Here is a 72,089-nt window from a genome sequence, read left to right as displayed (position 1 = left end):
AGACCCTTTTGCTTCCGATAGGTGTGAACCCATCCGACAAATCAACCAAATCCCAGACTTGATTTTTAGACATGGAGTCTATTTTAGATTGCATGGCCTCTAACCATTTAATGGAGCTTGGGCTCGTCATAGATTGCTTGTAAGTCAAAGGTTCATCACTATCCAATATGAGAATGTCTAAGTTTTCAGTCAAGAGGACGCCTGTCCATCTGTCCGGCTGAAAAATAGTTCTATTTGACCTACGAGGGGCAACAACGTTTTGAGGAACTACTCCCACTGGCTCTTCTAAAGACCTTGGAGGTTCATCAACTTGAACTGCTTCTAAAGAGTTCTGAGTTTGTTGTTCGTCTCGAATCTCTTCGAGGTCTATTATTCTCCCACTTGTTAATTTGGAAATATGATTTCTTTCCAAAAAGACACCGTCACGAGCAACGAATACTTTGTTGTCTGACTTGTTGTAGAAGTAATACCCCATAGTTTTCTTTGGATACCCAACGAAGAAACATTTGTCAGATTTAGGTTGTAGCTTGTCCGAAATTAATCGCTTGACATATGCTTCGCAAGCCCAAATCTTCAGAAAAGACAACTTTGGAAGTTTCCCAGTCCATAATTCGTATGGAGTCTTTTCAACAGCTTTTGACGGAGCACGATTCAGTGTGAGTGCTGCAGTTTGCAACGCATGTCCCCAGAACTGTAAAGGAAGTTCGGCCTGACCCATCATTGACCTGACCATATCGAGTAAGGTCCTGTTTCTCCGTTCCGACACTCCATTCCATTGAGGTGTCCCCGGAGCAGTCAATTCAGAAAGAATACCGCATTCTTTTAGATGGTCATCAAACTCGTGGCTATGATATTCACCTTCTCGATCCGATCTTAGAGCTTTGATTTTCTTGCCATGTTGATTCTCTACTTCATTTTGAAATTTTCGGAATTTCTCAAACGATTCAGACTTGTGCTTCATTAAGTAAATATAGCCATATCTACTGAAGTCGTCCGTAAACGTTATGAAATAGCTGAACTCACCTCTAGCTTTCGTACTCATAGGCCCACATACGTCCGTATGTATTAGCCCTAGTAGTTCGCTTGCTCTTTCTCCCACCTTTGAAAAAGGTTGCTTTGTCATTTTGCCAAGTAAACAAGATTCGCATTGATCAATCTTCTCTAAGTCGAATGATTCTAGAATTCCTTTCCGTTGAAGTAATTCCATGCGCTTTATGTTTATATGGCCTAATCGACAATGCCACAGAAATGTGAGATTCGAATCACCAGTTTTAGCCTTTTTGGTATTTATATTATAAATGTGTTTGCTCGTATCTAGCACGTAAAGACCGTTTTCTTGTTGTGCTGAACCATAAAACATTCCATTCAAAGCAAAAGAACAACTATTGTCTTTAAATTGAAAACTAAAACCTTTATAATCCAAACTTGAAACGGAAATGATGTTTCTGGTGATACTAGGAACATAGTAACAGTTTTCTAGTTCCAAAACAAACCCACTAGGAAAAGAAATAAAATAAGATCCTACGGCTAATGCAGCAATCCGTGCTCCATTTCCCACGCGTAGATCCATCTCGCCTTTATCAAGCTTTCTACTTCTCCTTAGTCCTTGTGGATTGGAACATAAGTGTGAGCCACAACCAGTATCTAATACCGAAGAAGTAGAATTAGCTAGATTACAATGTATAACATACATACCTGAAGTAGAAGCAACGTTCCCGTTCTTCTCATCTTCCTTCTTCTTCAAGCAATCCCTCTTCCAATGCCCCTTCTTCTTGCAGTAGAAGCATTCAGAGTCGGCAGGAGAACGAGTCGCCCTTTTCTGTTTACCAGAACCGGCGCCATTGGACTTGGATGAGGGCGAAGCCTTGCCCTTACCCTTCTTGCCCTTATTCTTGCCTGATTTCTTGAAGTTCTTGCCCTTACGCACCATAAGCATATCATGCTTATTCTCTTGCTTGAGCGTCTTTTCAGCGGTTTTCAGCATACCGTGAAGCTCAGTAAGAGATTTCTCCATGCTGTTCATGTTGTAATTCAACTTGAACTGATCATAGCCATTATGAAGCGAATGGAGAATGATGTCAATAGCCATTTCATTTGAGACGTCAGAATCTAGAGCTCTCATGTTCTCAAAGAGTCCAATCATTTTAAGAACATGTGGGCTCACTGGTTCTCCTTTCTTGAGCTTAGTCTCAAGGATCAACCTCTGAGTCTCGAATCTTTCGATTTTGGCTTGGTCCTGAAACATGTTCTTCAACTCCGAGATGATTTGGTAAGCATCCGAGTTAATGAACGTTTTCTGAAGTTTAGGACTCATGGATGCAAGCATCACACATTTGACATCCCTGTTGGCCTGAATCCAACGATTAAGGGCAGCTTGAGTTACCTCCAGCCCAGCCTCTTCCGGTAACTCTTCCTCAAGGACATATTCCTTTTCCTCATGCATAAGAACTATTTGTAAGTTCCTTTGCCAGTCGAGGAAATTGTTGCCATTCAACTTCTCTTTGTCGAGAATTAAACGCAGGTTGAAAGTGTTATTGTTTGCGGCCATTTTTGATTACTACAATCGAAAAGAATTTGCAATAAATAACCATTCATACAATTCAATAACTTTGAAATAAAAGCAAAAGCATGCAATCATTAAAGCTATTAAAACATTTCATTCATGCAAAAATAAAAAACATGGTCCGAAATGAATGAAACGATTCCAAGACCCCAAAAGTCCTAAATCCTTAAGCAGCTTTAGCATGCCTTAAGTATTTTAAGATTTTAGGTAAGCAAAACCTATTGCTAGTAATCTCCAAATTACTCTTGGTTAATAAATTAATGCCATAATTTATCCCATTGCCACAACTTAATGACATTGTTGTTTGAGTTATAACCACAATCAACGTGCTCCTTTAGGACGCCTTACCATCTAAGTCAACTAAAATAGCACCTCGCTTTAGCGTAAACCTACTATCTTAGATCCCTAGATTTTTGTAAGTGTTGATTTGGAAGGCAATTTTGAAACTCAATATTACTTGGACCTAGTTGTTTCTATGGTTGTTCGATTATTTAGTGAACTTAAAACTAATCGATTAATAGGAAACAACCTGTTCATGCAAAGCATACATACATTCATACATTCACGCATAATATATATATTAAATTGCATAAATAATTGGTGATCTAGTATGGCCCAAAACTTCTTGTCTTGAAGCATCCAATCTTCATCACCTCCTTGTTAGCTTGGCATCGTCTTGAATCTTCGTTCAAATGGTAACTTAAAGTTCTAAACTTAGAAATATTTGAAAATAATAAATTACATCAAAATTTCCATGGTACGCAGACCATATTTAAAACTTTACATTCAAAGATAGAACGGTGCGCAGACCGTATTTAACTATCCTAAATTTGGCCATACTAGTCACTTGGAGTACCTGCATTGCATAAAATATATATTCTACACATTCACCCATTCGTATGCTAAAACGAATGGCCCATGTTAATATGCAAGTATTTACGTGAATTAATTAAAATTCACGTTCACATAAACGCGTCCTAAAAGATTAATCAATTTCCAAATTATTAATCCTTAGACTTTATTCTAATTAAAATAGAATTTAATTAAAATAATGCGACCTACGAAATAATTAAAATAATTATTTCATTTTAATTTCATTTAGTGGCTCTCACTCAAACCAATAATTATTCCGGATAATTAATTATGAAATATTAAATTAAAACTCACGGCCCGGCCCAAGCAAATAAAATATTAAATTAAAAATCCCGTTAGCCCAAATTAATGCAAATACACGAAGCACAACTAATTAAATGATTTTTTAAAAAAATTTAATCAAACGGCCTAGGCTTAAGCCCAGCCCGTCGTGCGATAGGCCCAAGAGCACACGAGCATTGCCCGCGCGCGCCCAGCCCATCGCACCGAATAGCATCCCATCGCTCGCTCATCGCTCGCGCGCCATGTCCCGCCCACACGCGTCGCGCGCCATGCCTTGCGCATGCGCATCGCGTACCCGCAGCCTAGCTGCCCTGCGTTGCGTGTGTGTTGTCCATCGTGGGCGCTCGACGTCGCAAGCATCGCGCTTTTCTTCGTCGCAGCCCCGCAGGCATCGCCCGCCCCTGCCTTGCCTAGCGCGCACGAGGCACGCAGCTCGTGCTGCTGCCCGTGTCGCATGGCACGGCTCGCATAACGGCCTCGTATGGCTCGACGAGCCATACTTCCATCATGCCCATGTTCGTGTTTTTGGTTCGTAAAATGGACCAACCTAATTAAAATTAAATTTTAAATCACGAACTTGCATTAATTTTTTTATTTCAGAAAAAGTTACGATTTAATTTTTCGAAAAAACAACGATTTTTAACGATTTAATAAACTTTAACGACAATCCAATTTCGTAAAATTAATAAATCAAGGGCTAACAATATTCAAACTTTTAAGAACGATCGAATCAACTTTAAAATTTGAACTTTTAATTAATAAAATCCGAAATTTTACATCGTTCGTAAACAATTAAATTTCAGATTATTAATAAATTGGTTTAAGTGTGATTAAAATTAACGAATCCATTCAAAATTTTAATCCAATAATTTTAAAATTAGCCACTGACCCATGAAATTATATCCCCTTTCCCAATTAACCGAATTATTAATCCATAATTAATTAAAAATCAATTAAGGTTGTAAATTTTGTGAATTGGGGAAAGGCAAAATTAGGGTTTATACTTATAGGAAAAATCTGAAATTTTTATCATAGATCAAGCATGTACTCAGAAACATTGTGTCAAAATTTCAAGAAATTCCGAGTAGTTTAGGTCGACCTTTTAATTGAATTACTGTCCGACATATTTAATTTTTAATGAAAAATTAACAAAAACGACCAAAAACTGATGTTTCGAGGCCTGTTTTCGCAATTCTATTCTCATGAATTGATCTTTAAAAATCGTTTTCCATCATATTAGGGTTTTAAAAATCGAAAAAGCGAATATTTTTGATTTCGGAACTGCCAATTTCGCAATTAATCCCATAATTCGAAAAAATTCCGAAAAATCAACAAAAATTCCAAAAATTTCGACAATGCAAAAACAATAATAATCATGCTAATTCATGCTTTGAATACATAAGGCTCTGATACCACTGTAGGGGAATACAGTTAAACATAATAACATGTGCGGAACAATCCCCAAAGCCAGGAAACATGTATAAAGCACAGATTAAGCATACTTACATTCGAAGCGTGTTTTCCACAATAATCCGTCAACGAACACGAACAAAGAACTCCACAATAATCAGTATGATTGCCTCTAAACTTGGATATTGGATTATCTTCCATCGATTTAATCAAGGTGGCATGTTTTATGCCTAAGCACATGTTAGGAGTTAGTCCTATGTGCTTAAATTTCGGACGTCCGCTTAGAAGGACGGAAAGATGGGGGGCCCCCGTCCGATTTGTGAAGGAGGCATGTTTTATTCCTAAGCATATGTTAGGAGTTATTCCTGTGTGCTTAAATTTTGGACGTCCGCTTAGAAGGACGAAAAGATGGGGGTTTGCCCCCGGATTTGTGAAGAAGGCACGTTTTATGCCTAAGCACATGTTAGGAGTTAGTCCTGTGTGCTTAAATTTTGGACATCCGCTTAGAAGGAGGGAAAGATGGGGGTTTACCCCCGTCGGATTTGTGAAGAAGGCATGTTTTGTTCCTAAGCACATGTTAGGAGTTAGTCCTGTGTGCTTAAATTTTGGACGTCCGCTTAGAAGGACGGAAAGATGGGGGTTTGCCCCCGTCGGATTTGTGAAGAAGGCATGTTTTATGCCTAAGAACATGTTAGGAGTTATTCCTGTGCGCTTAAATTTTGGACGTCCGCTTAGAAGGACGGAAAGATGGGGGTTTGCCCCCGTCACTTATGATAATAGGTTTAGGCATTTTTAATGCCACTTTGTGACTTATAGGTGATCAGCCTATGTTTGTGCTAATCTGGGCCAATCCTTAGGCTTCAAACAATTAGGCTTTATTTCGTTTGCGAAATTAGACGGTTGCTAATCTAGGCCACTTCTTAGGCCGTTAGTTAATTAGTCTTAGTATTTCGTTTGCGAAATGTCAATATTGCATTACTATCTAACTTGAAGATGCATGGGGGTCTTGGGCTAACAAATGTTCGGAAGCGCTTGCGTCCCAAAAGTGAGGTAGAGCCTAGGGCATCATCATCATCATTTTTTTTGACGCTCCATACGTTGGAGGCTTAAAAGTAAAATTTGAGTGCGTCATTTTAATATGACGCTCTAAGCATCACTTGGAACTTAACAAGTGTCTGGATTATTGTAGGCACGTTCCTTAGAGCGGATAACATATGACGGATGAGTTGGGTGTCATGTAGTGAAGCATAAGGCGGATGAGTTTCTGCCATAGCACCGATCTCCCCACAGACGGCGCCAAATGTTGTGGGAGTTTTTCCGAGTCTTGCCGACGAGGAGATATGCGGTCCATAGCTTACCCAGTCTGATGTGCCACCTACAAAACAAGAATATTCCTTTCGGAATATTCCCTCCGATGCTTAAGTAAGTATAAGCTTTTAGAAAGAGAAAGAGTTTAGAAAGGGAAAGAGTTTAGAGAGAGAGAGAGAGAGAGAGAGAGAGAGAGAGAGAGAGTTGTTACGCTTTTCAATATGCCATCTCTTGGGTAGAGAAAAATCTGATCCTTTGTCTTGGAAAGTGAGGGTATTTATAAGGCCTTTGACATAGGGAAAACCCTAATGGAGAAAGTCTATGATTGGCTGATCGTTCTTGGAATGACAAGTGTCACATCAGATGTGAGAAATGACATTAATTGGGCCTTGGGCCAGTTTGACCGTGTTTGGAATGTGTATAAGTGTATTATGGAATGGTACAACATTGGCAAATCCACTGGATTGATTTGTTGATTTTTCATGATAGAGACGACGTGGCAAGTTATCATTGGGCCATGGTGTCTGGCTATTTTATGCCACATCACTCATCATTTAATAAACCACAAATTAAATGGAAAATGAATTCTATTCAGTATATGAATGGTTAACCAATAACGTTTTACAACTTATTAAACTCTAAAACTTTAAAACATTTATTAAGGACATCAAAGCCATTCTCCAACATGCTTGATTCCTATAGCTGCAGTGTGCGAGTTGTGCTTCGCTTGCCGCAGAGGTTTAGTTAATGGATCTAAGATGTTGTCGTCAGTTCCAATCTTTCTTATCTCGACTTCTTTTCTTTCAACGACCTCTCGTGGAAGGTGAAATCTACAAAATACATGCTTGACTCTCTGGTGGTGTCTAGGCTCCTTTGCCTGTGCAATAGCTCCGTTATTGTCACAATATAGAGCTATTGGTCCTTTAATGAAGGGCACTACACCAAGTTCTCCTATGAATTTCCTTAGCCAAATAGATTCCTTTGCTCCTTCATGTGCAGCAATGTACTCCGCTTCAGTTGTAGAATCCGCAATGGTGGTCAATCTGTTTAGCACTTTTCCAGTTTACTGCACCCCGTTGAGGCAGAAGACAAACCCAGACTGTGATCTGAAATCATCCTTGTCGGTTTGGAAACTTACGTCCGTATAGCCTTTAACAATTAATTCATCATCTCCACCATAGACCAGGAAATCATCTTTGTGCCTTTTTAGGTACTTCAGAATATTCTTGGCAGCATTCGAATGTGCCTCTCCTGTGTCTGACTGGTATCTGCTCGTAGCACTGAGTGCATACGCAACATCCGGGCGTGTATATATCATAGCATACATTATTGAATCAATCAATGACGCGTATGGAATCCCACTCATTCGTCTACGCTCATCCAGTGTTTTTGGGCATTGAGTCCTACTTAGAGTCATTCCATGAGACATGGGTAGGTAGCCTCGCTTGGAGTCTGCCAAATTGAACCTTTCAAGCACCTTATTGATATAAGTGCCTTGACTAAGTCCAATCATCTTTTTAGATCTATCTCTGTAAATCTTGATGCCTAGTATGTACTGCGCTTCTCCTAGATCCTTCATCGAAAAACATTTCCCGAGCCAAATCTTGACAGAGTCCAACATAGGAATGTCATTTCCGATAAGTAATATGTCGTCGACATATAATACTGGAAAAGAAAATTTGCTCCCATTGACCTTCTTGTATACACAAGATTCGTCTGCATTCTTGACGAAGCCAAAGTCACTGATTGCTTCATCAAAACGTATATTCCAGCTCCTTGATGCTTGCTTCAATCCATAAATGGAATTCTTAAGCTTGCATACCTTTTTAGCATTCTTTGGATCCTCAAAACCCTCAGGCTATGTCATAAACACAGTTTCTGTTAAAACACTGTTTAAGAAAGCGGTTTTGACATCCATCTGCCATATTTCGTAATCGTAATATGCAGCGGTTGCTAACATTATCCGAATAGACTTTAGCATTGCAACAGGTGAAAAGGTTTCATCGTAATCCACACCGTGGACTTGCCTGTAACCTTTTGCAACCAATCTAGCTTTGAAAACTTCTAGTTTCCCATCCTTGTCTTTTTTCAGTTTGAAAACCCATTTGCTTCCTATGGCTTGGTAGCCATCTGGCAAATCGACCAAATCCCAAACTTGGTTTTCAGACATGGAGTCTATTTCAGATTGTATGGCTTCTTGCCATTGCTTGGAGCTAGGGCTCGTCATAGCTTGTTTGTAAGTCGCAGGTTCATCGCTTTCCAGCAATAGAACTTCATGGCTCTCGTTCGTCAAAATACCTAAGTACCTTTCCGGTTAAGACCTATGTCTCTGCTATCTACGCGGGGTTACATTTCTAAATGGTTCTTGATTCTCACCAGATACTTCTAAAGATCTCTGAGTTTCAACCGGAATGTCATCTTGAGCATTCTCTAGAGTTTGTTGTTCGACTCGAATTTCTTCGAGGTCTACTTTTCTCCCACTTGTCATTTTGGAAATGTGATTTCGTTCCAAAAAGATACTATCTCGAGCAACAAACACCTTGTTCTCGGATGTATTGTAAAAGTAATACCCCTTTGTTTCCTTTGGATAACCCACAACAAGGATACATTTGTCAGATTTTGGTTGAAGTTTGTCTGAAATTAATCGTTTGACGTATACTTCACAACCCCAAATCTTAAGAAAAGACACATTTGGAGGCTTTCCAAACCATAACTCATATGGAGTCTTTTCGACAGCTTTTGACGGAGCTCTGCTTAGTGTGAGTGCAGCTGTGTTTAGTGCATGTCCCTAAAATTCTATTGGAAGTTCGGCCTGACCCATCATTGATGTAACCATGTCTATCAAGGTTCTATTCCTCTGTTCTGACACAACGTTCCATTGAGGTGTTCCGAGAGGAGAGAATTCTGATAGAATTCCATATTCTTTCAGATGGTCATCAAATTCATAGCTCGGATATTCACCGCCTCTATCAGACCGCAGTGCCTTAATCTTCTTGCCTAACTGATTCTCTACTTCACTCTGAAATTCCATGAATTTTTCAAAGGATTCAGACTTATGCTTCATTAGGTAGACATAACCATATCTACTGAAGTCATCAGTGAAAGTGATAAAGTAGCTGAAACCACCTCTAGCATTTGTACTCATTGGTCCAAATACATCTGTATGGATTAAACCCAATAGTTCAGTTGCTCTTTTTCCAACTTTAGAGAAAGGTTTCTTTGTCATTTTTCCAAGAAAACATGATTCGCACTTACCATAATCCTCTATGTCAAATGGTTCTAGAATTCCTTCCTTTTGAAGTCTTTCTATGCGCTTCATGTTAATATGGCATAATCGACAATGCCAAAGATAGGTGAGATATGAATCATTCTTTTTTGCCTTTTTTGTATTTATGTTATAAACTTGTTTGTCGTGATTTAGTAAATAAAGTCCATTGACTAATCTAGCAGATCCATAAAACATCTCTTTAAAATAAAACGAGTAACTATTGTCTTTTATTAAAAAGGAAAAGCCCTTAGCATCTAAGCAAGAAACAGAAATGATGTTTTTAGTAAGACTTGGAACATGGAAACACTCTTCCTGTTCCAAAACTAGCCTAGAGGGCAACGACAAATAATAAGTTCCTACAGCTAATGCAGCAATCCGTGCTCCATTTCCCACTCGTAGGTCGACTTCACCCTTGCTTAATCTTCTACTTCTTCTTAGTCCCTGTGAATTGGAACATAAGTGTGAACCACAACCTGTATCTAATACCCAAGAAGTTGAATTTGCAACTATATAGTCTATAACGAAAATACCTGAAGATAGAACGACCGTTCCGTTCTTCTGATCTTCCTTAAGGTTCAAGCAATCTCTCTTCTAATGCCTCTTATTCTTGCAGTAGAAGCATTCAGATTAAGAAGTGGGTTGTCTCACCTTCTTCTTTTCGGACTTGGTGCCGCCAGCTTGCTTAGTTGGGCTGGCCTTCTTGCCACCTTTCTTAGCATTCCTCTTCTTACCAGATTTCTTGAACTTGCCCCCACGCACCATAAGCACGTCTTGCTTATCACTTTTGAGCGTCTTTTGAGCGGTCTTCAGCATACCGTGAAGCTCACTGAGCGTTTGTCCAGACTATTCATACTGTAGTTCAGTTTGAACTGATCATACCCGCTATGCATGCAATGAATGAGACCTAGACTTGACTCTTAGTGCCACTCCGAAGATTCGGGATTTTGGATTTTGTATTTGTATTCGGGATTTGCAACCCGTTGGAAATATTTGAAAGGATCTTCATGATTTTGTGGAGGCTTCCTCCTTGTGCTAGAACTAGGGATATTGAAAGGGAATTTCGACCCATTGGATTTTGTACATCATGAGGGAGTTTTGACCCTACATAGAGCACGGAACATTTTAGGAGAATTTCAACCCGATAGAATTTGGAGTATTTTAGGGGAATTGGATATTTGAATGTTTCAAGGGAATTTCAACCTGATGGATTTTGTATTATTTTTAGGGATTTTCAACCCAATGGAAATATTTTAGAATTTGGATTTGTATTATTTCCGGGGAGTTTCAACCGATAGGATTTGGAGGAGGTTTGGATTATTTCAAGGGATTTTCAACCCGTCAATAGAACTTGGAATATTTTAGGGGACTTTCAACCCATTGGAATCTGGACTATTTTAGGGGAATTTCAACCCGTTGGAGTTTGGAATATTTCGAGGGAATTTCAACCCATCGAAAATGTTTTGCAAAATTGAATTTGTATTATTTTAGGGGAGTTTCAACCCGTTGATAGGACTTGAAATATTTTAGGGGGATTTCAACCCATTGGATCTCGAAGTATTTTAGGGGAATTTCAACCCATTGGATTTTGTACTATTTCTAGGGATTTTCAACCCGTTGGATTTTGTTTTGGGGGATCGAATTTGTATTATTTTAGGGGAGTTTCAACCCGATAGAAGTGTTTTTGAATTTTGTATCTGGGAGCAACTGAAAGCAAGAGTTTTTGTAGTTTGACAAAGAACTTGGAATTTTGGATTTGATTTGGAATTTGAACTTGGAAGTGGAAAAGATGTATTTTGAATAGGACATGAGGCCTTGAATTTGAAAATGCGGACTTGAAAAATCCGGCATTACGCCGCCATGGATTATAGGCTTTTTGAAATTGGATTTGGAACTTTTGATTTTTTGACAAGGGGATTTGAATAGGAACTTGAAAGTTTAACATTAGAATTCTAGGGACAATCAAACACTAAGTATTTTAGATTTACCCTAAATATCTAATTTTAGTAGAATGAGGAAAACACCCGAGTACTTGACTCGCAAGCAACCGGGCAGCCAAGGGCTTGCACCGTGTGGCCTTGAGCCCACATTGCTTGGCGTCCAGCAAGCAGCCCGCGGCCCATGGATGGGCGATGCTACCTTGCTCGGCCAATGCTCGTTGCGCGTAGCAGCAAGCAGCACGCGTCCCACTCGATGGGCGCTGCTGCCTTTTCTCGGCCCACTCGATGGGCGTGGGCTTGCTTGGCACTGGGCTTGGCGCTTGCGCTGGGCCTTGCGTCTCGCAAGCTCGTTCGTCGAGCGTTCGCACGTCGTGCTTCCGATTCGTTTTCCGTTTCCGGAATTCATATCCGATTCGAACAAATAGTTACGTTTCCGTTAATATATCCGATTCCTGAATTTATTTCCTATTCCGACAATATTTCCGATTCCGTTAATATTTCCGTTTCCGGCAATATTTCCGATTCCGGCAACATTTCTATTTCCGATAATATTTTCCGATACGAACCATGTTTCCGTTTCCGGCAACATCTACGACCTGGATAATATTTTTATTTCCGTCATGATCCATATTTCCGTTTCTGGCAATATCATCATTTCCGGAGCATTCTATATTTTGTCTTTTGACGATTTCAGCTCCCACTGGAACCGAGATCCGTCGTTTCCGAATTTTCATAAATGGAGTATTTAATGAATAATATATATTCACTTAAATACTTGATCCGTTCACGTACTATTTGTGTACCCTACGGGTTCAGTCAAGAGTAAGTTGTGGATTTATTATTAATTCTACTTGAACTGAAGCGGCCTCTAACTAGGCATTCAGCTCACTTGATCTCACTGAATTTATTAACTTGTTTAATTAATACTGAACCGCATTTATTAGACTTAGCATTGAATGCATACTTGGACCAAGGGCATTATTTCCTTCAAATATACTTCCTCCGTCCCAGATTAGTTGTTACACTTTCCTTTTTCCTCCGTCCCAGATTAGTTGTTACACTTCTAAATTAGGAATGACCCCACAATTATTATATTGTCTCTCTCTTCCCACTAATTTTTTTGTTTTCCCCACACCCTCTCTCATTCAATTGAAAAATACCCTACTAACTCCTATCACATCTACTTTTTCAATAAAATAACAATTGATAACCAAACAACCACTTATCACCTAAAACTTTGTGCAAAGGTAAGTGTAACAACTAATTTGGGACGGAGGGAGTAACTTCATTACTCCGAACTCCGAATTTCGAACTCCGACCCATTTTCGAGGTTTATTCATTCCTCGTTAATAAATTTTTATTACTCCGAACTCTGAACTCCGAGCTCCTAACTCTGGACTCCGATCCCTTTTTTAGGTTTATTCATTCCTCGTTAATAAAATGTCATTACTCCGATGTCCCTTCCCATTTCCAGGTTTGTGCATTCCTCCTTAAAAAATGTTACTAGCATCATCGAAAATCAAATTAAGTTCCTGTTTTCGAATAACTCCATTCACCATCGGAACATCTCCAATGACTCTGTGAGAAGTATAAGTTCAGGTTAACAAATTCCCAATGACTCGCGAGGGAAACTGTTGACATTCCTAGTGATGACCCTTAAGTCAAATGTTATAACTCGGGGGCTCGTGAGACCCCCCATAAATTTGGTCCATTCCAGTCTAAATTCCCAGAAGTACTTCGCAACTGTGATCATCGTCTTAACCAGACTCAATCAAAGTGGGGATAACTATAGACCCCTACATTCTACCCGTAGGCCCGAAGCGGTGAGTTTATTGATGAAACCAAATGTCAACACTTTCCTAAGTACGCGACGGATGACATGTAACTGACTGCCAAAACCTATATTTCCATTTTTGGTAACCGCCATTTATAGTAACTGCTATGATTAATAGCTTACATAAATAGCAACCGTACATGATAGACATTCAAAGTGACTATATTACTCTACAATTAATCCATGGAAAACTAAGAGTTGAACTCCAACCGGTATCACTAAGAAATAAAACCGTGAAAGAGATAAGAATCCAAAATAATCTCGAAGGATCTAGAAAACTCAGAATTTTATTAGCGCTAGAATTTTCTAGCGCATGGCATACACGCGCCGCTACATTCTAGCGCACAGACACAAGCGCCACTTTATTCAGGCGCTACAATTAGTTTCTCAACCAATCACGACACGGATAAAATTCCAGAATGAGCTGTCACTAACTCAGCAACTGACATATATGATGCATCCTAATAAGCGCTATTTATTTCCAGCGCTAGTCAGGTCAACGCTAGAAATCATCTTTGTCAAGCACTTTTCCAGCTTACTGCTCCTCCGTTGAGGCAGAAGACAAACCCAGACTGTGATCTGAAATCATCTTTGTCGGTTTGGAAACTTGCGTCCGTATAGCCTTTAACAATTAATTCATCATCTCCACCATAGACCAGGAAGTCATCTTTGTGCCTTTTCAGGTACTTCAAAATGTTCTTGGCAGCAGTCCAATGCGCCTCTCCTGGGTCTGACTGGTATCTGCTCGTAGCACTGAGTGCGTACGCAACATCCGGGCGTGTACATATCATAGCATACATTATTGAACCAATCAATGATGCATATGGAATCCCATTCATTCGTCTACGCTCATCAAGTGTTTTTGGGCACTGAGTCTTGCTTAGAGTCATTCCATGAGACATGGGTAGGTAGCCTCGCTTGGAGTCCGCCATCTTGAACCTATCAAGCACCTTATTGATATAAGTGCTTTGACTAAGTCCAATCATCTTTTTAGATCTATCTCTGTAAATCTTGATGCCCAATATGTACTGTGCTTCTCCTAGATCTTTCATCGAAAAACATTTCCCAAGCCAAATCTTGACAGAGTTCAACATAGGAATGTCATTTCCGATAAGTAATATGTCGTCGACATATAATACTAGGAAAGCAATTTTGCTCCCACTGACCTTGTATACACAAGATTCGTCCGCGTTTTTGATGAAACCAAAGTCACTGACTGCTTCATCAAAACGTATATTCCAGCTCCTGGATGCCTGCTTCAATCCGTAGATTGACTTCTTTAGCTTGCATACCTTTTTAGCATTCTTTGGATCCTCAAAACCTTCAGGCTGTGTCATAAACACAGTTTCTGTTAAAATGCCGTTTAAGAAAGCAGTTTTGACATCCATCTGCCATATTTCGTAATCGTAATATGCAGCGATTGCTAACATTATCCGAATAGACTTTAGCATTGCAACTGGTGAAAAGGTTTCATCGTAATCCACACGGTGGACTTGCTTGTAACCTTTTGCAACCAATCTAGCTTTGAAAACTTCAAGTTTCCCATCCTTGTCCTTTTTCAGTTTGAAAACCCATTTGCTTCCAATGGCTTGGTAGCCATCTGGCAAATCGACCAAATCCCATACTTGGTTTTCAAACATGGAGTCTAATTCAGATTGCATGGCTTCTTGCCATTGCTTGGAGCTAGGGCTCATCATAGCTTGTTTGTAAGTCGCAGGTTCATCACTTTCAAGTAATAGAACGTCATAGCTCTCGTTCGTCAAAATACCTAAGTACCTTTCCGGTTGAGATCTATATCTTTGCGATCTACGCGGGGTAACATTTCTAGATTGACCATGATTCTCACCAGATTCTTCTAAAGATCTCTGAGTTTCATCCTGAATGTCATCTTGAGCATTCTCTAGAGTTTGTTGTTCGACTCGAATTTCTTCGAGGTCTACTTTTCTCCCACTTGTCATTTTGGAAATGTGATCTTTCTCCAAAAAGACACCATCTCGAGCAACAAACACCTTGTTCTCAGATGTATTGTAGAAGTAATACCCCTTTGTTTCCTTTGGATAGCCCACAAGGATACATTTGTCAGATTTTGGATGAAGTTTGTCTGAAATTAATCGTTTGACGTATACTTCACATCCCCAAATCTTAAGAAAAGACACATTTGGAGGCTTTCCAAACCATAATTCGTATGGAGTCTTTTCGACAGCTTTAGACGGAGCTCTATTTATAGTGAGTGCAGCTGTATTTAGTGCATGTCCCCAAAATTCTAATGGAAGTTCGGCCTGACCCATCATTGACCTGACCATGTCTAGCAAGGTTCTGTTCCTCCGTTCCGACACACCGTTCCATTGTGGTGTTCCAGGAGGAGTCAATTCTGATAGAATTCCACATTCTTTCAGATGGTCATCAAATTCATAGCTCAGATATTCACCGCCTCTATCAGACCGCAGTGCCTTAATCTTCTTGCCTAATTGATTCTCTACTTCACTCTGAAATTCCTTGAATTTGTCAAAGGATTCAGACTTATGCTTCATTAGGTAGACATAACCATATCTACTGAAGTCATCAGTGAAAGTGATAAAGTAGCTGAAACCACCTCTAGTATTTGTACTCATTGGTCCACATACATCTGTATGGATTAAACCCAATAGTTCATTTGCTCTTTCTCCAACTTTAGAGAAAGGTTGCTTTGTCATTTTGCCAAGTAAACATGATTCGCATTTACCATAATCCTCTAAGTCAAATGGTTCTTAGAATTCCTTCCTTTTGAAGTCTTTCTAAGCGTTTCAAGTTTATATGGCCTAATCGACAATGCCACAGATAGGTGAGATCTGAATCATCCTTTTTGGCCTTTTTGGTATTTATGTTATATACTTGTTTGTCGTGATCTAATAAATAAAGTCCATTGACTAATCTAGCAGATCCATAAAACATCTCTTTAAAATAAAACGAACAACTATTGTCTTTTATTAAAAAGGAAAATCCCTTAGCATCTAAGCAAGAAACTGAAATGATGTTTTTAGTAAGACTTGGAACATGGAAACATTCTTCCAGTTCCAAAACTAGCCCGGAGGGCAACGACAAAAAGTAAGTTCCTACAGCTGATGCAGCAATCCGTGCTCCATTTCCCACTCGTAGGTCGACTTCACCCTTGCTTAACTTTCTACTTCTTCTTAGTCCCTGTGGATTGGAACATAAGTGTGAGCCACAACCTGTATCTAATACCCAAGAAGTTGAATTAGCAAGTATATAGTCTATAACGAAAATACCTGAAGATGGAACGACTGTTCCGTTCTTCTGATCTTCCTTTAGCTTCAAGCAATCTCTCTTCCAATGCCCCTTCTTCTTGCAGTAGAAGCATTCGGATTCAGAAGTGGGTTGACTGACCTTCCTCTTTACAGATTTGGCGCCAGTTTGCTTACTTGGGCTGGCCTTGTTGCCACCTTTCTTAGCATTCCTCTTCTTTCCAGATTTCTTGAACTTGCCCCCACGCACCATAAGCACATCCTGCTTATCACTTTTGAGCGTCTTTTCAGCGGTCTTCAGCATACCGTGAAGCTCAGTGAGCGTTTTGTCCAGACTATTCATACTGTAGTTCAGTTTGAACTGATCATACCCGCTATGAAGAGAATGGAGGATGGTGTCTATAGCCATTTCCTGAGAAAATTGCTGATCCAGCCGACTCATATTCTCAATGAGTCCAATCATTTTGAGAACATGTGGACTTACGGGCTCGCCTTTCTTAAGCTTGGTCTCAAGAATTTGCCTATGAGTCTCGAATCTTTCGACTCGAGCCAGATCTTGGAACATGTTCTTCAACTCACTGATGATTGTGAAAGCATCTGAGTTGATGAACGTTTTCTGCAGATCCGCACTCATGGTGGCGAGCATTAGACATTTCACATCCTTGTTGGCATCAATCCAACGATTGAGGGCTGCCTGAGTGACCCCGTCGCCTGCGGCTTCGGGCATCGCCTCATCTAGGACATACTCCTTTTCTTCCTGCATAAGAACTATTTGCAAGTTCCTTTGCCAGTCAAGGAAGTTTTTCCCGTTCAACTTCTCCTTTTCGAGAATTGATCGAATGTTGAATGAATTGTTGTTTGCCATATTAAAAACTACAATTGAAAAGAATAAACAAATAAATAACCATTCACAGTTTCTCTTAATAAACTTAAATTCTAGCATACATGCATAATTCAATGTTTATTAAGCATTTTATTCAAGTTATGTGTTCCGGCAGGTGTGAATAAAATGATTCCAAGATCCTAAAATCATTGAAGAACTAAGCACAGTTTGTCGACTTAATCCTAAAACATCTTAGGTAAGCAAAAGCCTTTTGCTAATAGTCTAGAAACTATTCTTGGTTGATAGGTACGTCTAAGAACTTATTAGGTAAACCTATCGATTTTACCACGACATAAAAGGACTCCTTACTTATATCGTTGAGTTTCACCAAAACTAACATGTACTAACAATTATTTGTGTACCTTGCCCCTTTAGGACCAATAAGTAACACCTCGCTGAGCGAAAACTATTACTAGATTGATGTAAAGGATATCCAAGCAAGTGTATATTTTGGCATGGCACCTTTTAACTCAATTTTTAAGTTTGGAACTTAAGGCTCTTACTATGTTGGTTAGATTTTAAGTGAACTAAAATCCTTAATCATGCAACATAATCAAGCCACAATCTCATGCATAATTAAGACATATTTAAAGCAATAAATAACTTAAAGCATGCATAAGATAAATGTGATCTAGTATGGCCCGACTTCATCTTGATGCTTTAACTTCAAAGTCCGTCTTGAAAATCTCCGTGGGAGGCACCATTTTCTTCAAATAGGATAAGCTATAATTAAAACTAATTACAACTATTTGATGGTACGCAGACCATATTTGAATTGAAAAACAACTTTGGTACTTTAGACCAATTACATTCAAATTAATGGTACGCAGACCATATTTTCTATCCTATTTGGGCCATACTAGTCACTTCATAACCTGCAAAACAGTACATATACAATATATACCATTCACCCATTCATTATCATGAATGGCCCACATAGCTGGTTAGTAAAACACATTATGCATCACGTAAACATTTGCAGCAATTAATCAAGGGCACCAATAATCTACCAATTATTCAGTCCTTATTAATTCTAATCAAGTTGTTTTAACCTTAAGGATTCGTAGACCTAATCAAGAGTTTATGACTAAAAAGCGCTCCCACTTAAACCAATAAATTCATATGCTTTACTAATTTTAAACATAAAAATGTATTTCAAGTCTAACCGGAAACATACAAATTTAATTAAAATTTAAAGCCCATATAAATTTATAATTGAATCCAAAAATTTTAATTTGATTTCAGTCGTATTTAAATTAATTCATGATTTTAATTTTAGTAAAATAATTACAATAAATAAAATTTATTATAATTACAATATTCAAAATTAAAATCCAAGAAAATAATTTAAATTATTAATTTTAAAATTAATTAAAATTACGTAAACTGAAAATTTCAAATTAAACATTCAAAACGATCTAATCGTAATGCAAACACCCTACGCATCGCACGCCCATGGGCCACACGCACACAGCCATCGCTGGCCATGTGCGCGCAGCCCATGCGCTCGTCGCATAGCTGCTGCATCTACCCATCGCAAGCCATCGCACAAGTTGGTGCTCGCTGCGCGCGCGCCAGCGCTCGATGCACGCGAGCCATCGCTCGCTGTGCGCGCTCGCCAGCGCTTGCTGCGCGCGCTCCAGCGCTCGATGCACGCGAGCCATCGCTCGCTGTGCGCGAGCAATTGCTCGCTGCGCGCGATCGACGCTGGGCGCAGCGCTCGTGGCACGCGAGCTTGCGCTCGCTGCGCGCGAGGCTGCGCGCGCTTGCGCGAGGCAGTGCGCGTTGTGGCGCAGCTCGCTTGCCGCCCACACGCGACTGCCGTGCCTTGCCTTCGCCCATGCCCATTCGTCCATAGCTCGTGGCCCACGACACAAGGCAGGGCTGCTGCCTTGTGCTCGTGCACCATGCCCTTGCTCATTGCATTCGTGCCGCACGGGCGACGAGCTCCCTTGCTCGTCGTCGCATGCCCGCACTATACAACACCCCTTAAGGGTAACACGAAGCGTCCATTGCTTTGTGCGTGCAAGTTATATGAACGAATCGCATTGAAAATTAAAAATTTATATTTAAAATTAATGACAAATTAATAAATTAATATTAATTTCATAATTTTAGGGCGAAAAATCGAAAATTTATTATTCAATTGATTTCCGATTATCATGGATTCAAGACTAGGTCATAAAAATTTAAAATTTATCATAAATTTACAATTTTTATGGTGGTTTTTAATCATAGGTTTCTAATTAAATTATAATTAATTATGAAAATCAAATTAATTCTAAATTATTCTAATTTTCAACTAATTAATCATAATTACAAATTAGATTGCATAATTAACAAGGCTAGGCATTCAAACTTGTTAAACATATACAGTAGGTCAATCAAAAATTCAAGATTTATCAACAAGAATCGCAAATATTTAATTTAACATCTTAAATTTACGAAATTTTGCATTCGAAAAACTAAAACCTTCGAAAAGTCATAGTTAGGTTTCGAATTTGAGAATTCTGGGTTCGGCAGAAAAACACTATTTTTGTCAAAATTTTAGAATGCCTTTTACATGCGGAATTGACACAAAAATCACTCGATTTGGATGAGTAACGAAGAAACTGCCGAAAAACTGCGTACGTATAATTAAATAAACGCAATTTGCAATTAATTAACAATTACGAAAATTAATCACCCCTTTTAATTCTTGCAAATTTGTAATATTTAACCATGTTCATGCAATTTAGATTATGAAAATAATAAGAGGCTCGTGATACCACTGTTAGGTTATGATACATATGACAATTCATAAATCATGCGGAAACAACCATTAAGCCAGGAATACATATTATTTACACATAATCATATAGCATAGTTTAGATGCATACTCTTTGTTGCGTGCCTTCCCTAGCTGCGCCCGAACCGAACAAGAACAAGTCTTTAGGACTCCAAGTGTCGTCCCTCCGTAGATAGTCCACAGCACGTTCGGATCCGCCTTAAGATTGACCAACTAGAATCGCCCATAAGGTACTATAAATTTTCGGCACTTTTGAGCAAGATGTGTGACTGAATTTTTCTCTCAAAAACTCACTTTGAATACTTGAATAACTCTTTATAAATTGTGAACCCAGGCCACATATTTATAGGGGTATTGAAAGAGAATTGGAATCCTATTAGGATACGAATTAATTAAATTAGAATTATAATAAAACTCTTATTTAATTAATTTATCAAATAGAATTAGGAATTTAATCATTAAACGAATTCTGCACGTTTTAGGTTTCGTATGCGAACACAAACACTTACGCGAGCATGACCCGCAAGCGTGCAGGCCATGCCCGCGCACAGCCCACACGGCCGCACGGCCCACTCGAGCTACAAGCCCACGCGAGCTGCAGCAATGCTCGCAGCCCACTGCTCGCAGCTGCGCGCGCTGCGCGCGCTGTGCGCGCTGCCACGGCCTGCTGGGCCTGGCCTTGCGCTGGGCCTGGCGTGGCCTTGGCTGTTCGTGTGGCGCGCTTGGCTTGCTGGGCGATGGCCTGGCTTCGTGCTGGGCTCTCGTCCAGCAGGCCTCGTCCGATGCTTATTCGTACGATACGCTTCCGATTAAATTCCCGATTCCGGAATTTATTTCCGATACGAACAATATTTAATATTTTCAATTCCGGAAATAATTTCCGTTTCGAACAAATATTTAATATTTCCGTTTCCGGAATTATTTTCCGATTCCGATAATATTTCCGATTCTGACAATATTTCCGTTTCCGGCAATATTTCCGATTCCGGCAATATTTCCATTTCCGATAATATTTCCTGATACGTACCATGTTTCCGTTTCCGGCAACATCTACGACTTAGATAATATTTATATTTCCGATACGATCCATATTTCCGTTTCCGGCAATATCATCGTTTTCGGAGTATTCATTTCTTGCCTGTGACGATCTCAGCTCCCACTGAAACCAAGATCCGTCGATTCCGAATATCCATAGTTGGAGTATTTAATGCCATTAAATACTTGATCCGTTTACGTACTATTTGTGTGACCCTACGGGTTCAGTCAAGAGTAAGCTGTGGATTAATATCATTAATTCCACTTGAACTGAAGCGGCCTCTAGCTAGGCATTCAGCTCACTTGATCTCACTGAATTATTAACTTGTTAATTAATACTGAACCGCATTTATTAGACTTAACATAGAATGCATACTTGGACCAAGGGCATTATTTCCTTCATGCAGATGGTCAAGCAAGGGAACTTGAAGAACTATCAAATAATATAAAGGATCTTATGATTCAGAGAAGGGACTTTGAAGATTTCATGTAAGGGAACATAAGACTGAAGCTGCTAAAAGGAGCTTCAAGATGAGAAGATTGAAGACTAAAAATAGAGTTATTTTTGGGATATGTGTAAGTGTTTAGAAAGAAAGTTTTACAGGAACTTTGTGGCATATGATTGACATGAGCAAAGAAACTTAGGAGTATTTTAATTTATTAGATTTATATTAGTATTTTATGACCTTTTAAGTTTAAACAGTTTTAGTTGAAAAACAATGAATTTTAATTTAAATATAGATTTTGATTTTCATGAAACTTTGATCTTCTTGTTCCTTGATTTTTCTCTTGGTTAGTTGCGTGTTAATTAAGCTGAAAAACTAAGGAACTGCGTCATATTAAAGCAGTAACAAATCATGGTTTTACTTAGCGTTTTTGCCTAGAAAATTATTTAAGAAAATCTAGGGAAACTTGGTTACCACTCCACCACTTTTACCTCACAAACTAGTCAGCTGGTTCGAGCCTTGAGTTTAGGGAATGTGGTTAGGATTGACTTGTTGGTTGCTTAAGAAAAACGCTGAGCTTTTCTATAAATAGTTCACTTTGTTAATTGACATGATTTTATTGAGAAAAATGGTTTAGAGTTTTTTAAGTTTTATTTGCTCCCAAAAGATCAGATCATCTAAGTGTCTAAAAGTTCCTATTAACTTCCTTTCTTGATATACACTGGAGTATTATTAATCTTGTAACTAAATCATTCTTTTGAAAAGGTCGAGTTAATCCTTGAGGTTCAGACTTGAGTTAAGTCCATGAGATGAGGGAACAACTTCTGAGTTGAAGTTGAGTGAGCGTAGTAGCTTGAGGAAATTGTTGGGGGAACTTGAATTAATAGGGGAATTCAAGTTGTTTGTAGTGTCTCAAATTGTAACAGAGTTATTGCCATTTTAGTGAAAGAGTTTTAATTAAATCCCTAGTGGGTCGAATTTTTATTTTCAAGTTGGAACTGAAATGTTTCCTCGCTAAATTCTCTTGCACTTGTTTTAAGTTCTGTAGCTTTTTAATTTTAAATTCCGCGAAAATTAGCTTCAAGTTCCCACACTACAATTCGTCCCCTTTTGTAGTGTTCATCCGAGTAACACACTCTCACTTTACGTTTATTAATATTTTTATTCAAAGGTCAACTCGATACACAATCAAAGAAAACAACATTAATTTATATTAAACAACAAATATTACTTCTTTTAGAATCCTTATGACTTGTGATAAAATAATATTTGACTCAATTAATTACTACCTTGTTCCTTCTCAGCATGATTATATTAACATGTGACCCGCGTCATGACCAAGTTAACACGAGGGTTGTGTCATAAAGACACTAATAGCTCCTAGCTTTTTCCTTCCCTTCTCAACATAATTATTAGCATGTGAGTCCGAACATGACCAAGTTAACATGAGGGTTGTGCAACTAGGCACGAATAAACTTAGGCTTCCCTTGAATGCTAGACCATAAAGTCCGTAGCATAAATAAACTTCTTTAACATGTTTGACCTTTAAGTACTAACATAAATAACCTCCTTGGATGCATATAAAATCATACATGTATAAACCATACTTGGACAACATGCTTGTTATTTAAATTCAACAAACATAAACCACATTAACATGCTTGCTATACAATTAAACATGAATGAACCACAATCCAAGTAATCATGAATCACAACAATACTTATATAACATGTATACATGAACGATTTGGGTTGCCCTAGAGTTGTACGTACCTTGCGTACTTAATTAACGGGGCCACCTTGTGATTCCATCCCATTCAACTAGAAATAGCTCCTCCTATAATTAAATAATAACCGTAATTAGTCACCATGTTCATTAAATTTCCAGCAATATATATTAGTTTTAAATCACTTTAATTAATTAAAAAATAATCATTTTTAACGTAAATAATAATTCTAATTAATTACTCGAATCCCTAGAATGATTATTAATAATTTTTATGCATAAAACCATTAAAAACATTAGTTTAACGTTCATAAACAATATGAAAATTGTAATTGATTATCATAATTAAAATTACCATTTAATTATGTTATTCAATCAATCATATATTTTTAATTAATTTATGAATTATAAATAAAACTATTAAAATCCAATAAAAATCCATGCCTTATTAATCAAATCAAATCTGAAAATTCCAACTCCATTAAATAATTTACATCTCCAATATTAAACCATCAAAATCACTAATTTAATTATTCAGAAATATAATCCCAAAACAAATATAAAAAATAATCATAAAGAGGAGGAAACACACCAACCGGCAACAGTGGTCGGGGGCGCGACAACGGTCAAGGAAAAGAGGAGGCGCATGTGCGGTGATGCACAGCAGGCCGAGAAAGATGGGGAGAGGCAAGGCAGTTCATGCGGTTGCGTGATGAGTCATATTTGTATAGGGTATTTTAGGCGCATTTAGGTTGCATTATTAGGCATTTATATCATTTTAATTAGTTGCATTTAGGATCACATTTGCATAAGTTATCGTTGTCGTACTCTATTACGCCCCGTTTGTGTTTTCTTAATGTTTCAGGTGATTTTACGGTCATTTGGATGCTTTCGGAGTGTTATGAGTTGATTTGGATGATGAACGGATGGAATGTTGACTCGAGGATCATTGCATGTCTCTAGGGATAATTTTAAGTCAACAACGAAGCTAAACGCTATTTTTCCAAGCAACAAAAGGGACGAGCGTTCACTCTTTTGATGATATATCAAGTTCTACATGTCGGAATGAGACAATTTTGATTGGGCTAGAAAGTAGACTTCAAGAGCTTTCCAACGACAGGTCACACGTCCTTATAGGCATTGTAGAACAAGAGTTATGACATAAGCAAGATGGCTCGACTATCCGATTCGCCCACGGCCCAAAACGCAGGCCCAACTCTCCTCCTTGGGCGCGAAAACCAGCGACCAACCAGCGGGCCCGCTGGTTTCTGCGCCCAAGTGAATTCCGCGCGTGTTTTGGTCTTCATGATCGTCCAATTAAATCTTAGCTTATGTAATTGTTATTTATTCCTATTTTGTTTAGAATTTAGGAAGCATATAAATACTTCAAGGGATTGCTTTATTTCCCTTATGCTTTTATTTTTCCGAATGCTTTTTAGTTCCCTTAGAATTCTTTTTTCACCCTCTTTTTCTCTCTTCTCTTTTTCATGAACCCTAGTTTTTTTCTACATACTTCATCAATGTAATTCTTTGAGGTATTATTGATTTTCGTTTTTATTTTATTTATTGCTTTTAATTATGTTTTCATTCTTAGATTTGATTTTCATTGTTCGTTTCATGATTGAGTAGTTCGCTTTCTAGGGTTTGGGAATACATGTTTATATTATGAATCTTTATTATTATTGTTGATGGTTTGATTATTCATTGATATTTCTAGTTGATTAGGTTTATATTGTTAATCTTTGCAATCTGATCAATTGTTTGATTAAATCATGCTAATAGGATTTAAAATCGAAAGATCGAATTTTAGAGGCTTACCTACAACTAGCAATTCTGATTATGTTAGCGATCGTACTGCATATGTTGAATTGAGAGTGTTAAGACCCGACCGTAGGATTAACTTGTGCTCTAGATAATTTGAATATTTGAGTTGTTGATGATGTTTTGATTGATTCTGAACTATGAACATGGTGAACCGTTGCCCTAGATCTTTTAGTTTATTTTTCTATTTATTTTAGTTTAAACATTGAATCCTAAATTTCGTGACATTGTTAGTTTCGCCATACCTTGAAAGCTAGATTTAAATAGCCATCTCTCTGTGGATTCGACCCTGCTTACCCTACTGCATTGTTAGGAGGTTTCGCTAGGATTTTATTTTTGACAGGTGTACGACAGCCTATCTAATTTTGGCGCCGTTGCCGAGGAGACGGTTTTATTTTTCTTTTTAGCTTTTATTTTTGGTGAGGCTACATTGTATATATTTTTTTCGTTTGTGTATATAATTTCCTTTTTTTTCTTTAATATAAAATGGCTTCTATTTGTTTTCCTCAATTTGAGAATGAAGTGTTTTGTAGATATTATTATAGGCTTGGAGATTTTCTAGGTCCAAATCATCTTTTTGAACAATGGGAACTATGTATGGTGATTTATGAGGGATTAAATGAAGATACAAGATTGGTGTTGGATTCCATGAGTAGTTATATATTTGTGGAGAAGACTCCAGAAGAGTGTTGGGATTTGATTGAGCAATTAGCTAGGGATACATATGAGTGGGAAATGAGAATGTTTGTTGAACCTACTCTGCAAAATTTCTCTTTTGCTATTCCTCAAACTCACACCCCTCCCCCATATTATTGTTCTTATTGTCATTGTCATGACCATGATACTTCTCTTTGTCCCTATAACGAGTCATATGTTAATACTGTCAACCCTTTCCTTCGATTTGATATGCAAAATTTCCAACTCGAACCATCTTATTGTGACATGAAAATCCTTTATAATAATGATGATGATGATGATGGTGGATTTGTTGAGAATGTTAGTTCATTAGAGGAAGGTTATCATTTGAGTTTTTGTACTGATGAGGAAAAGTTGGATATAACGGAGACTTTGGAGGATGAAGAACCACTAATGGTTGTAGAATCGATGGTTGAGAAACCATTGGTTGCGAAACTTTTGGTTGACGATTTTAGTGACGAGTTTGTTCGCCAAGTTGGAATTTTAGGTAAAAGCATTAATGTTGAGCCTATATCTCCTCCCGCCTATGTCCCGTTCTCGCGGAGGCTTGATCTTTTTCCTACATCCCCTATGTTAAGTCTTTCGTACTTTATCAATAGGTCTCCGTTCCATGATACATTTGACCTTGCCGACCTTGATGCTCATTCTAAAACGTTTACATTGCCCTAGGAGCAATTAGAGGGAAGTTGTAAATATTCTCCTTTTTCTTTTTCTTTTGATTTTTCCTCTACTTCTGATTCTTTTTCTTTTGATTTTATTTTTTGTGCTTATTTATCTAATACTCTATTTGCGAGGATTAATTTGGGTTTACTCAAGCCATACGTAGTGCTCAATGACATGTTTGCAGGGGCATTTGATAAATTACTCAAGGCGTTGGATTCTTCTGATTAACAATTTGAGTGGAGTCAAGCTAATGACTTAAAACGAGCGCTTATCGGGAGGCAACCCGATTCCTAACTTTCTCTCATTTCAATTTTCTTCATTTATTTCCATTTTTAATTTAGTATTTTATTTCTATTTGCTTAATTTATTGAAAATAAAAAAACAACAAAAGCACAAAATATTTTCCTTTGAGTTCACTTGAATTCATAATTTTATTTTATTTTTAGATTATTTTTCGTTATCGTATTTATTTATTTATTTATTTTGCGTTTAATTTTACTAACGATTTTGTTTTTCTTTGAGTTCACTTGAATTCATAATTTTATTTTATTTTTAGATTAGTTTTCGTTAATCGTATTTATTTATTTTGTGTTTAATTTTACTAACGATTCTAACTTTTGAGTTTAGTGATGTTTGATTTTTTGTTTTAGGATGTATAGGTATAAGTTCAAGTTAATTTGGAAATTCCGATGAATTGCAATGTGGCAATGTGTAGCTCTTCAAATGCATCAACAAGCTTAGCAATTCCTGCAAACTTTGGGCCTCAATGTGCTGCTGGGCACACGGGCCTGCACGCAACGGATCAGCGTGCTCGCTGGCTTCATCCTGCAGCGCGCGAAACCCAGCGCTTGCGCAGCGGGCCTGGTGGTCTTTGAGCATCCAATATTGAACATTCTGCCTTGCCCGTTGGCGAACCAGCGCTCCCGCTGGTTTTTCCGCCCTCCAATTATTCAAACAAAAAAGAAAATTAAAAAATATTTAATCTCCACCTGCCTTCACCCACGACGAGTGACGACCAACACCACCGCAGCACCCCCACCACCCACACACCGCAACCACCAGCCTTCGCCTTCCCTCTCCCTCACGCGCAGCAGCAGTCCTTCGCCTCCTACCACCCTACGCCGGCGCCGAACCGCCGCACCACCTCCCGTCGCCCATCAAACCTGAGCCGCCCAGCTTCCCTCTCCCTCACCCACGACACCGCAATCCCATTTTCGCAGCCTTCCACACCTCCAACCACCATAATCCGTCGAACACCAATATCACCATCGCCTCCCGATAACGTGCCACACTGGCGGTCGGCGCGTCACCCCAGCAACCACCACGCCACAGCAGAAACCCCACCCGTTTCCTTCGCACTTCGCCCAGCTTCCCTCTCCCTCGCTCGAACCCACAGCACCAGCCCGCCACTCTCTCACCACCGCCGACCACCTGCACACGGTCGGTCGGCGCACCACCTCATGTCACCTTCGACTACACCTCTCAAATCTCCCTCCTTCACCATTATTTGGTTCATGAATTAAAACCTTAATTTTTGAAATCAATTTGGGGTCTTTTTTTGGTTTTTTGTGGGCATTGACAAATTGTGTAGTATTAGTGCTCGTTTGCGGAATTCACGTGAGTTCGCAACCAAATTCTGGTCTTTGTGGTGCACAAAATATATTAAAATTTCAATTTTTCTAAAGTCTATTCACTTGACTAATATTTTGAAAAGAAAATTGGAATTTTGATGTCAATGTTGGTTGTTGGATTTAAATGGTTGTCGTTGTTGGCGAATATTATCTGAATTGCTTGTTGAGATTGGTTAACGTTTGTTGATTGTTGAGTTCAAATTGTTAGCATTGGGAGATTATTGATTATTGCTTGAACTATTCGTTGGGATTGATCGTTGAATCTTGAAGTATGCACCGTCTTAGTTGATTGGAGTATTTTAAATCGTGGTTGTTGCATCATGAAAGCAACTAAACCAACTAGCTTTCACCCAAATTCAACCACATCCATGGAGATTGGCTCCTTGCGTCGTCAGTTTGAAGCTTCTGGCCACACCGCTTCTACTGTCGACAGTCCTACCGAGTCATACTCGGCCGACGAGGCTCATCACGAGTGAGCACTTTCCATCTCTCTCCCTTGTTTGAGTTATATTGTTGCTATTTTCACAATGAGGGCACTGTGTTTTGTTTAGCTTGGGGGAGGGATATCTATCTTTATTGCTTTCTAGTATAGTTTTATTGCTTTCTTAGGTGTTGTACGCTTTGTACCATCCATTATGGGTGGGAGTTTACGTGCAACGAAAAAAAATGTACTGCTTTCCTAGTGTTATTGTTCAATTTAGTTGCATTTTTTTTGCATTCATATGTCTTTATACCCTGCATTGTGCAATTGACTTTCAAACTATGTTCGGGCTTTACTTGACTCTCTTGTGCTTCTTTTGAACTTAGTTATGACTCTGAAATTCAATCGGTCATGCTATACATTGATAACTGCTTGGCATTGTGTGAACCAATTGAATAGTATGCGGTAATATGTTGGTCTCGTGTCAAGAATAGCTAGCCAATTATCTTGTAGGTCATCTTACTATGTGTTTGTGTGATTGATGTGACTTGTTATCGTATGATTTTGGCTTGAGATTCATTAGTAGTTTAGTTGCAACTCACGCATGCCGCGTATGACAGAGACCATTCTCTTAGGAAGCCTTCAGACGAATTTAGAAACATTAGTTCCTGCCTTTCATACCCATGTTGTAGCCTTGTCCGTTTATTGTTTTAACTCCACAAAATTGAGCCCTATTAGCCCTGTTGGTTACTTGTCCCGAGTCTAGCTTGGGGGAGCTTCGGTGTTCGTAATGGTTTCATTGATGTTGATTGATTGGCACACTAAGCCAATAGTTCGTGGTTCGAGGCTATGTTTGGATTTGTGGTTCGGAAATGGTGTATATTATTGTTGGCACCCAAACTTGTAACAGTTAGCATTAGATTTATTTATGTACTTTCGATTTCATTCTTTAGTTTCATTTTCATTAAAAAAAATAGAAAAAAAAGAGAAAGAAAAAAAAAAGAAAAAAAATAGAAAAAAAAAAAGCAGAAAAGTCAAAGGAAAATCAAAAAAATATATTTTTCGTTTTTGTATGTAGTTTGAAAGCAAGGAAAGGGGAATGAAGAAAGATCATTGACATTATATTATGTTTTTTTTCCCCTTGGTTATAACTTGGTTGATTGTTCGGGTTCCATGGTTCGATGGAGTTGGATTTTCGGTATTATCACGCCGACGCATTTAATTCACATTTGCTCCCCAAGTTGGACCTTACTCTCACTTTTTCCCAAATTATACCGTACCCTTCCTTTTCACCTAGCCCCATTATAAGCTTATTATAAAGACCTCTTGATCGGCATGTTTGTTTTGTGATTGAATGAAAATCGTTTCTTGCTATTGTCATCTTACCCCATGTTGCATCATATATTTATATTCTACAAGGTATGCGGCGAGGACTAGCTTGATTGAGAATAGTTTGTGGCTAAGCTTGGTTGTTTCAATTGTGGATCATGATGCTTTGTGGTTCTATTTGTATCCGAGCTATATTTCTGTCTCAATAACTCTGTTTGATTGTTTGCTCGAGAGTTGGGTTGGTCTTACCATGGTTCTATGAAAGTCATGTGCGTCTCATTTCCCTATCTTTTGTTTAGTGTTGCTTGGGGACAAGAAACAGTCTAGCTTGGGGGAATTTGATGAGTCATATTTGTATAGGGTATTTTAGGCGCATTTAGGTTGCATTATTAGGCATTTATATCATTTTAGTTGCATTTAGGATCACATTTGCATAAGTTGTCGTTGTCGTACTCTATTACGCCCCGTTTGTGTTTTCTTAATGTTTCAGGTGATTTTACGGTCATTTGGATGCTTTCGGAGTTTTATGAGTTGATTTGGATGATGGACGGATGGAATGTTGACTCGAGGATCATTGCATGTCTCTAGGGATAATTTTGAGTCAACAACGAAGCTAAACGCTATTTTTCTAAGCAACAAAACGGACGAGCGTTCACTCTTTTGATGATATCTCAAGTTCTACATGTCGGAATGAGAAGATTTTGATTGAGCTAGAAAGTAGACTTCAAGAGCTTTCCAACGACAGGTCACATGCACGTCCTTATAGGCATTGTAGAACAAGAGTTAGGACATAAACAAGATGGCTCGACTATCCGATTCGCCCACGGCCCAAAACGCAGGACCAACTCTCCTCCTTGGGCGCGAAAACCAGCGACCAACCAGCGGGCCCGCTGGTTTCTGCGCCCAAGTGAATTCCGCGCGTGTTTTGGTCTTCGTGATCGTCCAATTAAATCTTAGCTTATGTAATTGTTATTTATTCCTATTTTGTTTAGAATTTAGGAAGCATATAAATACTTCAAGGGATTGCTTTATTTCCCTTATGCTTTTATTTTTCCGAATGCTTTTTAGTTCCCTTAGAATTCTTTTTTCACCCTCTTTTTCTCTCTTCTCTTTTTCATGAACCCTAGTTTTTTTCTACATACTTCATCAATGTAATTCTTTGAGGTATTATTGATTTTCGTTTTTATTTTATTTATTGCTTTTAATTATGTTTTCATTCTTAGATTTGATTTTCATTGTTCGTTTCATGATTGAGTAGTTCGCTTTCTAGGGTTTGGGAATACATGTTTATATTATGAATCTTTATTATTATTGTTGATGGTTTGATTATTCATTGATATTTCTAGTTGATTAGGTTTATATTGTTAATCTTTGCAATCTGATCAATTGTTTGATTAAATCATGCTAATAGGATTTAGAATCGAAAGATCGAATTTTAGAGGCTTACCTACAACTAGCAATTCTGATTATGTTAGCGATCGTACTGCATATGTTGAATTGAGAGTGTTAAGACCCGACCGTAGGATTAACTTGTGCTCTAGATAATTTGAATATTTGAGTTGTTGATGATGTTTTGATTGATTCTGAACTATGAACATGGTGAACCGTTGCCCTAGATCTTTTAGTTTATTTTTCTATTTATTTTAGTTTAAACATTGAATCCTAAATTTCGTGACATTGTTAGTTTCGCCATACCTTGAAAGCTAGATTTAAATAGCCATCTCTCTGTGGATTCGACCCTGCTTACCCTACTGCATTGTTAGGAGGTTTCGCTAGGATTTTATTTTTGACAGGTGTACGACAGCCTATCATTGCGTTGTTGTTGTTGTCATTGCGCTTATACAGGCGACGCACGCAGTTGCTGGGCGAGGGAGGTCGGCGGTGCGCAGGACCAAACAACAAGCGACGCAGCGAGTGGTGGTGATGTTGTTGCTCTTGCTTCGGTGGTGCAACAATCAGACAAGAAGAGGAGAGGAAGAACGAGATCGAGAGAGGGAACCGGGTGAGAGGAGAGAGAAAGTGAGGGAAAATTAAAGTTAGGTTTTTAAGGTGGGGATTTGTGAGGAGTGGGTTTGTATTTATAGGTTTCAGAAAACCCACATGGGCTAGGCTTAGGTTATCTCTTCTGGGCTCCCATTAAAGTAAATTGGGCTTGGTTAAATTATTCGGACTTGAACATGGAATTAGATCGGGCTAGATTAATTTAAAATTTATTTTCTTTTCTTAAAACCCAATTTAAATTCCCCAACTAAATTGAAAATTATTTTCTCTACAATTAAAAATAATTTTTATTTTTAATTAATAAAAGTACATTTAAGTAAATATTTAAATGCAACTTTAATTTAAAAAATTCTATAAAATGCTTTATAATATAATTAAATATATTTATAATTAATTAAAATACGGGGTATTACATGTGTTATACTACATTTCTAATCTAATATGATTTTAATGCACATATAAATTAACTAAATAATATGTCGAATAAGTGCTTTGAATTGATTTGCAGAACCTAGCAGAACTGTCTAACCAGAGATTATCTTATTAGGCGTTATGATTTTGTCAGATTATGTGAACATATTTATAGTGGTAAGGAAAGCAGTAAACAATATATGCATGTTACAATACAAGGGAGATTATATTGCAGTTCTCATAATCTTACCACTTGCATGTATTTGTTGGATCTCCTTTTGGGCTTAGAGGACCCTGGTCCCAGACTGATTCATCCTGATTCTTGGTTCACATTCTCTAGAGTAACCTTAATATTATACTAGAGTCCCACTTATTTCCCCAAAGTCACAATAAGAGATTCCGTTATGGGCTATGCTGAGAATAAGATAAGAAGATATAGATAAAGACCAGGTGTGCACTAACAGAATTAGACAAAATCTATCTTGATTGGTATTTATAATTGCATCTACTAAGCTTAGCAGTTACTATTTTGGAAATTAGTATAAAATGGCAGTTTTGCTCCGGATGATCTGTTCAGTGAGTTGAAGGGTCGCTCGTTGCTTAATCAAGACTATGATGTTGACAAGTGGGTTATAATTTCATCATTGAACTTTGCGAAACAGGACGAGTGTAAAATGTAGGCGTCTACAGTAAATCTCATGTTCAACTAAAATTTCAAAAAAAATCACCTGAATTATTAGAGCGCCATGTAGGAAATCTAATGGTTTCGGCCAATAAAAAATAAGATTTCTAATTTATTTTGAATTAAAAAAATCGAGTGCCACATAGATAATTAGTTAGGTGCCACGTAGATATTTTAATTAATTAATTACTAATATATACAACTCCATACAAAATCAAACACTCTAATAATTAAAAAATAAATCTAGAATAAAATTCATCCAAAATCAAACACATATCTAAAATAAAATTCAATCCAAAATCAAACATTAATCCAATATTAGAGCGCCACGTAGGACACTTACTGGTTTCGGCCAATGAAAAATAAGATTTCGAAATTATTTTTGAATTAAAAAAGTCGAGTGCCACATAGATAAATAATTAGGTGATACGTATATATTTTTATTAATTATTAATATTACGCATATATAATTTCGTGGGGCTATGACCTGAGCTATTCGTGGCAAAGCATGTGGGGTGCCAAATCCCTATTGCGAGATGGGCTTCGGTGGAGAATGGGAAATGGGAAGAATATCATGGTATGGCATGACCATTTGCTACCTAGCTGCAACACCCCTATTTTACCTTGCCTTGGTAAAGTCATTGACCCGGAGCTTCGGGTTAGCAATTTGATCGATCCTATATGTGGGGAATGGGACAGATCCGTAGTGCAACAGCTATTTTGTGACTAGGTATGTGCTATAATTTATCAGCTCCCCCTTTCTTGCTCGTTACCTTGTGATAAACTATTTTGGTGGCCTTCGAAAGACGGTGAATACTCGGTAAAATCGGGGTATTTGGGTCGGCTAAGTGCGGAGTTAGATGGAATGAACGAGGAAACCAAGGAGACTTGGAGTACGATTTGGAAGGTGGGTGGTCCTCCTAAGCTTAGCCATTTCCTATTGAAAGCTTGTAAAGGGAACATGGCTGTTAAGGTGGTTTTGTTTAGGAGGCACATAGCTGCAGATGATGTGTGTGGATGCTGTGGGCAGGAGCCCAAGTCGATTATTCATGTTCTCTTCCAGTGCACCGTAGCTAAGGAGACCTGGTTGGGTAGCTCTTTTGCCAGCCTAATAGATGAGTCACCTAGCTCCTCCTTTGCTGCGAGACTCCTGTGGTTGAACAACAAGGTGTCTAGAGCCGAGCTTCGATGTATTATGGCCATAGCCTGGCCATATGGTACTGCAGGAATAAGCGAGTACATGATGATGAAATGCTCAATTGTACTATTGTGGCAGGTGGTTTTGTTTGAATGGTGGAAGAGCATAGTACGTACATTATAAAGGTTCAAAGCTTCGTGTGTTCGTCCATGCCTCACTCGGCTACTGCTTGGTCGTGCCCACCCAATGGCATGGTTAAAGTCGATGTTGATGCACACATTGCAGCCTCATTCGTGGGTGTTGGTGTTGTGATGCGTGAAGATACGGGCAAGGTGATCCTCACGACGACGAAGAGGGTGCATGGGGGCACGATGGCTGATGTAGCAGAAGCCTTGGCAGCAAGGTATGGGGCAATGCTAGCAAGGCGATTTGGGTACAAGAGAGTATGGTTGGAAAGGGATGCAGTCTGTGTGACGAGGACAGTAAGCACAAAAATAAAGGGTCTTTCTCCCTTATTTCTTATTTTTGATGATATAGGCAATATTGCTTTGCTTTTTGATGCTTTTATTATTTCTCACATTAGAAGAGCAGGGAATACAGTAGCTCATCTAGTGGCAAGATGGGATACCAGGGATAGTATTGAATTAATTTGTATGAACTCTTTTCCGCAAAGTATCATCACTTTGGCGGACTTGGATTTTCAATAATAATCTCTGCCTACTTTTTCCCTCAAGAAATATATATATATAGAAAAATATATATATATATATATAGAAAAATATATATATATATATACATACATACATATATGGGTGAGGTTCCTGTGAGAACCGTCTTAGGATGAGAACTACTCTTATGGTGAGAACCTCTGTGCATATTATTCGAACTATATGTGCGTAGTTTTCAAAGTATATGTGCATATTTTTTAAGATAAATTTGCAAAAAAAAAAAACAATGTGAATATGAATTTTAATTTTCTGAAACGCTTAAAAAAACACGCATATTATATTGAGACAAATAATATGCACATGTAGTTCCAAAAATATGCATATTCAGTTATAAAACTATGCATATATAGTTCAAAACATATGCATATTCAATTTAAACTCTAAATTAAGTTCTATCTCCTCTCTCTCCCCTTTTTCTCTCTTCTCTCTCATCTTTTAGGGTTTTAATTTTCTTTGTCGTTTAGGCCGGAAATAGTCTAATTTCTTCGGAAATCAGACTACTTCCGACCCTTATTTCTTGTTTTTTCATTGTTTTCTCTTTATGTATTGTCTTGTTTTGTTTTTTCCGTTGTTTTGTTCCCAATTTATTCTTGGGTTGTTCCCAATTTATTTGGGTTTTTCCTAGAGTTTTCTAGGTTCTTGATTCTCATCCATGGATGAGAATTTTTTTAGGGTTTTTAGGGTTTCAATAATTGGGAAGGAGATTTGGATTCATACAGGTTTAGGGTTTATCATCAACTCGTCAATCAGAACAGTTCGTGCGCATATTGCGAAGGGCTCTACTTGGAAAGATGCGAAAACATCGAAAATCACTGCTCGCGTTAAGCTAGAAGCGGTGGAGTACGGGATGTGCTTTAGAATGCAGAATAGTAATTGTTTTGATTGTAACAGTTATGTATTTTCTTTGAATCTGTGGTATGCAGATCTATTTTATTATTGTAGATGCCGTATGGCTGATTATTAATGAAATTGTTCTTCCCCGTCAAAAAAAAAAAAAAAAAGTTATATCTCAAAGAATATACATACGAAGTGTAATCCGATCAGCACTAGGATCTACAACCGAACCTCAAGCTTCAAACATAAGTTCTATACTGTAAACAATTTGCTCTTACCGATCACTAAACTAGCACATGAACCCGTCAAAAAAAAATCAATATAAACTAGCACATGAAAACCCATCATCTTCTTTCTCTCTCCTCCCTCTCTCATCTCTCATAACGGATTTGTAGTTGCCTCTGTCTCCCTCCTCTATTCTCAAACTTAAATTGATTTAATTATTATATTAGTCACTAATTAATCGAACACCAGCCAAGAACTATGAATCGCATACCCCAGGCAATTATGAGGTTTGATTGCTTGGCGAATTAATTAGCAGGCAATTGGTGTTTTGATTGCAAACATACCCAGGCAATCACATGTGATTTCTGGATTCGGTGAGTTTCATGATTTCCAGGAAATACGATCAAGACTGCAACCTTGATTCAGAGGGTCGGACGAAGAGAAAAAGGAAATGTTTTTAAAATAAAAAAATTAACGATCGAGATATAAATAATGAACAGTCAAGATTATAGTTCTCACCATAAGAGAGGTTCTCACCCTATATATATATATATATATATATATATATATATATATATATATATATATATATATATATATATATATATATATATATATATATATATATATATCCAAAATCAAACACTCAATAATTAAAAAAATCTAAAATGAAATTCAATCCAAAATCTAAAACTAATATAACCTAATCTAATATATAAAACATAGCAGTTGGAATATATAAGAGTTTTATTTTAACTTAACAATTTAATAGAATCCGTGTATCGTATGGGCTAAAATCTAGTATATGATCATCTAGACACTTAAATAAATTATGTTATTTCATTAATACTTCCGCTTAAAATATGATAATAGTATTATTAATTGTCAAAAGTCAGCCATTAACCAAATACTTCGTACTATTTGGACTAATTAATACAAGTCTCTGAATTGGTGATCTCCAGGGAATTGAAGTAGAATTATCAGGTGGGCTTGAAATTTGAAATGAAAGTGGGCTTGAATGAGGGAGATTGTGAATGTATCAGTGGGTTTGTGCCAGTAGGCTTGAAATTTCTATGAAAGTGTGGTAGCAACTAGCAAGTCCTATTGATAGCTTGACACGAACAACTATTTTCGCAACATGAGAATAAATTGCTTTGATCGACGAGTTGATGATAAGCCATAAACTTATACAAAATATATCACCTTCTCAATTATTAAAACTTTTAAAAAAAAATCTCGTGATGGGTAAATATCAAGAATGGAGAAAATTAGGGAAAACCCAAAAACCTAGACTAAAACAACAACAAAAAAAGGAAAAAATGAAAAGATTACAAGAAAAGGGGTCAAAAATATTGAAATCTAGAGAAATAGTCTACATTTTGAAAAATTAAACTATTTTCGGCTTAAATGAGTTTCTAATTTCAACTTTGAAAAAGCGAGCAGATCTCGAGTAGCAAGCCACTGATCTGCTTAAGTACTGGATGCCAGCACTGGCGCCAGGCGCAGCCACCTGCGCCAAACGCCGCTGCCTGCATCCAGGACAGTGGCTCACAGTGGCCTGTTGCCCACTTTTGCTCAAGTTTTCGTGTTGGGAGTTAGTCTATTTTTGAATCTTGAAGGACGCTCCCAAACCTCGAGAACGAATGTCGAAAAACGAGCTTTTCAAATACAATATTCAAGTGCGATTTCAATTTTCAATTTCTAGGCATTTCATGCATTTTTCGAAAACCATATTTGTGCAAAACGAATTTCTACCTTGCCCAAACGGATGTGTTCTACATTCGGGCTAGCCCCGGGGGCAACGAAATGGTGATTCTCCATACGGTTCCCGACCAAAGTGTGTGACCATTTCCGCGCCTACCGAAACTTGGCATTTACTTGACATTCCCGATGTCAAGTATGGAGGTCGTTTGCCGACACACACGTCCCTTAGGCGGATGTGCAAGTTGTCGCCGGATCCGTCTCTTAGTCAAGTACCTTTTGACACCCAAACCGACCACTTGCATCATACAAAACTTAGACCGACCTTGTAATAGCCCAATTTTTAAGGTGCTTTAATTTTAAATTAAAGGCTATTTATTAATAAATTCTTAAATAAATGTTCATATAATTATTACCATAATTACTCATATACTTCCTCCGTCTTTTAATACTCGCAACGTTTGTTAGTTTCACGCATGCCAATGCACAACTTTGATCATTTATATCTTAAATTCTCTTTATGCAAAAATTATAAAAAGTTGATATTTTGAAAATACACATTGAGACGAATCTAACAAGATCCCACATGACTATGTTTTATCTTATACAAAAAACACTACGAATAGTTAATGTAGATTATATGAATAGTGGCAAAAGTCCAAACGTTGCGAGTATTAAAAGACGGAGGAAGTATATGTTTTTTTTAATTGATTTTTTAAAAAAATTTCTTTAGAGATTAGTTTAATATTAACTATCTTTGAGATTTATGATCTCCTTATATATATACAAATTATTCTTTGATGAGTCAACTTAGCTCTCCTTCCTCCAACTCATGTAATACGTGGCATATTGTCAAGGACAAAGTTTTACAAGTGCCTAATTCATCATATTTTAGTTTCCTTTTTATTATTAAGATTTTGGGGAAATTTAAGGGGGCCTTTGTAATTTCTCAAGAATTGCTCCTTTTCTATTTCTTTGCTTGATGGACAAGCAGCAATAACCATCCAAGTTCACTTTCATGAATTTCCTCAAGAATTCCGTTAACGCCCACAATTTATTTCTCTCCTCTATTGCCTGAGTTTATCATCGAGCTTATGCTCGTCCATTATTTCACACTTACAATCAGATTTGACCCATAGTTTCTTCATTAAAGATATAGATATTTTCGAGTTGTCCAATTTAGGCGCAAAAATCATTCAATTCCGACTCCCGAGCTAAGAGATATGCCTTCTGCACTGTTTTCGTGCTGCTATTCAACGAACTACCACTATAACTATTGTTGTTCTCATTTTGTCATTTATTGGAGAATTATTCACGAGGTTCAAGTTAGAGAATGGTGATCGAGGATTATGGATGAAATAAATATGATTGTTATTTTTGAGTTAATAAGGAAATGATCAGCATTTAAGGTAACTTTTATGTTCAGCAAAATTTCTTTGTGCCCGTGTGTGTTTGAAATTTGTTCTTTATTTTACATGATCATATATCCATGGCCATGAATATCATGAATTGCATTTATATTGGATGATTGTTTAATTTGATTGATATTGTAAAATTATTTGTGGAATTGTTCGGAAATAATTTGTGTGTTGAAATAGATTTTGAAATGATATTGTAAACTAAACATATGACTCTTATTTGTTTTGCTGGCATTGGATTATGAACGGATATGGAAAAGAGGGCAAGTTACAAGCGGAGGAAAGATACTGAAATTAAAGCTAAGACCAGAACGGTCGAATCTGTGTGATAATTTATGTTCTATGATAAGTTATGTTGTGTCCAAAGCCTGCTCTTGCCACTGATTTGTGAAGGGAATGATCAATGCCAGTTATACGTTTCCAAATACAACAAAAGTCTATTTCCGAACAATTGCCACGTTGTGTTTTGAAAACTCTTTTGATCAAATGGTTTTGGAAATAAAACGTTTTACGGGCTGAAGTAAGGTTACGACTTTTCCACTCATTTTGGAATTTTGTTTTTTCTATGTCTTCTCTTTGTAAGCAGGTTGTGTCGAAGCTCAGGTGGGATTCAAATGGAGCTTGATTGTATTTCAGGGATTCAAATTATGTGTTATATATTAAGGTTGTATTTATTTGTGAGATTAGTTTACGAAATGTTGTAAGTGTGATTGTGAGTTAAGGTTTATTATTTATTCAAGGATTATTCATTCGAGTTATTTAAGGTTATTTTGTGGGCTCATAACCCACAGGTCCAAGATCGAGCTTATTTAAGATTAAGGTTAATTATTCCGCTGCGTATTAAGAGTTAATTGTGATTATTAAGGGTTAAGTGTTCTTTATTAACAGCTCAAAAGAGCGGGCTGTTACAGACCTTAGGTTGAGAACTTTGCATGTCGCATTCATATTCATGATTAGTGTGACAACGTGCTACTTGTGCATTGTGTGGGCGTCTTTGCACGCGTGAATGGCTAACCTCGAGTTCTAGCTTTGCCAAAACCAATTAGCCTCCAACTAGGAAACCAAACCCCCAGGAGCATCATTCAAACCTCATGCATCTAAAATTGCCGATTTAAGGTCTTTTAGGAGTGCCACTCCATTTGATTCAAAACCCTCAAACACGCCTCACGCACAAATGCCAAATTCAAATATCAATCCAACGGCGTCATAATGCCGGATTTTCCAGTCCAAATTTTAAAATTCCAAGTTCAAATGCAATCCAACGGCGTCATATTGCCAGATTTTCTAGTCAAAACTTCAATTTCCAAGTTCAAAACTCAAATCCAACGGCGTCATAATGCCGGATTTTCCAATTCAAACCTCGAGTTTCAATTTTCAAGTCCAAGTCCAACGACGTGATAATGCCGGATTTTCTAGTCAAAATTTCAAATTCCAAATTCGAAACTCAAGTCCAACGGCGTCATGCCGGACTTCCTAGTTCAAACATTCAAATCTTCAAAACCTCAAACTCAAGTTGCCAATTCCAATCTCAAAGCCTCAAGTTCAAATGTCCAAACTTGTGATCGGCGTAATGCCAACTTTTCAACTCTATCTTTCAAACTTCAAGTCCTATACTCAAAGTTTCCAATTTCAAATCCATGATGGCATAATGCCGAATTTTCCTCTTTCAATTTCGTTTTCAAACACTTCAAAATTCCAAGTCCACGGCGGCATAATGCCGGACTTTCAACTTTCAAGTTCCTATTCAAATCCTTTTTTTTTTCAAAAGTCAAAGCTCCAAGTCAAATGCCTCAATTCCATGGTGGCGTAATGCAGGAATTTTCAAAACACAAGGCCTCATATTCTATACAAAAGTGCGTCTTTTCAAAGTTCAAACTTCGAATCAAATCCAAATTTCAAATTCATCTTCAAGCTACAAAAAATTCTTGCTTTCCATTGCTCCCAAGAACAAAATTCAAAATACTTCCAACGGGTTGAAAATCCCCTGAAATAATACAAACCCCATTTCCAAATACTTCCAACAGGTTGAAAATCCCCTGAAATAATACAAGTTCCAAATTGTCCAACGGGTTGAAACTCCGCTAAATATTCAAAATCCAACGGGTTGAAACTCCCCTAAAATACTTCGAGATCTAGCGGGTTCAAATTCCTTTGAAATACTCGAAATCCAATGGGTTGAAATCCCCCTAAATATTGACGGGTTGAAATTCCCTTGAAATAATACGAAATCAATTCCCTTTCAATCGGGTTGAAACTCCCCTGAAATATTCTAGATCCAATCGGATTGAAATTCCCCTTAAATATTGACGGGTTGAAATTCCCCTAAAATATTGACTAGTTGAAATTCCCTTGAAATAATACAAAATTCAATTCCTAATACAAGTTCAATTTCCAAATTCTCGATGGGTTGAAATTCCCCTAAAATAGTTCATTTTCCAATAGGTCGAAATATTCTTTTTCGATATTCCAAGTTCTAGCACAAGGAGTCAACTTCCACAAAAGAATGAAGGCTCCTCTCAAACACTTCCAACGGGTTGCAAACCCCGAATACAAGTACAAAATCTAAAATCCCGAATCTTCGGAGTGGCACTTAGAGTCAAGTCTAGGTCTCATTCATTGCATGCATATCATATCATCTGTCGGGAAGTCCAAGTTCTAAAGTTCTAAATCATGTGGTGTGTCCTAACTAGGAGTCACTACTAGAAAAGGGGATTTTAACGACAAACTTTTTCGTCGTTATAAGTTGAAAAATTCGTCGTTAAAACTTTTAACGACGAACAAAGTTCGTCGTGATTTTTGTCGTAATAGCTTCCGACGTTATTAGTATTAACGTCAACGTTCGTCGTGAATTTTACACGACGAAATTATTGTTCGTCGTTATTTATTAACGACAAAAAGGTTGTTCGTCGTTATTTATTAACGACAAAAAGGTTGTTCGTCGTTATTTATTAACGACAAAAAGGTTGTTCGTCGTTATTACGTATTCAATGACGTCAAACAAAGAGCAAATAACGACCAACATAGTTGACGTAAAAAGAGAATCAAATTGACACAATAATTTTAATTATCGTCCAACAACGACAAAATATTTCGTCGTTAATGTGACTAAAATAAATATAGTTTGTCGTAAATATGAAAAATATATATAACCTGCCATTCATTCAAAACCATAAAAAGTATATAGAATATTACACTAAATTTATATTAATTAACGTAATCAATTACAAAAGATTTATAATAAACAAATTCAATGTGAGTCAAAACAAACTAATAACGTCAAATATATAACTTGGTCCATACTAAGAATTAAATCTCAATGATTCATTGTTCTTAAAAAAAGTAAGAAAATTTGCACCAAATATCTAAAACTGATGTGTAGCAGCTTCGACCTATTCTTGCATTTCTGATCCTGATTGTGAAGTTGGAATAGTAACATTAAGTTGCGACACCAATGCATCTTGAAACATTTTCATTCTAGACTCAACCAAGCTAACACGTTCCTTCATTTCATTGTTCTCGGCTTGTACTTCCTCCACGCGATTTGCAAGAACTTCATTATGTTTGTTGGCAGCATTCAATTTAGTTTGAAGCTCTACTCTACTGGGTTGTGGTCCCCTTACATCTTTAAGCTTTATTCCTCCTCCAAAACCTACAACCCGATCTCGAGATTTTGATTTAAAAACTTGTTGTACTACCTAGCAGAACACAAAGAAATTACATTAGTACATGAAGAATACATTTGCACATGAAGATCTATTATTGGTATTTCGAGACAAGAAGTAGATAATAAGGCCTGATCACAATTGAAAAGGTAGTACTAAAGGATGCACCATTCAAGGAAATACCCTGCCCAGATAAGGTAAGCAAAGACCCTGAAATTATTTAGTACAGAAAAACTCAGACTAGTCACTCGCTAAAACTGCCTAAACGTACCATACACAAACACCAAAAGAGAATTAGAGGAGAGTAGTAGGCCTAGTAAGAGTTGGTAATGCCATTCAGAATTGCACCCCAACTAAGCAGTGAGAATCGTTGGTTCAACAAAGCGGGACAGACTGAAAGAAGAAAGCGAGGGTGACGAAGACAAAGAAACAACTCACAATCTAATGAACACAAAAATGCAAGACAAACAAGTCCATGAATGATCACACAAACAAAACTTGGGTGATGAAGAGCTAGGCAACGGTTAAACAATAAACATCACTATTAAAACCTAAAGTCGTCGTTTAATCAGACCAGTTCATTTTCATATGTTCCACATCCACCAGAGTTGAGTTAGACCAAAACCAAAAAATGTATGAATATCCAGGACATGAAAAAGAGACTGGGATATGGTCAAGTTTTTGACACAGACAGATAGTCTTTAGGAGACGAAGCAAAACTAAACGTCCTGTTTGTTATGCTAAAAAAAATCTTGAGGAGTATCATTATATTGAATATCAACCACAACACAAGACACCAAGAAATACGTCAATCATTTCTCTATTATGATCCTAGCAAAACCAGCCAAAATCAGAAACATGTAGATCAATCATGGCAATAATTAACTTCTTTGTAATGTAATAGCAAGTCCTTTTTCTCTCTGAAAATCTGTGTTATGTTATTAACCCGCAACTACAGAAACTAAAATATGGAATTCTTAGCTACTAAAAGTTCACGGGCGGCTATGAACATAATGGCCACATAGAGACAGAATAAATTTCAACCTACATTAGTTTTCATCTAGAACCCAGCATGCAACTATTATTAAAATTACAGTTCACAATTTCACATACAACTGAAACAAGAGGTAGTGCTTCCTATGTAGATCAAAAGTTACTACTACATGTAGATAAATCAACGAAAACATCAATATTAACAATGGAGAATTTCAGGATGATAATGATTTCAGGAATCCTTAAATAATTATGTCCAGTCAACAAGTCTCATGTACAAAAAGGTGTATCATTTGCAATACATGGAATAATATTATAATGTTTTCCCCTCTAATTCCCAGCAGAAAGATAAGATGCAAATCACTCATCTGAACTGTCCCACCAATACAAACTCTCAATTACTTTGCCATACAATAAACAAAGAAATTGGAATTCCAATTTAGAGCTGACCTTGAATGAGCTGACCTTGAATGAGCTAAAAGAACACAAACAACCTGAATTACTTTGCCTCGGTATAGAGTTAAAGGGCAAGGGCGAGGGACAAACGATCAACTGTGTAGAATATCCTTATAAACACAAAACCACTCTGACGGAGCTAGGTGAGAGCAGAACCAAACATGAAAGACTAAACTCTATGAATAGTTACCAGTATTACATAATCAATATTCATGTAGTTATTTGAGGTCTTCAATAAGTTACCAGAATATACACCAACACATAGAACAATATCTTGTAGTGACAATTGAATTAAATATTGATGATTCCTAACAAACAAATACTATACAGTGGCAAATAATCATATCACTTGAAGATAACACTATACTAACTACTTATCATTTCAGTATTTTTTGCAGGATGATCTTATAAAATTCTCAAACTCAAAACTGAATGGATGAGAAATGACAGATGAAGAGTATTTACCTCGACTTGAGAAAGTGATGGATCCTTTGCCATTGTTTCCCGAAGTTCTTCCTATAACATAGCAAAAACAAGATCATTAACATTAACTAAAAAAAACGGGCCAACAAAAATAAAGCATTCAACAGACATACATATTTTTGCGTTGTCTCCGCATTTGGAAGTTGAGTTCCTTTCTTTCGAGTGGAGTAGAATACATCAACCAAACTCGGCTTCTTCCCATTATTTCCTCCCTTACATAACAAAGAAAATAATCAGTTGTCATGTGAATTTAATTCCAAACTTCCTGAACCTATGAAATTAGGTATTAATAATCATTCTTTCTCACCAAATCATCCCAAATGACTTGCCTAAAAGGCTTGCTCCCAGTTCGAGGCATTAACTCTTTAAGATACTGAGCCCGATTATTAGAGTTCCTGGCACTTCTTTCCTGAAATTCGAAAAAATTAAATTTCGGAACACATTATAAAGGAAAAGGGATTATAGTTAAGTGATTTTACCTTAAATTCTCGCTTTGAAAAAATCTCCTTAATAAGCCACTGCCACTCACTCTTATTAAGCCCATCAGGTGGAGAAGCGTTGTATGCAGCTTTTAAGGTGAGTTTCTTATGAATGATTTTATACCTTAACAAGTCTGACCTCCATTTTCTCCACAACTCCTTCATATGGTCCAAAACATGCTCCTTGTAGGCCTCCATATTTTCATTAGTAAAGGAATCCTGGAATCAAGTAAAAGAAAAACAAATCAAAGAGTGAAATGTCAGACTAAAAATGGAAACCCCAATAACATAACCAAATTAAATAATGAAAAAAAGTAATTAATAAAAAAAATTCACTTGTATGGAAATCAAATACGAAGTATTAAAATATATTCCTTACTTCATCCTTAAACCATTTTCTAAAATTCTCGCTCCATTCCTCTTCGGTGATCCCAGAATCATCTATTGGATGAGTTTCAGAATACTCTCTGTAAGCAAAAAAGCATATAAATATATAAAGAAAATTTTTGTGAATATGAAGAAAAGATATTTACTCTTAGACTCTTACTGTAGGAAAGGTTGAACCTCGTCGCAGTTCTTCAAAATGTAATCGTGAGCTTGATCCATTTCACGCCTGGGAACACTTATAACAGTTGGAGCTCCTAAACCTCTACCAGAATGGATGAAAATATCCAAGGCTTCATCACTGCCGTTTGCATTTTCATAATTTCGTTCCTGGCGATTAAATCTTGTTTCTATATTATGCATATACCTTGAGCAAAGGGTCATACACTCATCTGCTAAATAGCCCTCCGCAATTGAAGCTTCTGGATGAGCCCTATTTCGTACATAAGATTTAAGCTTATACATATATTGTTCAATAGGATACATCCATCTGAACTGAACAGGACCTCCGATCATAGCTTCATCGGCTAAATGAATTGGCAAATGCATCATTACATCAAAGAACGAGGGAGGAAAAACCTTCTCTAATTTGCAGAGAGTGATAGGAATTTGGGTCTCTAGTTGCTTCAATTCACTCACTTTAAGTACTTTAGCACATAATAAGGTAAAGTACCTTGATAGCTCAATCAGTGCTTCGCGTACAAGTGGAGTGAGTAGACCACGTATTGCCAAAGGAAGAAGATGTTCGAGTATTACATGGCAATCATGGCTCTTTAAACCTGAAATTTTTCCTTCCTTAGTGTTGACACAGTAAGATATATTCGATGAAAAACCGTCAGGTACTTTTAACTCTTTCAAAAAATTACAAAATCTTTGCTTCTCGGCAGGAGAAAAAGTAAACGGTGCTGGAGGCATCTTATATTTGTCCCCTTCTTTGACTGGGTGCAATGTGGGCCTTATCCCCATAGCTTCCAAGTCATGACGTGATTTTATAGTGTCTTTAGTCTTCCCCTTTGATGTTCATAATTGTCCCAAGAACACTATCACATATATTTTTCTCAATATGCATCACATCTAAATTGTGCCGTGACAAATGTTTCCTCCAGTATGGAAGCTCAAAGAAAATACTTTTCTTATTCCAATTATCACCCCTAAGCTCATGATTTATTTTTGTCTTCACATGTGGATCCTTGGACAAAACAATGTTCTCGAGATCCTCGAGTTGACGAAGAATTTCATCAATTGAACAAGGTTCAGGAGGTAGACCATGCTCAACTTTTCCGTCAAATGAATCCTTATCCTTCCGCCATCTATGGTTCTTTGGCAAATAACATCTATGCTCCATGTAGCATTCTTTGCCCCCATGAGATAGTCTCATTGATCGTGTATCCTTAAGGCAACGAGGGCATGCCAAATAACCCTTAGTACTCCATCCTGACAACATGGCATATGCTGGAAAATCATTAATTGTCCACATCAGTGCTGCACGTAAATTAAAATGATGTTGAGTTGCTGCATCGAAGGTCTCGACACCAGTGTCCCATAGATCTTTTAATTCCTCGATCAATGGTTGCAAATATATGTCAATTGCATCACCGGGTCCTTTAGGACCAGGAATAAGCATCGAAAGAAGTATATTAGACTGCTTCATACAAAGATCTGGAGGTAAGTTATATGGCATAAGTACTACAGGCCAAATACTATAAGGTGTTTTCGAGTTTGCAAAGGGTTGGAAACCATCACTGGCAAGCCCCAACCTAACATTTCTAGGATCTGATGCAAACTCGGGAAACTCCTTGTCAAATGACTCCCACGCGGCTCCATCAACAGGATGTCGCATCGTACCATCTTTCTTCTTTTTACCATCATGCCACCTCATCAAAGAAGCAGTCTTTGAACACATGAATAATCTTTGAAGCCTCGGTTTTAGTGGGAAGTAGCGTAATATCTTGTGAGGTATTTTTTTACCATTTGACTTACACTTGTCTTCCCCACTGTGTTTGTTTGTTTTCCATCTCGATGCACCGCAAATATTGCATGCATCTAGCTTCTCATTCTCCTTCCAATATAACATGCAATCATTAACACATGCATCGATCTTTTCATAGGAAAGTCCGAGGTTTCTCATGATCTTTTTTGACTCTTTGTAAGAATCTGGTAAAGTTGACCCTGTAGGTAAAAGCCGATTCTTCAAAAATTTGAGAAGCATGCTAAAAGACTCATTGGTCCAACGACCAAGAGTCTTAATATGAAGAAGCTCCAAGATTGCAGACATTGTAGAACTCTTAGCACCTTCATAGACCGGATCTTGTGAATCCTTCAATAGGTTATAAAAACTTTTAACGTCGGCATTTGGCTCCTCGACATCATTGACATCAGCAGAGGGACTAACATCATTGAACGCAGGATATAAATCCCTTAGAATATCAAAAATTTCATCATGGTCTTCTCCCTCATCATGATCCTCGTCAGACACGATTTCTGACTCATCCAACCCCTCCCCATGATGATACCAGAAGGTGTATCTTTTGATTATTCCAAAAACAAGTAGATGTTCCCTTACTTTCTCACGATCACCGGATTCTCCATTCATACATTTGGTACAAGGACAACGAATTGTCTCAGTTTTCAACTTTTGAAAAGCATAGTCTAAAAAATTATTAACTCCCTCGGCATATGTTGGATCACCAATGTAATCTTTAATGGAAATCCAATCCTTACAGAGAGTCATTTTCACCAAGTATAATAATAAAATGGCAGAAAAAAATTACCTAGAGAATCAACAAAGATAAGAATATGTTATTTTAAAAAAACCGGTCCACGATCATGATAAATGTAAGAGGTACAATAATCCAACACCTAATACGACAATTTTCAGCAAATGCAGGCTAGCATAAAATTTCGCACACATAGTATATTGAGTCAATGATGCTGACTCGACTAGATTTCTTGGTCATATAAGTCAACCAAGGAAGACCTAATACACTTAAAAGTATATAAAACTTTATGAAAAATATTATACGCATACAAGCCTAATTCTTAGGATGGGAATACGACAATACTATATTTTTTCAAACTTTGGATGGGAATCAAACCTAACTGAAGGGTGTATTAGATTTTTAGATGTATCGGGTTGTTGCAGAGGTTTCTTATCACTATGGCTAGCTTCATATCAGGTTTTAGACATTAAGATCAGAAATGTCAGAATATATGCAGAACTTGTTAATTCAGAATATAGGCAGAACTTGTTAATTCAGAATATAGGCAGAACTTGTTAATTAAGATCAAGGATCAGTTTAATCCTGGAATTTATTTATTAAGATCAGAATATAGGCAGAACTTGTTAATTCAGTCAAGGATCTGTTTAATCCTGGAATTTATTTATTATTCATTTTAATATTTTTGTTCTGTTTTCTTGCAATTTTAAATATAGGATCACAGAGGACAGAAGGTTAAACTGGATTATGAGTCAGGTTAAACTCAATTTTAAGCTTATACAAAGATTATATCTAGGATGTTTATTCTACAGTATCGGGTCCAGTCATACTTGTCAGACATCAACAAATATTTAGCAATCAAAACTAACCACAAGTCAAGAATAGAAATATAAAAAAATATAAAAACAAATTAACAACCACTCTGAATCTTAACAAATTGCCCAAAAACAGAAAAGAGTACGCATACCAGGAAGCTTATCCTAGAAATAGACTCAAAAAAGAACAACAAATAAAAATTTCCTAACATAGCACAAGCCTTGGGAGAAAGAAACCAATGCCACACATGACTCAGAGAGTAACCATTCTGTCAAGAAGCAGGTTCTGACTCGTATATGAAAGTCCATTCATGATGGAGTTTCCAGGACATTGTATATATTGAAACCTTTGGAAAAATGCATAATTTAATTTTGTTATATACAGATTACAGAGCATACCGCAAATTGACCTTGCTGGGATTGAACTTCTTGTAAAATTTGTCTGAATGTATTATCAATTACTATAATCTCCAACAAGCAAGAAAGCAATATTTACAATATAACATATCAAGAATATATACCCATATGCGCTTGAAGGCAAACCAGAAGTCATAATACAGTTGACCAAAACAGGGGAGAATTGAGGGGAACTTCCATTGCCAACTGAATACTGCATTTATTACTATGAAATTCAAAGCATGAGGTCTGAAATTAACAGCACATAGGCCTCCTATTTGGTAACAAAATCTAAATCAAGTACATATTTGAACATATGAACATCAACAAACCATAAAAAAGAAATCAACATATGAACATCAACAAACCATAAAAAACGCCCAAAACTAATTTCGAAACATACCGATTCGGAGGATTAAATCTTCAATTTCGTAGATTTTCTAACAAACTCCAACTATAGCAGCTTCAATCCTTGATATCGTTCCTCCTCTGTCTGGCTTTTTGTTCTTCAAATTTATTTATTTTCCAATTGAATATGAATCGTGAGTTTAGGGTTAGGTTTTAGGAAGGAGATGATTGAAGAAAATTGAGGAAAGGAAGGGTTTCAAAGATTTTCAGAAAATTGCGCGTTATTGACTCTGAGAATTAAGTGAAAAATTTATTTGCCGCTTCACCTAAATAAATCGCGCTGTGCTGGAGTATATTAACGACGACTTGTTTTTTCCTTTTTTTTTTAATTATTTACTTGTTCATATTAACGACAGACTCATTAAATTTGTTATTCTTAGTTTTAACCAATTACTTCGAACAATGGGGCTTGTCGTAGTAACATAGTGCAAATAGATTATTAACGACAAAAAATTCATTTCGTCGTTAATAGGTTGTCGTTAAAACTGCGAATTCTAGTAGTGAGTCCAAGGATCCTGTGGGTTCGCCGAAGAGGAGAGAGATTGAAAAGAACTCCATCAGCCCTAGCCTCACTCATAGCCGGCATCGAACGAGCAACCAGTTCATCTCCTACAAATCAAACTCCCAGTCCCTTTCAAGAATCACCAAATGTTTGCCCCCGATCAACTCACCCAACTCATAGCAGTTGTCGCCAGCCTCACCACCAATGTGGAGAGCATAAGCAACCGACTGGGTATTGTGGAACAGGCCACACCCACCGATGACTTAACCAAGAAGATCGAGAGTCTGGTCAATAAGGTCACCAATCAAGAGAACTATTTTGACACCTCAATGGAGGACAACCTCAAGGGGAAGGAGAATCTGCCAGACAAATTCTCCGCCAATGACATTCCAAAATTCAAGTCGACTGACAATCCTAAATATCACCTCAAGAACTTCAGAGCTACAATGGCCATTAAGGGGGTCGAACTCGAGCTATATCATGTGGTATTCCCTATGTCCCTAGAACCTGTCTTCCAGAAGTGGTATTACTCACTCAAAGAACATCAAACCAGTACATGGGAAGCGGTCGCTCGAGCATTCATGGAGCAGTATCAGCCCAATATTCAACTTCAAACTACTCTAAGGGAGCTACAGGTTCTCAGGCAAGGACGTCAGGAAGGCTTCACTAATTACCTTAACGGGTGGAGAGAAATGGCATCCCAAATGGTGACCCGGCCCTCCGAGAGAGAATTGGTCAAGATTTTTATTGCGGGATTTCTTCCGAAATACAATACTCACATGAAGTACCTAGGCTTGGAAAGCTTCAAGAGAACCTATGACATTGGGGTCTATATAGAGGACGACCTGATGAAAGCACCAACAGTCCCGGCTCCACAAGCTGAAAAGTGGAAGGGTAAGAAAGCTGAAGCAACACACAAGGTCCACGAGGTCAACGCCCTAGACGCTCCTCAAGGTCCAAAGCCGAACAATTTCAAGAACAGCACCAATCAGCGCAACTTTCAGGGCAGACCACAAAGGGTCTTTACAAACCTCGGAATTTCTTACAGTGAGGCATTCGATCAGCTGGTCGAAAACAGGTCATCACACCACTCGGCCCTACACTCGACCCTCTAGTTGACAAAAGATCCAAGAGCTGGGATCCTACAGCCCATTGCAAATACCATCAAGGTAAGGGCCATGACATTGAAGATTGCTTTAAGCTCAAGCATTTGATCCAGAATATGGTCGACAACAAGACCTTGCCCCTACCTCCTGGAGCCAAACAAACTCCCTCGGTGCAAGCCATCTCCTATGACTGTGAAGGTGAATGAGAGGAATTTCCATGCAACTTAATCTCTACGATATATAAGCTAGGTTACGAGCTAATGGTTCCAAGCTTCTGCCGTCTCCTTCCAAGTGCTCAAAACTGGGTGATCCCCGAACCAAGGGTAACCACCAACATTCGAGAAAACATCTGCCCCCTCGCCACCTTGAAGGCTTTGGCCTTCTCCGATTACGATCTCATGTTGACTGCCCAGCAGACCGTCAAACTCCAAGGTGTCACATACAAAATCCTGGGAGTCCTCGATTTGGTCTTTTCCTTAGACACCTACTACAACAGTGCTGAATTTCTAGTCATCGATGTGCCTGCCAACTTCGATCTACTATTCTGAGAGCCTTGGTTCGAGGAAGTATTGGACGGCCCTGCCTGCCTTACCCTTAAAGGCTCGAGCATCCGTGACACTTCCATCAAGCAAAAGTCGGCTTTACGCTAGGAAAAAGATGAGTGCATCCAAGAATACCACCACAGGTGGGAAATCTCTGCTCGTACAATCAAGCCTGGGCTGCCAGAGGGGAAAATGGTGAGAATGTTCCTCTTAGGGCTCAATACTTCATGCAAAGGCTGCTTCACTGCATTTCCCTACAGCACGTGGGACCAAGTCTAGGATCAAGTCTTGAAGATCTGTGCATGTAGCCCCGCCTATGATAATTATGACGATGGCGTGGATGTTTGGGAATACCCCGAGAACTATCTTTACGATTAGTGTCTTTGTTCAAGTCCAGAGTCTGTCTTTCAATTTTAGAGTCTAGCAACGAGTCTAAGAGTCTAGGACTAGAATCTTGCATCAATCAAGAGCCTCTAAAGGCCGAGCTTCAAGTCAAAACAGTCGATGTAATTATTGCTGATTTCAATAACACTTTAATTTCTGCTTACTCTTCGAGTTCTAATTCAAAACACAATCCTAATCCAAAAAACCTTGCTTCACAAGATACTGACCTTGAAATTCTAAAAGCTATTGAAAATCATGAAAACAAGACGCCCATAATTGAGGAAACAGAAAAAATTAACCTTTCTAACAACGGTGATTCAAAACTGAAGGAAATAATGCCCTTGGTCCAAGTATGCATTTAATGCTAAGTCTAATAAATGCGGTTCAGTATTAATTATACAAATTAATAATTTAGTGAGATCAAGTGAACTGTATGCCTAGCTAGAGGTCGCTTCAGTTCAAGTGGAATTAATAATATTAATCCACAGCTTACTCTTGACTGAACCCGTAGGGTCACACAAATAGTACGTGAACGGATCAAGATGGAATTAAATACTCCATTTATGGATATTCAGAATCGACGGATCTCGGTTCCAGTGGGAGCTGAAATCGTCAAAAGGCAAATTATGGATATTCCGAAAACGATGATATTGCCGGAAACGGAAATATGGATCGTATCGGAAATATAAATATTATCCAAGTCATAGATGTTGCCGCAAACGGAAACATGGTACGTATCGGAAAATATTATCGGAAATGGAAATATTGCCGGAATCGGAAATATTGCCGGAAACGGAAATATTGTCAGAATCGGAAATATTATAGGAATCGGAAAATAATTCCGGAATCGGAAATATTAAATATTTGTTCGAAACGGAAATTAATTCCGGAATCGGAAATGTTAAATATTGTTCGAATCGGAAATGAATTCCGGAATCGGAAATTTAATCGGAAGCACGTGTACGAAATAAGCATCGGACGAGCTTGCTAGACGAAGGCTCAACATAAAGCCAGGCCCACGTCCATCAAGCCCAGCGCGCGACACAAGCAGCCAAAGGCACGCCAGGCCCAGCGCAAGGCCAGGCCCAGCGCGCCAAGGCTGCGACCAAGGCTGCGAGCAACAAGGCTGCGAGGCAGCGCATGGGCTGCGAGGAAGCGAGCTCGTGTGGGCTGCCAACGATGGGCTTTGCGCGCGTGCGGGCATGGCCTGCTCGCATGTGGGCCGTGCTCGTGTGCGTGTTGGAGTTTGTGCATGCATCGAATCCTTAAGCGATTAGGACTAGATTAATTTTCTGAATTACTAGTTTAAGGGAACTCTAATTCTAATAGAGTTAGAATTCTTGAGTCCTAGTAAAATTCCAATTCCATATTCCTACTGTATAAATATGTGATGGCATTCACAAATTTATGACAACATAATTTTCAATCATACATCTAGTTTTAAGGATTAAAACTAAGTATAATATTTGCCATAATATTCGAGAATATTCATAGAACCTTAGGTGCAATTCTAGTTAATTAAATCTAAGGCGGATCCGAACGTGTTGTGGACTATCTACGGAGGGACGACATTTGGAGTCCTAGGCTTGTTCTTGTTCGGTTCGGGCGCAGCTAGGGAGGGCACGCTACAAAGTGTATGTGTCCTAAATTATGCTAATTGTTATGTGGCAATTAATTTGGATTCCTGGCTTTATGGTTTTTCCGCATGATTTATATTCAATTATATGTATCATAACCTAACAGTGGTATCACGAGCCTCTAATTAATTCCATAATAATTAGTTAATATGGTTAAATTTTATAAATTTGCAATGAATTAAAGGGGTGATTAATTCGAAATTTTCAATTTTTGGTAATTAATTGCAAATTCGTGCGATTATTTAATTATATGTTCGAAGCCTAACTATGACTTTTCAATAATGTCGGAATCGTATAATTTTATAGTGTATTTCACATGTAAACGGCGTTTTAAAATTTTGACTAAAATCAAAGATTTGATGCCGAACCCAGAATTCCCAAATTCGAAGCCTAACTATGACTTTTCGAAGGTTTTAGTTTTTCGAACGCAAAATTTGTAATTTTTAAGATGTTAAATTAAATATTTGCACTTCTTGTTGTTAAATCTTGAATTTTTGATTGACCTACTGTATATGTTTAACAAGTTTGAATGCCTAGCCTTGTTAATTATGCAATCTAATTTGTAATTATGATTAATTTGTTGAAAATTAGAATAATTTAGAATTAATTTGATTTTCATAATTAATTATAATTTAATTAGAAACTTATGATTAAAAACCACCATAAAAATTGTAAATTTATGATAAATTTTAAATTTTATGACCTAGGCTTGAATCCATGATAATCGGAAATCAATTGAATAATAAATTTTCGATTTTTCGCCCTAAAATTATGAAATTAATATTATTTATTAATTTGTCATTAATTTTAAATAAAAATTTTAAATTTTTATGCGATTCGTTCATATAACTTGCACGCACAAAGCAATGGACGCTTCGTGTTACCCTTAAGGGGTGTTGTATAGTGCGGGCATGCGACGACGAGCAAGGGAGCTCGTCGCCCGTGCGGCACGAATGCAATGAGCAAGGGCATGGTGCACGAGCACAAGGCAGCAGCCCTGCCTTGTGTCGTGTGCCACGAGCTATGGATGAATGGGCATGGGCGAAGGCAAGGCATGGCAGTCGCGTGTGGGCAGCAAGCGAGCTGCGCCACAACGCGCACTTCCTCGCGCAAGATTGTTAATTATACAACCTAATTTGTAATTGTAATTAATTTGTTGAAATTCGAATAATTTAGAATTTGATTTGATTTTCATAATTAATTGACAATTTAATTAGGTATCCATGATTAAAAACCACCATAAAAATTGTTAAGTTTTGATAAATTTTAAATTTTTATGACCTAGATTTGAATCTATGATAATCTGAAATTAATTGAATAATAAATTTTCGATTTTCACCCTAAATTTATGAAATTAATATGATTTATTAATTTGTCTATAAATTTGAATTAAAAAGTTTTAATTTTTATATAATTCGCTCATGAATGTTGCACGCACAAAGCAATGGACGCTACGTGTTACCCTTAAGGGGTGTTGTATAGTGCGGGCATGCGACGACGAGCAAGGGAGCTCGTCTCCCATGCGGTACGAATGTAGCGAGAACCGGGCGTGGCATGCGCGCAAGGCAGTAGGCTGCCTGGGCGTGTGTGCTGCGAGCCATGGGCGATGGGAGATGAGGCAAGGCACAAGGAGCGAGCAGGCGCGCGTGGGCAACGAGGGATGCTGCGCCACAGCGCGCGCTGCCTCGCCCAGCGAGCATACCAGAACGCGTCGAGCAAGCAGGCTGGGCGCATGCGTGGATGGCCTGGCTGCGTACGCGTGTGGCCTGCTCATGCATTGCCATGCGATCATTCGAGGGGCATTGCTGCCTCGTGCACTCGACGGGACATGGGCGCAAGCCCATGGCCTCGTCTTGATCCGATTGATGCGCTTTGAATTTAATTTTAAATTTTCAGTTCGGAAACGATTTTAATTAATTTTGAAATTCGTAATTTAAGTTTTTCTCGGAATTTAATTTTGAATAATCTAATTATTATAAATTTTATTTATACTAATTATTTTACTAAAATTAAAACCTTGAATAAATTTAAATTTATTTATTTAATTCAACTGAAAATAAATTAAAAGATTCAATTATAATTTATATGAGCTTTAAATTTTAATTAAATTTGTATGTTTCCGGTTAGACTAGGAAATACAATTTTATGTTTAAAATTAGTAAAGCATGTAAATTTATTGGTTTACGTGGGAGCTTTTAGTCATAAACTCTTGATTAGGTCTACATTCCTTTAAGGTTAAAACAACTTGATTAAAATTAATAAGAATTGAATAATTGGTAGATTATTGGAAGCCTTGATTAATTGCTGCAAATATTTATGTGATGCATAATATGTTCTACTAACCAGCTATGTGGGCCATTCATTGATAAATGAATGGGTGAATGGTATATATTTGTATATGTACTGCTTTGCAGGTTATTGAAAGTGACTATTATGGCCCAAATAGGATAGAAAATATGGTCTGCGTACCATTAATTTGAATGTAAAATTGGTCTAACGCACCAAAGTTTTTTAATTTAAATTTGGTCTGCGTACCATCAAATAGTTGTAATAGTTTAAATTGTAGCTTATCCTATTTGAAGAAAATGGCGCTTCCCATGGTGAAATTCAAGACGAAGTTTCCAATCCATTTTCAAGACGGAGTTTGATGTTGAAGCTTCAAGATGAAGTCGGGCCATACTAGATCACATTTATATCTTATGCATGTTTTAAGTTATTTATTGCTTTAAATATGTCTTAATTATACATGAGATTATGGCTTGATTATGTTGCATGATTAAGGATTTTAGTTCACTTAAAATCTAACCAACATAGTAAGAGCCTTAAATTCCAAACTTTAAAATTTAGTTAAAAGGTGCCATGCCAAAATAACACTTACTTGGATAAACCTTTACATCAATCTTAGTAATAGTTTTCCGCCTAAGGGAGGTGTTACTTATTGATCCTAAAGGGGTAAGGTACACAAATAATTGTGTGTACATGTTAGTTTTGGTAAAACTCAACGATATAAGTAAGGAGTCCTTTTATGTCGTGGCAAATGTGATAGGTTTACCTAATAAGTTCTTAGACGTACCTATCAACCAAGAGTAGTTTCTAGACTATTAGCAAAGGCTTTGCTTACCTAAAATATTTTAGAATTGAGTCTAAATACATAATGTGCTTAATTCTTCAATGATTTAAGGATCTTGGAATCATTTTATTCACACCTGCCGGAACACATAACTTGAATAAAATGCTTAATAAATGATAAATTATGCATGTTTGCTAGAATTTAAGTTTATTAAGAGAAACTGTGAATGGTTATTTATTTGTTTAGTCTTTTCAATTGTAGTTTTTACTATGGCAAACAACAATCAAAACATCATCATGGGTTCTGAGCTTATGGTCAAGCTGAACCTAACAAATTTTCTTGAATGGGAAGCTAAGCTAGTTGAAGTAGTCAGACTCAATGGATTTGAGTATGTACTGTTCCATCTCATGACAAGCTACTATGCCAGAGATATGACCCCTGAAAGATATGCCGCCTGGGATGCGGACGTCAAAAAGGTTATGAGTCTCATACTGAACAATATCCCTGATGAATGGGTTAGAAGGTTTGTAGCTTACGAACCTTTTACGCTCATCAAGAATCTGAGGGATATCTGTCGTGGAAACACGGAGGACAGGGACCTAAACGTCCATGAGTTGATTGAATCAATGTCTGGTCTAAAGGTTAGTTCTCATAACAGGTGTTTTAGGATGGAGGTCCAAGAAACACATGTTCAGCTCCTTCGCACTAAACAAAGAATTGGTGTCCCACTAAGGTTCCATGTAGAGCTTATGCTTTCATATTTTGATCGCCTAAGTCTGCTAGGAACACCAATAAGCGAAAGGATGGCAGTCTCTATCTTGCTCAATTCACTGCACAGTGGGTTTGGTCGATTTAAGAAACTATACCTAAGTGAACCAAGAGAAGAAACAGTTGCAGAGTTTGTTCACCTTGTCAGAAAGGTTGAGATAGTACTCGACTATGAAGCCAAAGATTTATTCAAGGCTAAAGGGAGACCCTTCAAGAAAGGTGGAAAGTCCAAGGGCAATGCTGAGTTAAAGAAGAAGACAAAGCAGGACAAGTCCACATTAAGCTGTCTTTATTGTGATGGAATTGGTCATTACAAGAGAGAATGTCCAAAGCTTAAGGAAGATCAGAAGAACGGAATAGTCGTTCCATCTTCAGGTATTTTCGTTATAGACTATATACTTGCTAATTCAACTTCTTGGGTATTAGATACAGGTTGTGGCTCACACTTATGTTCCAATTCGCAGGGACTAAGAAGAAGTAGAAGGTTAAGCAAGGGTGAAGTCGACCTACGAGTGGGAAATGGAGCACGGATTGCTGCATTAGCTGTAGGAACTTATTATTTGTCGTTGCCCTCTGGGCTAGTTTTGGAACTGGAGGATTGTTTCCATGTTCCAAGTCTTACTAAAAACATCATTTTTGTTTCTTGCTTAGATGCTAAGGGATTTTCCTTTTTAATAAAAGACAATAGTTGTTCGTTTTATTTTAAACAAATGTTTTATGGATCTGCTAGATTAGTCAATGGACATTATTTATTAGATCACGACAAACAAGTTTATAACATAAATACAAAAAAGGCCAAAAAGAATGATTCAAATCTCACCTATATGTGGCATTGTCGATTAGGCCATATAAACATAAAGCGCATAGAAAGACTTCAAAAGGAAGGAATTCTAGAACCATTTGACTTAGAGGATTATGGTAAATCCGAATCATGTTTACTTGGAAAAATGACAAAGCAACCTTTCTCTGAAGTTGGAGAAAGAGCACCTGAACTATTGGGTTTAATCCATATAGATGTATGTGGACCAATGAGTACAAATGCTAGAGGTGGTTTCAGCTACTTTATCACTTTCACTGATGACTTCAGTAGATATGGTTATGTCTACCTGATGAAGCATAAGTCCGAATCCTTTGACAAATTCAAGGAATTCCAGAGTGAAGTAGAGAATCAATTAGGCAAGAAGATTAAGGCATTGCGGTCTGATAGAGGCGGTGAATATCTGAGCTATGAATTTTATGACCATCTGAAAGAATGTGGAATTCTATCAGAATTGACTCCTCCTGGAACACCTCAATAGAACGGTGTGTCGGAACGGAGGAATAGAACCTTGCTAGACATGGTTAGATCAATGATGGGTCAGGCCGAACTTCCAATAAAATTTTGGGGACATGTACTAAACACAACTGCACTCACTATAAATAGAGCTCCGTCTAAAGCTGTTGAAAAGACTCCATATGAGCTATGGTTTGGAAAGCCTCCAAAAGTGTATTTTCTTAAGATTTGGGGTTGTGAAGTATACGTCAAACGATTAATTTCAGACAAACTTCAACCAAAATCTGACAAATGTGTCCTGTGGGCTATCCAAAGGAAACAAAGGGGTATTACTTCTACAATACATCTAAGAACAAGGTGTTTGTTGCTCGAGATAGTATCTTTTTGGAAAGAGATCACATTTCCAAAATGACAAGTGGGAGAAAAGTAGACCTCGAAGAAATTCGAGCCGAACAACAAACTCTAGAGAATGATCAAGATGACATTCAGGTTGATACTCAGAGATCTTTAGAAGTATCTGGTGAGAATCAAGGACCATCTAGAAATGTAACCCCGCGTAGATCGTAGAGATATAGATCTCAACCAGAAAGGTACTTAGGTATTTCGACGAACGAGAGCTATGAAGTTCTATTACTTGAAAGTGATGAACCTGGGACTTACAAACAAGCTATGACGAGCCCTAGCTCCAAGCAATGTTAGCAATCGCTGCATATTACGGTTACAAAATACGGCAGATGGATGTCAAAACCGCTTTCTTAAACGGCGTTTTAACAGAAACTGTGTTTATGACACAGCCTGAGGGTTTTAAGGATCCAAAGAATGCTAAAAAGGTATGCAAGCTTAAGAAATCAATCTACGGATTGAAGCAAGCATCAAGGAGCTGGAATATACGTTTTGATGAAGCAGTCGGTGACTTTGGTTTCATCAAGAACGCAGACGAATCTTGTGTATACAAGAAGGTCAGTGGGAGCAAAAGCGCTTTTCTAGTATTATATGTCGACGACATATTACTTATCGGGAATGACATACCTATGTTGAACTCTGTCAAGATTTTACTTGGGAAATGTTTTTCGATGAAGGATCTAGGAGAAGCACAGTACATACTAGGCATCAAGATTTACAAAGATGGATCTAAGAAGATGATTGGACTCAGTCAAAGCACTTATATCAATAAGGTTCTTGAAAGGTTCAATATGGCAGACTCCAAGCGAGGCTACCTACCCATGTCTCATGGAATGACTCTAAGCAAGACTTAGTGCCCAAAAACACTAGATGAGCGTAGACGAATGAGTGGGATTCCATATGCATCATTGATTGGTTCAATAATGTATGCTATGATATGTACACGCCCGGATGTTGCGTACACACTCAGTGCTACGAGCAGATACCAGTCAAATCCAGGTTAACCTCTGCACATCTCTCTTGGTTCTCGGCTCGGGCAAATCCAACACTGCTTGGACTTTGTCCGGGTTCGCATCAATTCCTCTTTCTCTTACCATGAATCCGAGGAACTTTCCTGACTTGACCCCGAAGACACACTTCTTCGGGTTCGCTTCATGTTGTATTTCCACAGATTTCCGAAGGTCTCGGCCAAATCCTTGACATGGTCCTCTTCTTTGATGCTTTTTACAATGGAATCGTCCACATAAACCTCGACGTTCCTTCCCTTCTGATCGGCGAAGACGTGATCAACTAGCCTTTGGTAGGTTGCGTCGGCGTTTTTCAAGCCGAAGGGCATCATTTTGTAGTTGAACACTCCTGCACTCGTGATGAATGTTGTCTTCGCCCTGTCATCGGGGTGCATGAACACTTGATGGTACCCTGAAAAGGCGCCCATGAAGCTGAGCAGTGCGTGGCCACTTGTAGAGTCTACCAATTGATCTATCCTCGGCAGGGGATATCAGTCTTTGGGGCAGGCTCGGTTCAGATCCGTGAAATCCACGCACATTCGCCAAGAGCCATTTTCTTTTTTGAGCATCACCACATTGGCCAACCATTTGGGATACATGCATTGCTCGATGAATCCAGCCTCTTGCAACTTTTTTACTTCTTCGGCGATGGATTTGTTTTTCTTCGAGGAGTAATTCCTCTTTTTCTGTTTGATTGGTCGGGCATCAGCGTTGACATCCAGCTTGTGACAAATCACCTTCGGATCTATCCCTGGCATGTCTGCTGCTGACCATGCCAAAATGTCTTTATGATCCCTGAGCAGTTGGATCAGATCGATTCGGAGCCCCGAGCTTAGGCCTTTGCCTATTCGTACGCTCCTGTCTGAGTGATCTTCGAGGAAGATATCCTCCATTTCTTAATCTAGCTCGGGCGATAGAGTTTCGGGGCAAGCATCAACCTCTGCGGGCTTTACCAGACTGCTCGTGCCTGCCTTTCTCCTCTTCGCCTCACTCTCCTCTTTCGAGGGGTCCTTTTTCCTTTCTTCATCTTCGGAACCGTCCCCTAGCTTGGGCTTTCGGATGGCGGTGTGACAGGTTCTTCTTGCGACCTCTTAGTCGCCTCTGATTCGTTCGGCGAATCCCGCGTCCGAGACATATATCATCAGCTGATGGTATGTGGATGGGATTGCTTGCATCTTGTGGATCATGGTTCGCCCCATGATGACATTGTACACCGAATCGCAATCCATCACTAGGAATTCGTCTCGGAGGGTTTTTGCTGCCTGACCCTCGCCAACCGTAACTGGTAGGGTGATCATCCCTCGGGGAATTGCCGCGGATCCGTTGAATCCGATCAGGGGATAGCTGACTTTTGTCAACGACTCTTCTGATTCTTCGAGGATCAGCTGCTCGAAGAAATTCTTGAAGATGATGTTAACGGCGCTTCCTCCGTCAACCAGTACTATGTGTACGTTGTGGTTATTGAGATCCATGGAAATTACCAAGGGATCGTCATGCTTGTATTGGACTCCGAAGCAGTCATCGGCAGTGAAGGTCATGTTCGGGGGGTGTGGTTAACTGTCTCCCACGGCGCTGAAGTTTACTCGGTGGCAGAGAGCTCTTAGATGTTTCTTGCTGGCATGGCCAGACCTCTGTCCTCCGAACACCACCAGGATGTCATTCTTCTTTTGCCCTGTGGCTTCGTAAACCCTTTTCTTGGATTGCTCTTGCGGTTTGCCGCCCGCGGCTTTTTCCTTTTCCTCCCTTCGGTCTAACAAGTACTGTTTTAGGTAGCCTCGGTGAACGAGGTCCTCAATGTTATCTTTCAGCGAGTTGCATTCCTCGGTATAGTGACCGAAGTCATCGTGGAACTCGCACCATTTGTTCTTGTTTCTTCGATTCGGGTTGGACTTGAGCTTCCCTGGTAGCTTCCATTTCTCGTCATTCCTGTGGAGGCTGAAAATTTCCTTTCGGGGCAGAGCGAGTGGAGTGTAGTTAGTATATTTGGGCTGAAGTTCACCCTTTCTCCCGTCTTTCTTCGGGCTCGTATCTCTAGCACCCACTTTTTCTTTCCCTTTCCTCGAGCTGCCCTCGGGCTTGCTCGGGTTATTTTTTGTATCTCTCGGATCTGAGGATCCTTTCAATCTTGCAGCGGCTTTGTTGAACTCCTCGGTTCTGATGAACGCATTTGCCATTTGGAGCACGTCGGCTATTTTGGAAGGGTTTTTCATTGACAGTTTGTCACGGAACTTCCCCTCCTGGAGTGCGTGCTTCAAAGCGAAGATGGCCACGTCCGGCTGCAGATTTGGTGTGTTTGTTGATTCTTTCATGAACCTGGCCATGAAGTCTCTTAGACTCTCGTCTCTTTCTTGTTGGATGGAGGTCAGTTCTGCGGTGGTTCGTTCGGGGCGATTGTTGCTCACGAATTGTGTGCAGAACCTCTTCTTCAACTTCTTCCAACTTATAATCGATCTTTTCGGCAGCGATCTGAACCATTCTTCCGCCACTCCGGTCAGTGTGGTTGGGAAGTATTTGCACCAACATGCTTCGGAGTAGGGGGCTCAAGAACATTTTTTGTTCGTAGGAGATGACGTGATCCCTCGGATCCATGATCCCACTATATGTCAAGTGCGCTGGCAACCTGACTTTTGGGATTTCTTCCATAATGATCTCATCTGAGAACGGGGAAGATGTTGGGGTCATGATTCTCTTCCCTAGCCTCGCCCTGATACCCTCGCTCCTCGAGTTTCCTCTGTTGGATTGCTCGGGGGCGTGTAGGGGGCTAGGAGTTCGATCACTCCTCCTTCTTCTTCTCGAGCTACCGCTGGCCTCGGGTCGCCCACTAGACCCACTCGTACTGCCTAGCCTGTCGTGGACCGAAGGTCTCAACCTGCTATGTACCGAACTTCGGATCCGAGTGCGGTCACTTGCTCCGCTCTGGATAGCTTGCGGCGTTGGAGACGGCGTTTCAAACCATTCTGGTTGTTGTGCCGCCCTCTTCTGCGTATCCTATGTACTCTCTCTACACCTTGCCGTCAGGTGTGTTTCTGACAACGTGGGAGAGTGTGTTCGGGTCTCGCAGTTTCCTCGTTAGGGGGAGGCATGTTCAGCTGTCGCCTAATTCTACTCGCCTCTCTGCGGTCCGCCGCCTGGGCTTGCTCTTTCTCGTTGAAGAGGAAGTTATGCATGATGGTCATGGCGGCGGCGAGCTCTTCTCGAGAAGGGAGTGGAGGTCTGCTAGCTGTTGCGGCGGTGACCCTTGTTGGCTGTGATCTCGCCTCTGACTGCAGCTGCGCCTCCGCATCGGACACTGAGTCCGTATGGACAAGGACATCGTCACGGTTGTCGTTGTTAGGGTTTTCCATTTTCGAAGTAGAAAATAGAGTGTTTTTCGAGGCTTTGAAATGTCGATCCCCACAAACGGCGCCAAATTGTTCCGGTGTTGTAACGGTGGAAACAATGGGCTTCAAATGAAGGCCCTTTCGTGTGTTTTGAAGATCTTGCTAGCTTGAATGAGTAATGTCCGAATTCACCTGCACAAAGACAAAGTTACTAGCCTCGGGGGTATTTCCGAGGAAAGCCCCTCCGATGCTAAGTAAGAACGATGCTCGGATTCTGGAGAGAAGTTCTCTAGAGAGTAGTTTTAAGGCGATAAATTGGACGTACCTTGAAGTGTGAGCCTTGGCGGCTTATTTATAGTGTTTGCATAATAAATGCCCATAGGTCATTTATTGATATTGGGCCATGGACCTTGGTTGTGGCTGAATAGCCTTTGGAGTGTAGTGGGTTTGGTGTTGTTGTATTGAGCCATTGTGCTTTGGACTTAGTGGCCCAATTGATATTCAATTGGGAGCCCAAACACGAGATATCAAGATTTTCTTGTATTTGAGGTATGACAAATTTACAGGAGTAGTATCCTTAATTTCAATAAATTATAAATTAGATACATCATGAGATTCATTACACGGTTAGTACGTCATTTGTGCATGTGTAATACAAGAGGATGGTCAAGAGTAAGGATGGAGATAATTAAAATTGGGGCGGAGGGAATAGTCATAGTACTAATGCACCATTTGTATCGTAATGAATGGAAATGGACTATCATTATTAACATGTACTACCTCCGTCTCATATTAGTTGTTACACTTACCTTTGCACAAAGTTTTAGGTAATAAGTGATTGTTTGGTTATCAATTGTTATTTTATTGAAAAAGTAGATGTGATAGGAGTTAGTGGGTATTATTTTAATTGAATGAGAGAGAGCGTGAGGACAAAAAAAATTAGTGGGAAGAGAGAGACAATATAATAATTGTGAGGTCATTCCTAATTTAGAAGTGTAACAACTAATATGAGACGAACGAAAATGGAAAGTATAACAACTAATCTGGGACGGAGGGAGTATTTAATTACTTCTCTCACCATAACCTACTAACTTTTCCTTCTTTCACATAAGTGTTATGTATTATAAATAATAAAATAAAATGAATCTATTACTCCCTCGGTCCCTTAATACTCGATCAGTTTTGACTTTTTGCACTATTCACATAATTCACTTTGACCCTATTTTATTTCTAGTGTATGAAAACGAATGTTAGTATATAATATATTGTTGGCTTCATCTTAATATATATTTTCAAAATGTTAATATTTTTATAAGTTTTTATAATATGTAGTTAAAGAAATTAGTGGTCAAAGTTGTGCATTGGCAAGCGTGTCTGGTCAAAACAGGTCAAGTGTTGAGGGACAGAGGGAGTAACTTTATTTTACATTAAACAACTCGTTATACTAAATTCTTTTTTAAAGTTGATTTACATTAAATATTATACATTAGAGTAAAAATTAACTCAAAGTGCTTAAGTTATCTGATACAATGGAAAAACTATCTAATTTTTAGTGATAAAATTCTTCATTTCAATAAAAAAAATATTATTTTAAAATCACTAAAAAAATACTCTAATGTACATTATTTAACTATGTGAAATGTAACCATTTAACCATGTAAAATGTTTATCCATAAATTTTTCTCTTAATGTAAAAATTGATCAAAATATATTAAAACTTACCAAAATAATTAGATAAAAATAATCCGATGTACAGTACATTTGTCATGTGTATTTTGCGTGTAAGATTTTTTATCTTATAAAATGACTAAAAGTATTTGAGCTAATCTTTACAACTTATTTTATACTTTTATGATCTCACCTGATATATTCGAAACGGGAGAGTAATACTTACTTCGTATTTTACAACTTATTTTCCCCAACTTATTTTACAACTTATTTTATACTTTTATGATCTCACCGGAGTAACAAGGAATAAAATGTTAAGAACAGTAGTCCGTACAAAATCACGAGTAACAGGTTAGGTTACATAGTTAGGGTATAGGCTGCTATAGATGCACCAAAACCAAAACCAAAACCAAAACCAGATGAATAATTAGTTGTCACGAGGAAACATACAAGGATGGAAGTGACGTGGTGTAGAGACGACTCAAAGAGTGGTTTTGCAGAGGAGAGAGAAAAATGGACATTACCAAATTGGCAATGCTGTGGGCTATGATTCCTGGTTTGCTGTTTTTGTAGGCAAATTATACGAACCAGCCGGTTTTGTTAATTCTAATTTGGACAAACTGTTTTTACTTTGTCCGTATTATTAGCCAATCGCAAAATCGCAAAGAGAAAAAAAAAGTAGAAAGAACTCCGCCGCGGTTTCTTTCTCTACCTACCTTTACAAAGGTCTTGTCACCTATCATTTGCTAATTATTACTCCCTTACCTATTTTAAATAGAGATTTAATTTCAGTCGTATTTTAAAAACAGATTTTTTTTATATGTCTTATTCTCCACTTTCAATTATATTCGGTATTAATATTTCTCTCTTTTTTGTGGTATTGACACTTATTCACATTATTTTTTTTACTATAATAAATAATTCACATACTACTCCACTTTCATCTTATTTTAATAAATTTAATTCACTCTCCCAAAACTATGTGCCGGTCAAAATGTATATCTTTTTAAAATATCGAGGGAGTACCATTTACATCTAATCACCTTCTTTTTTAATATAAAATCAATTCATTAATAAACAAACCGTACAACATCTACAACAGAAATCGAATTTAACATTACATTATATTAAAACAAACACCAGTAATGACACCTATCACTTCCTGGTGCAAAATTTTCACGCCAAAAAGATATTTCCTAAAAAAATATCTTCTTTTATTATTTTATTTTTCTATCTTTTTTATTAACTGTTTATATATGAAAAAATCAGTATTTGAATATAGATTATGAAAATAATTATATGCCCAAAACTGGCTAAAAATGAATTTTGGTAATGTTTTAGTCAAATCGTTATACTAATAATGAAAAATATATTTACTTAATATTTTAATCAAATATACTAGTATATCGAATATTTTGGTCAAAACAGCTTATCAAACATTTCAAATATGTAATAATTAATAGGACGAAAATTACATGCCACATAATTGGCTAAAAATGAATTTGGTAATGTTTTAGTCAAATCGTTATACTAATAATGAATTTTGGCTCGGCTCCAGTCTCGGTGTCGGTTCTTGTACAAGGGTCCTAGGGGTCCCGCCTGGTTCTTGGGGGAGCGGGTACTCCGGCAGACTACGGAGCTCATCCGGATGCCCCGATCGCCTCCTTCGAGCATGTTGCGCCCTACGGGAAACCTTGTTATCCGTCGGGCAGTGTTGCGGCAGGGTATGCCTGCGGGCGACTTTATGCTGCTCGACCACAACTATGCCGAGTTTGTGCAGCTCCGGATTTTGCTTCCACCTATCGTCGAGGTACGTGTAACCTTGTGACTTTATTGATATGCACGTAAGTTCTTTCGGCTGTGTTTTGACTTATTTGTTTGTGTTGCAGCCTGAGCCCACTGATCTTGGCGGTTCGGTGCCACCAGATTGTTCGGTCCGCTATACTACGGTGGGCGGATCTAGGATTACAGAGGAGGTGCCTGTGGTTCCCGACGAGGACGGACCCCATCGGTTAGTTCCTGAGGATGTCCGCGAGGTATGTTATTTATTTGCCTGGTAGCCATACTTGTTGTGTAGAATTGCTAACATTTTTGTTGTTCAGGTGCCTACTAGGATGATCAACTAGGTGGTGCGCGTAGTCAACCGGCTAAAGGCCGCGTTGTCCTTAGCTCTGGCGGCTCTCTCCTGTAGCAACCCGGGCTTGACTCAGGTATCGTGCCTGTTAACTTTGCTTTATTTGGTAAGTCCAGTTATGTATGTGCTGACTCGTGTCTAGACTTTGCAGACTAGTGTTCCACAGGTCCGTGTGCCGGAGCAGATGCGGACTCCTCGGAGGGATTGTCATTCGTTTGAGGGTGACCCTGGTGCCTCCGGATCGCATGTTAGGCCGCGCTATTCGGACGTTGGTTTGGGTCGGAGGCCCATGCGATCGCCGACTGGGCCTAGGATGAGTTATGGTGGGCCGTTCGGGGTGCCTCAGTCTCTTATGGGTTGACAAACCCCTTCGTTCTAGTCATTTCAGACCGGTTGGTAGCCTCAGCCATTTCAGCATCCTTCATGTCCTGGGTGGATGCCCGTGGCGTAGACACAAAGCTGGGACTCGTCTCATTTCGAGACTTTGTTTGGTGGTCCGCAGGGTGCTAGCACGAGTGGTGGTGCTCATGATGACGAGGAGGAGGATGAGCCTTTTCCTCCGGGGTTTACTGGGCCCCAATAGTGGGCTATATACATGTATTTGGACATGTATCATTTTTCGTATCGTGCTACAGACTCTGTATATCTTGTTGCATTTTATACTTTTTAGTTTATTTTGTTTGTCTGTGCATGCATCGGTTTTTGCGAAAACTGGGCCATTTTTCAGTATTTTGTAGTATTTTTGCCTTTGCCGGAGGTATTGCCTTTTCAGGTATACGTACTCACCTAAACAAAAAAGAAAACGGAAAACACATAACAAGAAATGATGCGCTTTAAGTTTTAGGGCCAACAATGCTTATCAGAATCTGAGTCCAAGTAAAATTCCTATTCAGAAACGAGCTCGAGTACATAATTTTTATGAAAATAGTACTCCCTCCGTCCCGGAATACTCGACCCGGTTTGACCGGCACAGAGTTTAAGGGACTTGAATTGACTTATTTAATTTAATAGGTAGTAGTTGATAGTGGGGTATTATTTTAATGTAGTTAGTGGGAAATGTGTGAAGGGGTGGGGTTGGGGAGAGTAGGGGTTGAATTTTTAATTATTTTTTGTATGGAGTAGGGGGTAGGTGGGTTAATAGGGGTGGAGTGAGAAATAATATTATATTGGTAGAATATTTCCATTTTTAGAAACAGGTCAAGTATTAAGGGACGACCCAATAAGGAAAACAGGTCAAGTATTCCGGGACGGAGGGAGTATAATCCTAGCTGTCCTAGAATACGTAGTCTTGTAACAGAGTTTACATAAGATTAGGAACCTAATTGAGCTTTGAGAACGGAAATTTGTGTGGCTTATGGAGTTTATGCGGATTTAAGTTGCCAGCGCTGGAATTTTCCAGCGCTCGACTTGGCAGCGCTGAAATTTTCCAACGCTTGAATTTGAGCGCTGTAAATTTGCAGCGCTGGTTTCTTTTTCTGCGCAATACATGTCCGTATATCCATTTTGATTAAACTCAAATTGCTAGGCGTGATTATAAATAGAGGGTGAATGTGCCCCTGAACATTATTGCTAACTTTGAGCCATGTTTATTAACGATGATATTTTCCTTGAGTTTAAGGACGAGATGCGAGCTTTGGCGCGTGAGAGGCATTTGTTCATGTATCGACCCCGTGTTCTTCGTTTGAGGGCTTCTGAAAGTGCGGACCGTGCTTTATAATTTTACGATCACGTTCCTCTTGTGAAGAAAAGTAGAAGGCCTATGATCTGGTACAAAATTCGCTTTCGCAAGGTTGGAGCTCTCCCTTTCCGCTGGCGCTTGTGGATACGTATTTTTTTGAGGAGCCTGAATTTCAGGAAGAAGTGGATGCGTTTGGAGAAGGCTTGGCGACGTTTCAAGAGACGTGCTACATATCTTCGGGAGATGGCAGCCCGGGCTGATCCGAACTCTACAGAGTTTGAGCGTACACTCCCCTTTTGGTGATGTAGGTCTAGGAGTAGAAGTGCTACTTAGCTTGTTAAGGGATGCCCTTAGATTTATTGTATAGATAATAAGCTTGTTTAATTAGCATTTATTATTTCGAATCTTATGGAAACATGGAAATTTTTTGTTGCTTTAAATAAAATTGCAGATTATCGGGACCGAATCCGTTATACTTGGATTGCTTACGTATCTGTCCTAAGTAACCTTAGTTCAGAATCAGGTCATGCGTAGTTCTAGCTATGTTGCGCGCAGGGATTGTGTATTGTTCGTACTACTAAGTGCTTTTAGGTCTTCCTGTTGGCGTGCAGGAAATTTTCAGAGCACTTGAGCAGGGCACTGAAATATTCCAGCGCTCAACAGAGGAGCGTTGGAATATTGTAGCGCGCGGCTGGGTGGCGCTGGAATATTCTAGCGCTTGTTTTCAAAGCGCTGGAATATTCTAGTTCTGCATTCCTCCTGGCGTTTATTTTCTACAAAATGTGTGAGCTTAGCATATGAAGTCTGAAGAGTTTTATTGAATACCTTGCTGTAAATTGGTTTGTTGAATTTTTTTTTTATTCATTGGTCTGTGAGCTATTATTGTTTGCTCATTGGACTGATCTCCGCCTGGGCTTTCTCTTAGACGTAATATTTCTTTAGCTGATCTAGATTAGTGAGGTTTGGGAATTCTACCCCATCAATGTCAGATAGCTTTACCGCTCCTCCTGGGAGGATGGCTTTTACGAAATATGGCCTGGTCCAATTTGGTCGGAATTTGCTTCGGGGGTCCGAGGTTGGTGCACGGACTTCTTTAAGCACGAAATTTCCTTCCTTGATGTTGCGAGGTTTGACCTTTTTGTTGAATTGCCTCGCTATGCGTTTCTGGTATACTTGTACGTGGTGCGGAGCTCTTAATCTTCGTTCGTCAGGTAAGGTGAGCTCGCCGTATCTGGCTCGTACCCATTATGCCTCGGGTAGCTTACTTTCCAAGACTATGCGAAGAGAAGGGATTTTTAATTCTACGGGTTGAACGCCTTCCATTCCGTATACTAGGGAGTATGGCGTTACTCCTATAGATGTGCGGATAGAGGTTCGGTATCCCCATAGAGCGAAATGCAACGTGTTAGGCCAATCTTTGTAATTTTCGGCCATTTTTTCAATTATGACTTTGAGATTTTTGTTGGCCGATTCGACCGCTCCATTCATCAGGGGTCTGTACGGTGATGACTTGTGATGTTTAACTCGGTACTTTTCGAGTAGTTCTTGGACTTCGACCCTGAAGTGCGAACCTTGGTCGCTTATGAGCTCGTGTGGAACTCCGTATCTGCAGAAAATGTTTCTTTCTAGGAACTTTGCGACATGTTTGGCCGTTATCTGGGAAAATATGCATGCTTCTACCCATTTGGTGAAATAGTCGATTGCGACTAGGACATATTCATGTCCTCCGACGCCTGTTGGTGTGATTTTGCCAATTATATAAATGCCCCAGGTGGAAAATGGCCAAGGGGACGTGAAGGTGTACAGTTCTGAGGGAGGCAAGTGATTCAGATTGCTAAATATTTGGCATTTGGGGAACGTCTTCATGAAATGCAAACAGTCTGTTTCCATAGTGGTCCAGTACCCTGAACGCGATATTATTCTAGCTAGCATTTTCCCGTTCATGTGCGGGCCGCATATGCCGCTATTGTAATACCTCGTATTTTTCTGTATTTTATAAATATATTTTATTATATTTATAAAGTATTTTTATGATTTTTAGAATTTAAAACGCATTTAAATGTTATTTAAATGTATTTTATTTTATTAGAATATTAAACGAATTTATTATTTAATGTTGGGAATTTAATTGGGTTTCAAAAGTAAAACGATTTTAAATGAATCTAGCCCAATTCAATTCCAAGTTCAAGTCCAAACAAATTAAACAAGCCCATCCTATGTTTAATGAAGCCCGAAAGGGAATCCTAAAGCCTAGCCCATCTTTGAGTTTCCTAAGTCTATAAATATAGGTGCTCACCCTCAAAATCGCTCCCTATTATTCATTAAACCTAAAAACAAAACCCTAACCCTAAATTCTTCTTTCTTTCGTCGAACTTATGTTTGGCCATTTTTCTCCTACTTCCGTTCGTTTTCTGAAAAAAGTTTCTTCTAAAAAGTTGTATATCTCGAAAAGTCCTTGAACTTTGCCTTAAGATTCGATCAATTACGAGTTGTAGATCAAAAGTTATGAGC

General features: G+C 38.4%; 2 protein-coding genes and 1 long non-coding RNA gene across 3 annotated transcripts; 1 reads left to right on the top strand and 2 right to left on the bottom strand.

Annotated features, from left to right (window-relative positions):
• Nucleotides 1-38,714: 38,714 nt before the first annotated feature.
• LOC110802084 (uncharacterized) lies at nucleotides 38,715-40,091 on the top strand. Its single transcript, XR_002537068.2, has 2 exons — nucleotides 38,715-39,285; nucleotides 39,881-40,091. It is a non-coding gene; the product is annotated as an uncharacterized lncRNA (long non-coding RNA).
• Nucleotides 40,092-42,668: 2,577 nt separating this feature from the next.
• On the bottom strand, nucleotides 42,669-45,646 carry LOC130463294 (uncharacterized). The gene is made up of 5 exons (XM_056832383.1): nucleotides 45,368-45,646; nucleotides 45,196-45,297; nucleotides 45,002-45,100; nucleotides 44,871-44,921; nucleotides 42,669-42,989 (listed from the first exon to the last, which is right to left on the bottom strand). Exons 1-5 carry the CDS (start codon nucleotides 45,563-45,565, stop codon nucleotides 42,684-42,686), a joined length of 756 nt encoding a protein of 251 aa, XP_056688361.1. The 5' UTR covers nucleotides 45,566-45,646; the 3' UTR covers nucleotides 42,669-42,683.
• Nucleotides 45,647-46,751: 1,105 nt separating this feature from the next.
• LOC130463293 (uncharacterized) lies at nucleotides 46,752-48,482 on the bottom strand. Its single transcript, XM_056832382.1, has one exon. It carries the CDS (start codon nucleotides 48,480-48,482, stop codon nucleotides 46,752-46,754), a length of 1,731 nt encoding a protein of 576 aa, XP_056688360.1.
• Between the last annotated feature and the right edge of the window lie 23,607 nt (nucleotides 48,483-72,089).

This window comes from Spinacia oleracea, chromosome 6 (genome assembly GCF_020520425.1).
Source record: "Spinacia oleracea cultivar Varoflay chromosome 6, BTI_SOV_V1, whole genome shotgun sequence".
NCBI classification, from domain to species: Eukaryota; Viridiplantae; Streptophyta; class Magnoliopsida; order Caryophyllales; family Amaranthaceae; genus Spinacia; species Spinacia oleracea.
The sequence above is the reverse complement of the archived record's forward strand: the minus strand, read 5'-3'. Positions and strand labels throughout refer to the sequence as shown.

Coding starts and splice junctions, on each gene's coding strand:
- LOC130463294 (XM_056832383.1), bottom strand. CDS start 45,565: ATGGAGGCCTACAAGGAGCATGTTTTGGACCATATGAAGGAGTTGTGG. Junction 45,298..45,367: donor TTTCAAAGCGAGAATTTAAG/GTAAAATCACTT, acceptor TTCGAATTTCAG/GAAAGAAGTGCCAGGAACTC. Junction 44,922..45,001: donor CGGAGACAACGCAAAAATAT/GTATGTCTGTTG, acceptor GCTATGTTATAG/GAAGAACTTCGGGAAACAAT.
- LOC130463293 (XM_056832382.1), bottom strand. CDS start 48,482: ATGACTCTCTGTAAGGATTGGATTTCCATTAAAGATTACATTGGTGAT.